Source organism: Oncorhynchus kisutch, linkage group LG11 (genome assembly GCF_002021735.2).
Source record: "Oncorhynchus kisutch isolate 150728-3 linkage group LG11, Okis_V2, whole genome shotgun sequence".
NCBI lineage: Eukaryota > Metazoa > Chordata > Actinopteri > Salmoniformes > Salmonidae > Oncorhynchus > Oncorhynchus kisutch.
In genome coordinates, this window is record NC_034184.2 from 2564203 (window position 1) to 2636291 (window position 72089).

The window sequence follows — 72089 nt, forward strand, 5'->3', positions numbered from 1 at the left end:
ATATTATATCATTTATGCAGCAGCATACAATACATTTTTGGACTCACCTTGTGCTGTGCTCACTTGAACAGGAAGGTGGTTGCTGTAGTCCTTGTGGGCACATTTTGTCAAAATGTTGTCATCAAAGTCTGGCATTCTCTGGATTGATGGTGCTTTCAAGACAACTGGGAACTCTGGGGGAAAAACTAGATTGAATCATGATGTCAGTGTTCTTCAGGTCAGAGCTCTAGAAAGAGGACTGAGTTCCCGACATGGAATTCTGAGTTGGATGACCGTTCAAAACGGATTTTCCCAGTCGGAGCTCAGCTCTTTTTATTTATTTATCTGAGTTCGCAGTTGTGTTGAACTCACTGAAGTCTGAGATTACCCAGTTCCGAGTTTCCAGTTGTTTTGTACACGGCAGAAGTCATGCTGGTTTGACACCATGGCCAATGTTTTTTAGCCAGCTAACTATAAATTATTACCGTCCTTTATTATACATTATTAGCTAGCGACAGGAATTGTTTTCAAGAAAATCGATGACTGAAACTCACAACTGTGTTACGAAATCCGAGATGAACTACAGCTAACGTTACCTTTACGATTATCTTTTCCACGAGTACTCAGTAGCCTGTCAAAACTATATCCTGAAGAAGCCTGAAGTTTAACTTTGTGGTGAGTCATTATTAGTAGCCCTAACAACAGAAGTTTTAGTATTGTAGCGACCCGCACAGACAGCCGTGTGCTATGTGTTAGGCTATTAGTGGGTTGTGTTGTACTTACCAGTACCAAGTGTTCGCGGGGTCCGACATGCCAATCAACCTGCTATCTGCCAATCACGGGAATGCCTGGAATGTTCTGATGCCGGGCATCCTGGTGGTTGGCGGAGTGGCGTGGAGGGTGGTTTGGGCAGGGGGATGGAGCTTTGGAGGCTAAGACCAAGTTTAGCCATTGTTCTCTCTATTACGTTTGGCCTTCACAAGAGAAGGTCACGGTTGGTTTGTAGGGTACCTTTTAGTTATTTGGCGTGGGCTACGGCCAAACAGTAGCCTGTGTTAAATTGGGTTAATAGACCGTCAATTCTTTAACTCAATCCTCTGTCTGGACAATTGTTCCTTTATGATCTAGCCAGGTCATTACAGTATTAACACAAAACAAATAATATTGAGCTAGCTCTTATTTCATTCATACAGTGGCTTAAGATAGTATTCACCCCCTTGGCATTTTTCCTATTTTGTTGCCTTACAGACTAGAATTAAATTAATTATAATTCACCCCCCAAAGTCTATACTTTGTAGAGCCACCTTATGCAGCAATTACAGCTGCAAGTCTCTTGGGGAATGTCTCTATAAGCTTGGCACATCTTGCTACTGGGATTTTTTACCCATTCTTAAAAGAAAAAACTGCTCCAGCTCCTTCCAGTGGATGGGTTCTGCTGGTGTACAGCAATCGTTAAATCATACCACAGATTCTCAATTGGATTGAGGTCTGGGCTTTGACTAGGCCATTCCAAGACATTTAAATGTTTCCCTGCTTTGGCAGTATGCTTAGGGTCATTGTTCTGCTGGAAGGGGAACCTCCGTCCCAGTCTCAAATCTCTGGAAGCCTGAAACAGGTTTCCCTAAAGAATTTCCCTGTATTTAGCTCCATCAATCATTCCTTGAATTCTGACCAGTTTCCCAGTCCCTGCCGTTGAAAAACATCCCCACAGCATGATGCTGCCACCACCATGCTTAACTGTAGGGATGTTGTTCTCAGGGTGATGAGAGGTGTTGGGTTTGTGCCAGACATTGCCTTTTCCTTGATGGCCAAAAAGCTCAATTTTAGTCTCATCTGACCAGAGTACCTTCTTCCATATGTTTGGGAAGTCTCCCACATGCCTTTTGGCGAACACCAAACGTGTTTGCTTATTTTTTTCTGGCCACTCTTCCATAAAGCCCAGCTCTGTGGAGTGTAAAGCTTAAAGTGGTCCTATGGACAGACACTCTAATCTCCATTGTGGAGCTTTGCAGCTCCTTCACGGTTATCTTGGATTTCTTTGTTGCCTCTCTGATTAATGCCCTCCTTGCTCGGTCTGAGAGTTTTGGTGGGCGGACCTCTCTTGGCAGGTTTGTTGTGGTGCCATATTCTTTCCATTTTGAAATAATGGATTTAATGGTGCTCCGTGGTCTGTTCAAAGTTTTGGATATTTTTTTACTCAATCCTAATCTGTACTTCTCCACAACTTTGTCCCTGACCTGTTTGGAGAGCTCCTTGGTCCTCATAGTGCCACTTGCTTAGTGGTGTTGCAGACTCTGGGGCCTTTCAGAACCGTGTGTGTGATATATATATACATACTGAGATCATGTGACACTTAAATAGATTGCACACAGGTGGACTTTAACTAATTATGTGACTTTTGAAGGTAATTGGTTGCAACAGATCTTATTTAGGAGCTTCATAGCAAAGGGAGTGAATACATACTGTATGCACGCACCACATTTTTGTTATTTATTTTTTAGAATTTTTTGAAACAAGTTATTTTTTTCATTTCACTTCACCAATTTGGACTATTTGGTGTATGTCCATTACATGAAATCCCCTCCAAAATCTATTTAAATTACAGGTTGTAATGCAACAAAATAGGAAAAACGCCACGGGGGGGTGAATACTTTTGAAAGGCACTGTATGTACAGTTGAAGTTTTCATACACCATAGCCAAATACATTTAAACTCAGTTTTTCACAATTCCTGACATTTAATCCTAGTAAAAATTCCATGTCTCGGGTCAGTGAGGATCACCACTTTATTTTAAGAATGTGAAATGTCAGAATAGAGTGATTTATTTCATCACATTCCCAGTGGGTCAGCAATTTACATACACTCAATTAGTATTTGGTTGCATTGCCTTTAAATTGTTTAACTTGGGTCAAACGTTTCGGGGAGCCTTCCACAAGCTTCCCACAATAAGTTGGGTGAATTTTGGCCCATTCCTCCTGACAGAGCTGGTGTAACTGAGTCAGGATTGTAGGCCTCCTTTCTCGCACACACTTTTTCAGTTCTTCCCACACATTTTCTATAGGATTGAGGTCAGGGCTTTGTGATGACCACTCCAATACCTTGACTTTGCTGTCCTGAAGCCATTTTGCCACATCTATTGAAGTATGCTTGGGGTCATTGTCCATTTGGAAAACTCATTTGCGACCAAGCTTTAACTTCCTGACTGATGCCTTGAGATGTTGCATAAATATATCCACATAATTGTCCTCCCTCATGATGCCATCTATTTTGTGAAGTGCACTTGTTCCTCCTTCAGCAAAATCATGATGCTGCCACCCCTGTGCTTCACGATTAGGATGGTGTTCTTCTGCTTGCAAGCCTCCCCCTTTTTCCTCCAAACATAACAATGGTCATTATGGCCAAACAGTTCTATTTTTGTTTCATCAGACCAGAGGACATTTCTACAAAAAGTACTATCTTTGTCCCCATGTGCAGTTGCAAACCGTAGTCTGGCTTTTTATGGCGGTTTTGGAGCAGTGGCTTCTTCCTTCCTGAGTGGCCATTCAGGTTATGTCGATATAGGACTCGTTTTACTGTGGATATACATTTGTACCGGTCTCCTCCAGCATCTTCACAAGGTCCTTTGCTGTGGTTCGGGGATTGATTTGCACTTTTCACACCAAAGTACGTTCATCTCTAGGAGACAGAACAAGTCTCCTTCCTGAGTTGGTATGACAGCTGCGTGGTCCCATGGTGTTTATACTTGCGTGCTATTGTTTGTACAGATGAACATGGTACCTTCAGGCATTTGGAAATGGATTCCAAGGATGAACCAGACTTGTGGTCTACAATTTTTTTTGAGGTCTTGGCTGATTTCTTTTGAATTTCTCATGTCAAGCAAAGAGTCACTGGGTTTGAAGGTAGGCCTTGAAATACATCCACAGGTACACCTCCAATTGACTCAAATGATGTCAATTAGCCTATCAGAAGCATCTAAAGCCATTACATTTTCTGGAATTTTACAAGCTGTTTAAAGGCACAGTCAACTTAGTGTATGTAAAGTTCTGACCCACTGGAATTGTGATACTGTGAATTATAAGTGAAATAATCTGTCTGTAAACAATTGTTGGAAAAATGACTTGTCATGCACAAAGTAGATGTCCTAATCGACTTGCCAAAACTATAGTTTGTTAACAAGAAATGTGTGGAGTGGTTGAAGAACGAGTTTTAATGACTCCAACCTAAGTGTATGTAAATTTAAGACTGTACATTCTGTTGGACTGTCAGATTACATTGTGAAGATAGATTTCAGTAGTGTAGGGCATGTTGGCAAACCTCTAACCTTGAAATGGAATGGTTAGTACCGGGCAGACACTGGCCAACACTGGTCAGACACTTGTCCAAGCCGATTAAAAATCAGTCTAAACTGGTAAAACAATGCACAGGATAGGATTATATATTTTATTGGCCATACTATAAATGTCACTGGAACACGCAAGCAATAAGCATCCAGGGTTGTTTTCAGGAGGTACAAAATGGAAGTAAATGTTCAAAAACTGAGTGAAACAGCAACGTACTAACTGGACTTTCATTTTCTATTGTTAAAAGTTTTGCTATGGTGTGCCCTAATGAACACAACCATGCTGTTAATTGTGAACTGTTAGATTAGTCACTACACTGTCAGACAAGGGGTAGACTACTTTAGCTTTGCCAACATGCTGATAATACAATTGTAATGGGTACACAAACCATGAGTCTTACAGAAGGTTCAAAAGAGCAGACCTTTGTGTGTGTATTGCCTTCCAATAGGCAAATATTTTCAGTTCTCTGGGACCCAATAATCAAGTATTAAATGCAGGTGAGTGATTGTTTAGTTTGTGTTTCTGCTCTTTTCCATTGATCATTGACTAGTAATTTCATTGGGTCATCATGGAAAAACTTTAACAAATGCCTCTTTTTTTGTATATTTCTGTTAAAGTACACGGTACAATAATGTATTATATTCACATTAACCCTTCTCTCCATACATGATACATGGGTTTGAAGACTGTGGTGCGACATTCTGTGTCCCAAATGGCACCGCATTAATCCTTAGTGCATTACATTGGACCAGTGCCCGTAAGGCAATGGTCAAAAGTAGTGCACTATGTAGGGAATAGGATGTCATTTGGGACACAAGCATAGTTCTCCTCAGTGCACATCCATACACACTTTCGTGTTACAACTGCTAGAGACACATCAGACAGACACCATTCTATGAACTCTACCTTGTGCAACATCACAGATCATTTAGTTCAAATAGAAATGTCACGTGTCGAACAGATCTTTCATGTCAGAATTGATTGGGTAATCGGGTCAGATCTATTCCATGTCATTGTCATTCTGTCAGATTCTTCCATCCGTTCTCGAGGACAGATGGGACATCTAGATAAAGATGGAATTCTCAGTAGGGGAAACAGCGCTACTGTCCACCCCACGGCAGTTCTTGTTTTGTTAACAAACCGGAGGTGAGGAGAAATCCTAACTTCTTTGTTGTTGTAATATCGCAAACAGATGTGGCTGATTCACCGTCAAGGAATCCAGCTTTAAGGGAATGTATGGAAGTGTGTGTCTAGCCTGTCTTAGGCCTCCGCTAAAGAGCGAAGCCTGGGCATCCAAGGCTAATGTCAAATTAATATGTCACTCATTGATTAATTTCATCTGGGGCAGCCCTTCAAGTAAAATGTGGTAAATATAATGAACATAGTCCCTCAAAAGTCACAATTTTGCACAAATAATCTTTCATTGAATCTAAAAATAGTCCAAATATAAAATGAAGTTATAACAATTAGCAGTCCCTCTCAAAGCCTGGCATGACAGTCTACAGTCCCCCTATTAGACAAAGACAACAACCCAGACAGCCAGTCAGGCACACAATTTAACACTTGACTTGCTCACATGATATCCTTCTCCCACTTAAGAGCAATTAATTGATTAATGAATATGTCAAATCGCCATCATTTCCACATTTAGCACAGAGAGAAGAGACACACTAACCATCAGGGCCAGGTGGTCTTCATTCTGTTTAGTCAGCATCCATGACCTGACTAGTTGGTGGGGGGGGAGGAAAAATGAAAAATATATAATCTTTCCTTTACATTTTCCACTTCCTCCCACAAACCAAAGTGCAAAGGGTCAAGCAGCTGCTTCCGCCACACACTGGGAAGCACTTGACACGTAAAGTCCTTATCTGTGTCAATCAGAAAGACAATTCCTTTAAGCAGAGTGGTATCAGAGACCCCCCCCCTCCCCCTCCGATGGAGAAGTCTAACAGGGTCCTCCATCTTGGTGGTATGGTGGTGTGGAGCTGGCAGGGCTGTAGTGGGTGGGGGTTCCATAGTCCAGCCCTTCTCTCAGTTAAGGGTGCGCTGCGGATCCAAAATGGAACCAGTTTCCCCAATGGACTCATTTCCTACCGCCCCTTCTTTAGGAGTTTGGAGTTTCCCTGGAAAAGGCAAGAGGAAGAACAGTGTTAAGTTATACACCTTCCTACTATCAAGTTGGTATTTTGGCATTTTATTAGGATCACCATTAGCTTTTGCTAAAGCAGCAACTGCTCTTCCTGTGGTCCACAGAAAACATGATAATACAGATCATTAATAGACAACAGCTCAAGGACAGAACTACAATTTTTGGGGGTGCAGCGACACTCCCCATCCAACCTGACAGAGCTTGAGAGGATCTGCAGAGAAACATTTGAGAAACTCCAAATACAGGTGTGCCAAGCTTATAGCATCATATCCAAGAAGACTTGATGCTGTAAATCACTACCAAAGGCACTTCAAAGTACTGAGTAAAGGGTCTGAATACTTATGTAAATGTTATATCACATTTACATACTTTAAAAAAATTAATTTGCAAACATTTCCAAAAAAACAGTTTTTTGCTTTCTCATTATGGGGTTGTGTGAGTAGACTGAAGGGAAAAAAAGATTTAATACATTTTAGAATAAAGCTGTAACATATCAAAATGTGGAAAAAAGTCAAGGGGTCTGAATACTTTCCAGAATGCACTGCAATACTCTGAAGCTTTCTTGAATTTGTTCTGGATTTGGGGACTGTGAAAAGACCCTTGGTGGCATATCTGGTGGCGTAAGTATGTGTCAGAGCTGTGTGTAAGATGACAATGCAACATATATGACATATATGTCTTATAAAAATAAGTGATGCAGTCAGTCTCTCAACTCTTAGCCAAGAAAGACTGGCAGCATAGTATTTATATCAGCCCTCTGATTACAATGAAGAGCAAGACGTGCTGCTCTGTTCTGGGCCAGCTGCAGCTTAATTAAGTAGAACTAGAGCCTGCAGAACGTGCTTTTAGGAGTGTGGTGTCAAAAAGCAGAGCTTCTCTTTATTACAGACACCTCCCCATCTTTACATCAATTTAATCTGTTTTGACCATGACAGTTACAATCTAAGGTAAAGTCAATTAATTTAGTCTCCTCAACTTGTTCAACAGCCACACCTTTCATTACCGGATTCAGCTCAGAGGTCTAGAATATAAGGAATGATATGTACCAAATACAATGATCTTAGTTTTAGAGATGTTCAGGACCAGTTTATTACTGGCCACCCATTCCAAAACAGACTGCAACTTTTGTTGAGGGTTTCCAACTCATGAGTGGTGCAGCGGTCTAAGGCACTACATCACAGTGCTTGAGGCATCACTACAGATCCGGGTTTGATCCTGCGCTGTGTTGAAGCCGGCCGTGACCGGGAGAGACACAATTGGCCCAGCGTTGTACGGGTTGGGATGTCCTTGTCGCATTGTGCTCTAGCGACTCCTGTGGTGGCCCGGGCACATGCACGCTGACATGGTCAGCAGTTGTACGGCGTTTCCTCCAACACATTGGTGCGGCTGGCTTCCGGGTTAAGCGAACGGTGTCAAGAAGCAGTCCGGCTTGGCAGGGTCTTTCACCTCTCCCGAGTCCATATGGGAGTTGCAGCGATTAGACAAGACTAACTACCAATTGGAAATCACGAAATTGGGGAGAAAGAGGAATACATTTTTTTATTTTTTTAAGTGACTTCATTAGCTGTGGTTGCTGATGCGTATATGGTTGAATCATAAGCATACAAATGCTTTGTATAATGCCAGTGGCAAAAATAGAAAAGAGTAAAGGGCTTAGAGAGATGCTACCACTAGGGTAGTGGAATTACTTTGGCTTCCCTCCAGACCTGAGTACAAAATTTTCTCTAGGCTCAGATTAAAGACATGACAGATAGCAGTGGCTATTAGAGGTCGACTGATTATGATTTTTCAACGCCGATACCGATAATTGGAGGACCAAAAAAAGCAGATGACGATTTTTAAAAATTTGTAATAACAATTAAAATAAGTATTCATTCAGTATTATTGTAACTTAATATAATATCAATCAATAAAATCAATTTAGCCTCAAATATTGAAACATGTTCAATTTGGTTTAAATAATGCAAAAACAAAGTGTTGGAGAAGAAAGTAAAAGTGAATTATGTGCCATGTAAGAAAGCTAACGTTTCAGTTCCTTGCTTAGAACATGAGAACATATGAAAGCTGCTGGTTCTTGTAACATGAGTCTTCAATATTCACAGGTAAGAAGTTTTAGGTTGGAATTATAGGAATTATAGGATTATTTCTCTCTATACCATGTGTATTTCATTAGCCTTTGACTATTGGATGTTCTGATAGGCTCTTTAGTATTGCCAGTGTAACAGTATAGCTTCCATCCCTCTCCTCGCTCCTACCTGGGCTCGAACCAGGAACACATCGACAACAGCCACCCTCGAAGCAGCGTTACCCATGCAGAGCAAGGGGAATAACTACTCCAAGTCTCAGAGCGAGTGACATTTGAAACGCTATTAGCGTGCACCCCGCTAACTAGCTAGCCATTTCACATCGGTTACACCAGTCTAATCTCAGGAGTTGATAGGCTTGAAGCATTGCGAAGAGCTGCTGGCAAAACGCACGAAAGTGCTGTTTGAATGAATGCTTACGAGCCTGCTGGTGCCTACCACCGCTCAGTCAGACTGCTCTTTCAAATCATAGACTTAATTATAACATAATAACACACAGAAATACGAGCCTTAGGTCATAAATATGGTAGAATCTGGTAACGATCTCAAAAACAAGACTTTTAATTCTTTATTTTATCTAACGGGTGGCATCCATAAGTCTAAATATTCCTGTTACATTGCTCAACCGTCAATGTTATGTCATAATTATGTAAAATTCTGTCAAATTAGGCAGCCCAAACTGCACACACTGACTCTGCGTGCAATGAACAGAAGAGAAGTGACAATTTCACCTGGTTAATATTGCCTGCTAACCTGGATTTCTTTTAGCTAAATATGCAGGTTTAAAAATACATACTTCTGTGTATTGATTTTAAGAAAGGCATTGATGTTTATGGTTAGGTACACATTGGAGCAACGACAGTCCTTTTTCACGAATACGCACCGCATCGATTATATGCAACGCAGGACACGCTAGATAAACTAGTAATATCAACAATGTGTAGTTAACTAGTGATTGATTGATTGATTGTTTTTTATAAGATAAGTTTAATGCTAGCTAGCAACTTACCTTGGCTTCTACTACATTCGCGTAACAGGCAGGCTCCTCGTGGAGTGCAATGTAATCAGGTGGTTAGAGCGTTAACTATAAGGTTGCAAGATTGAATCTGTCTTTCTGCCCCTGAACAAGGCAGTTAACCCACCGTTCCTAGGCCGTCATTGAAAATAAGAATGTGTTCTTAACTGACTTGCCTGGTTAAATAAAGATTAAATAAATGTGTAAAAAAAAATACAAAAATAGGCCAAACTGGTGTCCAAAAATTCAGATTGTTATGAAAACTTGAAAATCGGCCCTAATTAATCGGCCATTCCGATTAATCGGTCGACCTCTCGTGGCTATAGAGTCAGCTTCCATCCTAAGTAGATTTCCATCTAAGCTGTCAAAGCCCAGGAGGTTTGTCATGATTGATCAATAACTATTTTCCACCTTGACACACTAACTTTACAATATTCAAAGCTGCAATGCTTTTCTTTCATTATTTGCTTTCTTGTATATGAAAACGATGGCTCACTGTTCGTTGTTGGCATTTCCTGCCAAAGTTTGCCCACTTTGCTAATGAAGTAATCGAAAATGGCAACATCAAATGGTTTTGTGATAAGCCATCTGATTTGATTGAAGATGGAGTTGAATGTCTTTCTGCCCATAATTTCATTTGAAGTGCTCAAAAGTTTATTTTCCATCATTCTTCATATCATTGATATTGGCTTCATAGTACAGTTTCTTTTGTTTTGGACTTTAGTCTCAGAATTTCTCAATTTGCAGTGCAGCCAGATGTATTAGCCACGGTTTTTCAATTCCTCATCAATCCATGGAGCCTGGACAGCTGTTAGTCAGTTTCTAACAAGTGAATGTTTAATCAGTCATTTGAAGAAGCAATTTCATAAATTCATCAAGTGCAGCGTCTGGATGCTCCTTATTAATCACATCCGACCAACAAATAATGTTTAACATCATCCACATAAGAGTCAGAGCAAAATCTTTTGTATGATCTCTTATACAGTAATATTGGCCCAGCTTTTGGAACTTTGGCTTCCCTGGATATAGCCACAATATTGTGATCACTGCATCCAATGAGTAAGGATACAGCTTTAGAACAAAGTTCTACAGTATTAGTAAAAATGTGATCAATACATGTGGTGATCTTGGTCCTGTAGTGTTTGTAAACACCCTGGTACATTGATTAAATCATTTGAACCAGATTACAGGCACTGTTTACAGTAAGAAGCTTCCTCTTGAGCGGACAACTTGATGAAAACCAGTCAATATTCAGGTCCCCAAGAAAGTAGACCTCTGTTTACATCACATACAATATCAATCAATCATTTCACACATTATTTAGATACAGACTGTTAGCCTATAGCTACACCCCAAAAGAAAAGGCTTCACATGTGCCAGGTGAACCTGCAACCACAACACTTCAATAACACCTGACATAAGATCTTTAAGCATTACAGGGATACGGCTCTGAATACACAGTTGCAGTCGGAGGTTTACATACACCTTAGCCAAACAAACTGAGTTTAAATGTTTCACAATTCCTGACATTTAATCCTAATAAAAATTCCCTGTCTTAGGTCAGTTAGGATCACCACGTTATTTTAAGAATGTGAAATATCAGAATAATAATAGTGATTGATGTCAGCTTTTATTTCTTTCATCACATTCGCAGTGGGTCAGAAGTTTACATGCAACCAAATACTAATTGAGTGTATTGCCTTTAAATTGTTTAACTTAGGTCAAACGTTACGGTTAGCCTTCCACAAGCTTCCCACAATAAAGTGGGTGAATTTTGGCCCATTCCTCCTGACAGCTGGTGTAACGGAGTCAGGTTTGTAGGTCTGTAGGTCAGATCTGCCCACACATTTTCTATAGGAGTAATGTCAGGGCTTTGTGACGGCCACTCCAATACCTTGACTTTGTTGTCCTTAAGCCATTTTGCTACAACTTTGGAAGAATGCCATTTGCGACCAAGCTTTAACTTCCTGACTGATGTCGAGGTGTTGCTTCAATATATCCACATAATTTTCTTTCCTTGTGATGCCATCTATTTTGTGAAGTGCACCAGTCCCTCTTACAGCAAAGCACCCCCACGACATGCTGTCACCCCTGTGCTTCACGTTTGGGATGGTGTTCTTCGGCTTGCAAGCCTCCCCCTTTTTCCTCCAAACATAACGATAGTCATTATGGCCAAACAGATCTATTTTTTTCAGACCAGAGGACATTTCTCCAAAAAGTATGATCTCTGTCCCCATGTGCAGTTGCAAACCGTAGTCTGGCTTTTTTATGGCGGTTTTGGAGCAGTAGCTTCTTTCTTGCTGAGCGGCCTTTCAGGTTATGTCGATATAGGGCTCGTTTTACTGTGGATATAGATACTTTTGTACCCGTTTCGCCCAGCATCTTCACAAGGTTCTTTGCTGTTGTTCTGGGATTGATTTGCACTTTGCGCACCTATAGTATGTTCATCTCTAGGAGAAAGAACGCGTCTCCTTCCTGAGCGGTATGACAGCTGCGTGGTCCCATGGTGTTTATACTTGCATACTATTGTTTGTACAGATGAACGTGGTACCTTCAGGTGTTTAGAAATTGCTCCCAAGGATGAACCAGACTTCGAGGTCTTGGCTGATTTCTTGATTTTCCCATGATGTCAAGCAAAGAGGCACTGAGTTTGAAGGTAGGCCTTGAAATACATCCACAGGTATACCTCCAATTGACTCAAATTATGTCAATTTGCCTTTCAGAAGCTTCTAAAGCCATGACAATTTCTGGAATTTTCCAAGCTGTTTAAAGGCACAGTGAACTTAGTGTATGTAAACTTCTGACCCGCTGGAATTGTAAAACAGTGAATTATAAGCAAAATAATCTGTCTGTAGACAATTGTTGGAAAAATTATTTAGGACATCTACTTTGTGCATGACACAACTGACTTGCCAAAACTATAGTTTGTTAACAAGAAATTTGCGGAGAGGTTGAAAATCGAGTTAAGTGACTTCAACCATGCCTAGTTAAATAAAGGTAAAATAAAAAACAAGCATTCCTGCCTATTCTATAGATTGTATATCCTTGTACTGCTATATAATCAAATTAATTATGTGAGTGAGTCTCTGAAATGGCTAATATTTTAATGTTATGACGTTTCTTTCCTGGGTAGCTTATCAGAGAGAGGCATAATACTGAAAAGAGCAAACAAAGCAAGAGAAAATATATTCATTCAGCAGTCCATTAATCAATGTGTGTGTGTGCGTGTGCGCGCTGCCGGGTTGAAGCAAAGGAGCCCATAGGCCTGGCTCTCTCACCCCTTCCTGGCTTCTGGGAGGGAGGGTGGACAATGAGCCTGTCATAGCGGATGTAAGCAATGTCCCCACACTCTTTCGCAGCTTTCATGGCTGTCCTCTTTCCTCTTCTGTCGCACAACTTCAAGATATACATTCCTATCTTCCTCAACGACTACTCTCAAGTTCTTGGCTCTTTCCAGACCAGCTACATTGTCCTGAACCTCAGGAACTTGACAACTATCGGCCTGGGCCGGTCACCTGGGCCGGTGGTGGGTTTTCCAGTCCTGTGGGTGGTTCTTCACCTCAATTTGCCTGTGGTCTTCGAAATAATCACTCCGTCCAGGTCTCATGTGGAGATTCTGAAATTCCATCCGCAACCATGTTGTTCTGCCTTGATTGTCCCTCATTGTTATCATGTATTCACACACAGAACTGATGTCCTATCGCACTGACTTACATCTTGCCATTCTCCTGTTTCAACTCATCGAGCTGACCCTGGGAGAACTGCAAACTGTTCTTCAGGTCCTGGACCTGAAGAACAATTATTTTATTAGTTGAATCCACCAGTATTTGGATAAAACACTTGACGCTATTTTCTTTTGCCCGCAGAACAGCCTCAATTCGTCAGGGTATGGACAACAAGGTGTCGAAAGTGTTCCACAGGGATGCTGGCCCATGTTGACTCCAATAGTTCCCACAGTTGTGTCAAGTTGGCTGGATGTCCTTTGGTTGGTGGACCATTCTTGATACACACGGGAAACTGTGGAGTGTGAAAAACCCAGCAGTGTTGCAGTTCTTGAAACACTCAAACTGGTGCGCCAAGCACCTACTACCATAACGTGTTCAAAGGCACTTTATCTTTTGTCTTGCCCATCCACTCTCTGAATGGCACACATACAATCCATGTCTCAAGTTCAAGGCTTAAATCCTTTCACACTAATTGAAGTGGATTTATGGGTATCTGCTAGCATGCTAGCATGGGAATAACCACCACCATAGACTTCCATTGTTAGCAATTACACTAGCGCTAGTTAGCAACTTCCTTCAAACTGCATACAGAGACATAAAAAATGGGGAAGGAGATTAGGGCCCCTTTGCAAAAATACCGGAGTATCCCTTAAAGATACTCATCTGTGTTTTAACAGAAGTGTATGTTGGGCAGTTTCAGGACAGAATGCGTGTTTGCTGTTCCTCCACCTCCCAGTTCCCCTCGGACCCTGCTATACCCCACCCCCCAGTTCCCCTCAGACCCTGCTATACCCCACCCCCCAGTTCCCCTCAGACCATGCTATACCCCACCCCCCAGTTCCCCTCAGACCATGCTATACCCCACCTCCCAGTTCCCCTCAGACCATGCTATACCCCACCCCCCAGTTCCCCTCAGACCCTGCTATACCCCACCCCCCAGTTCCCCTCAGACCCTGCTATACCCCACCTCGCAGTTCCCCTCAGACCCTGCTATACCCCACCCCCCATCCCCAGCCTCCCTGTTCCCCTCAGACTGGATAGTAGTTTGTTATTGGGATATGTCTACACAGCATGTCAGCATTACCTCACCTAGTACTGCTTCTCTGTCTGTCTAGACCCGTGAGTGGCACATCTTCATTCAACTTTAATTTATCCAGGTTAGTCTCATTGAGGGAGCGGTGTGAGGGGACTCTGTACCTTGCCGCTCAGTTTGAGTATGTCAATCTCCTCTCTCTGTTTGCTGAGAGTCTCGTTCATGCTGCACAGGTGGTCGCTCATCATACTAAGTTGTTCCTTGTAACTCCTCTTGGTCGTGGCAAGCTCATCCTGAAAGACAAGGAGCAGGTTGTGGTTAGTTAGAGCCAGTATGATTGTTCAAGGTTCAAGTTCATTTGCCATGTCTCAGTTGGAGCATGGCTCTTGCAATGCCAGGGTTTAATTCGCGGGCCACCCATACTTAAAAATGTATGAACGATTGATTAAAAGTCACTTTGGATGAAAGCGTCTGCTAAATGGCATTTCATTGAATAAATGGGAAATCTTACAAAAAAACAGCAAATAAATTGAGGGCCAAGTTCAGGACAAATATGCATAACACAACTACCAATGGAATAATGCTGATTGTATTCTAGCTGAATGGATGGATCAGGGATAAGCTGCTTTCTTTCAGTCTGGAAATGACACAACAGACGTTTACCTGCAGACGTGTGATGTTCTGATTAGCCAATTTGACCTCCTCAGTCAGTGTCTCCCGTGACTTCTCTGCCAAGGCCAGACGCTTGGCCAGGGCTCGACACTGGGGGGGGGGGGGGGTTACAACACAGGAGATACGAAGAATTAACAGATATCCACAGACGATCACTTCCTTCAACTAATGGAGTCAGTAAATGGGATGCTCTTCACTGAAACTAGATCTAGGCAGACATGTCTGGGTTTGAACTGGAGTGACTGCTACATTAAATACACTTTGTTTGAAACACTTCCTAAGCCAGTTCCCTCTCTGTCAGACACTCTGTCCTTTGGGTGGTGGACCATTCTTGATACACACTGTTGAGCGTGAAAAACCCAGCAGCGTTAGTTCTTGACACAAACCAGTGTGCCTGGTACCTACCCCATTCAAAGGCACTTAAATCCGTTGTCTTGTGCATTCACCCTCTGAATGGCACACATACACAATCCATGTCTCATTTGTCTCAAGGCTTAACAATCCTCCTTTAACCTGTCTCCTCCCCTTCATCTACACTGACTGAAGTGGATTTAACAAGTGACATCAATAAGAGATCATAGCTTTCACCTGGTCAGTCTGTCATGGAAAGAGCAGGTGTTAATGTTTTGTACACTCAGTGTATATCATGTAGAGCTGGGAATAACCAGGGAACTCACAAGATATTATCACTATACTTAGGCGTCGATCCTATATGTATTGTGATTCGATACTGTGATTTTATTGCGATTCAACGTTCCAAACATACTGCTCACCATATGTCGGCTGCAGAGGGACAGAGAAGAGCCATGAGAAAATGAGATTTGATCAGTCATGGAAATAAATGAGCTGAAAACATTTAAGCTCACTATTTTTTAAAAAATAGATAAGTTCTAGGATGACAAATACCACAGTTTTGGCGCAGCTACACAGACTATTTTTATTTTAACAAAACAATACTTGGAGTCAAAGTAAGTATGTATTAAAGGAAGGACGACGTGAGGGGAAATGTTTGAGTGACTGATCCAACTAGTAAGTTGGTCTTCTGTAGAGCCGCATCTCAATGGAGCTTGACTATGTGTAACTTTGTTCCCCATATATCTCCCCTGTGTCCGACAAAATAACAGGTCCATATCCTTAAAAAGTGTGTGCTTATGCACGTGTGTGTCATGTCTCACCTCAGCATGGAAGTTAACCGCCTTGCTGTCAGAGACCTGTAGCTGTGTGGTGAGTTCTCCTACTCTGGCCATGTAGTGAGTCTTAATCAGCTGTTCTCTGGACTCCTCGTCTCTCACCTGTACACACAGAGACAGACCAACGACAACTTTACATCAAGTGGCTGTTATATCTGTGTTGTAATTACACTAGTATAACAAGGTTGTATTAGCATGTTAATACATATTATTCATTCAAGCATTTATTCAATCATTCATTCAAGCAGTCAGTGTAATTTTCCAAAGTATGACAATCTGTTCATTAATGAGTTCATTTGTCCATCTTTTCAGGAAAGCAATGAGACTAGTCCTGTGAAAGAGGGGAAAAGGATCAGACTAAAGAATAGATGGGTCAAGAAAAACAAGACAAACTTACTTCCTCGTTGGTAGGAGTTGTGGTCAACATGCCAACCTAATGCAAGAGATGTAAAACACAGAAACACATTAGTTAGTAACTAACTCCCTATGAGAAAGCTATAAAAATGTAAGACTGGTCCCAGATCTGTGTGTGCTGTTTTGCCAACTTCTACAGTCATTGTTGGAGATACAGCACAAACAGATCAGGGCTCAGGCCAATAAAACCCATTTCCCTCCCACTGAAATCCTATAAAACACTACAGGTCCCCCTAATATTCACAGAACAAAACTGGATTGGAAAGGAATAACATCTATAAAAGCCTGTGAATGAAGAGTGTAGCTGGTTGTTAATGACATGACAACAGTGTCGTGACTTACCGCACAAACCGTGTCCGGGGCGAGTGGGTGGGTGTTAGCCTGGTCCCAGATCTGTTTGTGCTGTCTTGCCAGCTCCTATGGTCGTTGTTATGCCAAACAATGAGAACCACCATAGGACAACACAAATAGATCTGGGACGCATCCCAATAATATACATTTTTTTCCTTAAAATTGTACACTAGTTCACTACTTCCCAAAAATCTAAAAACAGCATGAGCTAGAGGGAGTTTCCAACATTTCTTATACCCATCAGTTATTTTCAAATCAGTGAAGGATAGTGAACAAGTGCATACTTGGGGGGAAAGGAGAAATGATTGGGATAGAGCCAGAGACTGATAATACAACTCGCTGGAGTTGCAAAGGGTCAGAAACTTTCCAGAAATGTTCCATGGGAAGTTATGCCTGGGAATGTAGCTTAAATTCATCAAAAAAGTTAGCTTTAACAGTGAAACTTTTTATTGGGATACACAAGGCAATTCTAGGTCTTGTGGCATATTTTGGTTAAACTATCCCTCTACATGCACAGTGCATTCTTCCATCACATGTACAGCTGATTCTCAAGATCTTGCACACTAATGAGATGCTATTGAGCCCACACTACTACACTGAGCCAAGGACTACATGCTTTCTTGAAAGTTGAGATTACAATACTGGGTGGGGTCAATATATTTTATATGGCGTACACTCTTTTTTTGTTAATTAGCAAATAGAAGCCTACAGCAAAGTGTGTTTAAATCATTTCTAACTTGTTACCAGTTTCTGCTCGTTAGTTTTTGCTACCATGTGGGTTTTAGCTTGCTTGAGCCTGCTAACTGAGCTAGCTTAATTCACCTGTTTCCATACATGTTTCATTTTAAAACATGCATCTTACTAAAGGAGTTGTTTAATCTAACTGCTTAACTATTTATCTGTACATAGAATTGTATTTTTTTTCTTCTATTCTTTACAGGAAAATGCCATGGGCACTACCTGATATGTGGAGACATTTCTCTGCAGCTAATGTAGAAGGAAAAGTGGTGTACATTTGCAAATACTGTGCCAAATCATATGTGAAGAATGCAACAAAGATGCAGAATCCTCTGGCCAAGTGCATAAAGTTCCCTCAGCGCACACAACAAGCAACCTCTGACAAAAGTCCCTCAACATGTATTCGAGGTGAAAATGATGAATCAGACACCTTAGTCAGAGAAATGTTGATGAATGTCTTGCTACAGCTGTGTATACAACTGGTTCACCTCTGATGCTCACAGGCAATGTGTATTGGAAGAGATTTCTGAATGTTCTTCGCCCAGCATACACCCCTCCAACCAGACGTGTTTTATCTACTAATTTGCTGGATGCAGAGTTCAACAGAGTTCAAGTGAAGGTCAAGCAAATCATAGCGAAAGCAGACTGTATTGCAATCATCTCTGATGGGTGATCGAATGTTCGTGGGAAAGGAATAATTAACTACATAATCTCCACCCCTCAACCAGTATTCTACAAGAGCACAGACACAAGGGACAACAGACACACCGGTCTCTATATTGCAGATGAGCTGAAGGCAGTCATCAATGACCTTGGACCACAGAAGGTATTTGCACTGGTGATAGACAACACTTCAAACATGAAGGCAGTTGGTCTAAAGTGGAGGAGTCCTACCCTCACATCACACCCATTGGCTGTGCTGCTCATGCATTTAATCTGCTCCTCAAGGACATCATGGAACTGAAAAACATGAATACACTCTGCAAGAGAACAAAGGAAATGGTTAGGTATGTGAAGGGTCATCAAGATATAGCAGCAATCTACCTCACCAAGCAAAGTGAGAAGAATAAGAGTACCACATTGAAGCTGCCCAGCAGCACCCGTTGGGGTGGTGGTGTGATCATGTTTGAGTCTCCTGGAGGGGAAGGAGTCTCTCCAAAAAATGGCCATGTCACAGTCTGCTGATATTGACAGCCCCATCAAGAGGATCCTCCTGGATTATGTATTTTAGGAGAGAGTGGTAAGGAGCCGGAAACCTATAGCAGTAGCCATTGCACAGATTGAGGGAGACAATTCCATCCTGTCTGATGTTCAGACTCTGCTTACAGATGTAAGAGAAGAAATCCATACTGCCCTGCACACTTTACTGTTGCTCCAAGCAAAGGAAACTGCAGTTCTGAAATACATCAAAAGGCGTGAAGACTTCTGCCTGAAGCCCACACACGCCGCAGCGTACATGTTGGACCACAAGTATGCTGGCAAGAGCATCCTGTCTGGTGCAGAGATCAACAAGGCCTATGGTGTCATCACTACCATGTCTCGCCACCTTGGCCTGGATGAGGGCAAGGTTCTTGGCAGTCAGGCGAAGTACACTTCCAAGTAAAGGCTTTGGGATGGAGATGCAATATGGCAGTTGTGCCAACCTATCTCATCAGCCACCTGGTGGAAGGGACTTTGTACCAAAAATTGGTGGACATCCGGGCAAATTTGAGGCTTTTTGAGCCTGACAACGAAACACCCTCAACAAGCTTGGAAAGTTACAGTGAAGATGAGGCCTCAGTCTGATGTTCAAGAGGAGGACATTGAGGAGGTCCAGGGAGAAGACATGGAAGTTCAAGTCATGACTAAATCGTTTTTAAAATTTCGATTGGAATGATTTAATCATTTGCAATTATGTCTACTTATGACAAGGTAAAAGGTTTATGTTTCTGTCTCCATACAATATGGTAAATATGTCCAATGCAAAAAACATCTACATTTAAATGGTATTCATATTTATTTGCATATATTTCCATTAATACATTCCCGTTAATTCCCACCTCTGAATATTCCCCAAAATATGCAACCCTACAACTCACTGAAGCCAAAACACTAAAACCTATTTTATGGGTGCTCCCGCGATGACTTGTGACTCATTTGGTGGGAAAGGGGAGGGTTGGAAAGGGAGGAATGATCACCCTAGATTTCATCTCACATCATGCCAGTCTCAGCAGACAACTAAGTAGTGAAACATGAGGATGAAGCCTAATAAAAACACTATTGGAGAAAAATAAGGATGCAAAATTCCAAAGTTATCAGTCTTTATGAAATCCCTGTTGGATTCTTGCAACTCAAAATGTAAAATAAAATGTAAAAAACAAATGAAGAGTGTAAGTACCAGACTGGTGTTTATCATAGCGTCCTTCTCTACTCCTCTCTCCTCCAGCTCGCCATCATCCAGGCTGGTGAGGGCTGGGCTGCCCAGACCCAGGGAGAGGGCTGAGGCTGGGCTGCCTCCTCCTCCCTCCAGGGCAGAGGAGAGCTGTGTCTCCAAGTCCTGGATGCGTTGGCTCTCCTTTTCCAGCCTCACCCTGCCCAGCTGGGTCTCCAGCAGCCAGTGCTCCTTCTCCTGCTCCAGACGAGCGATCTTCTCCTGGCTCGCCACCACCTGGGGTGGTAAGGGTCAAGGGGAGGAGGGAAAGGTGTAAGAGGACTTATATACTTCTCTATAACACTTATCTAGTCAGTAACCAAATGGGTTACCTTGAGAATAAAGAGGCAGACTTAGGGCCTGTGTCCTTAAACTGGAGAGTAGAAGGAAGGAACATAGAAATACAATCAATACCTGTTGTGTGAGTCCCTGTCTGCTCTCTGTAGAGCTGGTTAGAACACGGCGGTTCAACAGGGCCTCTCTGTATGGAACAGACTCAGCTCTGGGCTGGATACACAGACAGGACAGTCAAATACACACTGTTATACTGAACCACAACAGTGGATGTTCAACAGTTTGCTTTAGCCTGCCTGGAGTGTCAGATGAGTGAGCTTTATACTTTTGGGATTATTCTATTGGTTCCCACATCCTATTTCACCAGACACGCTTAATCAAACACAGCATAAGTAAGTTATTTTGGAATAGTATTTGAACCCAGGTCTGTGATGTGGCCAGCAAAGCCAGGCAACACAACCGACCTTTCTGATGGCCTGCATGTAGTCAGAAGCCTTCTTCTTGTTACCCAGCATGCTCTCTGCCTGCAGGGGGTTGAGGACCCCCACCCCCCCTCTCGGACCATAGCCTGTCGAAGATGTAAAGAAATCCAGGTTGTTGCTGAAGAACGTCGCAATCTGTAGTAAAAAGGTACAGCATTCATATTAAGGTAAGACTTTACAGCAGACAGGTATAGGCACTAATGCTTTATAAGACAGTATTGGTGAGCCATATACAGAGTCTTCGAGGTCTATATTTTGCAGTCCAGACTGCTATTTGAATATCAACAAATCTATCAAGTTTGTATACTCCAGAATATGGTGCCGAAAAAGTGCCTTTAAAACGTGAAAGATTCACGATAAAATCTCATTCATGACAAACTTTCCTTTACAGACTTATCCTACAGAACTTCACTGTTCCTTTAAGGAGATCAGTGGGTGAAGTCAAGGAAGGGTTGACAGAATACAGACAGATCTCACACACTCCTACCACTGTTGACCCAGTTTCTTTCTCAATCTTTCCTTGACTCCACCCATCTTATCTCCTCACCTCCTTTTCAAAATATATTGGAGAAGACGGTTCGAGGGTCCTTAAGAAAGATGAATTGAGCCAGTCTGATCACCTCATGGTAAACATCCTTCTTATAAAACTCTGGAATACAGTCATGGAAGTCGAACTCAGCAGCCAGCCCTGAGCATTCCAGCACTCATATCTCAAACACAGTCTGTGTCTGGTGCATTCACCAGCCAGGCAACAGCAGACTAAAAACAGCCCTCTTCACTATTAAAACTATAATAACAAAAAAGACCAGCTTGCGTATCTACCTCATACACACCCTCGGGCAACTTGGAAAACACATTAAAGTAGTAGTAAAAGGCATTACCCAAATCTATAACTTTTGTTAACTTCAAAATAAAACAGTCTTCAGAGTGAACAGCGTGTCCCCCTGTTGAACACCTGCCTACACACTGTAACCCTCTCCTGGAGTAGTGACCTGTCAAGCTGAGGACAGGACTTTTACTTTAGATTCTAGAAAATAAATCTATAAAATGCTCTGGTGATGATAGCCTCCACACACACACCTAGATCACGTGAAGGATGACCACAGCTCTACAAGTATTCTGATCGTGTGTGTGTGTGTGTGTGTGTGTGTGTGTGTGTGTGTGCCCACGCGCGTACATGTCTATTAAAGTGTCCTCAGAACTGATCATAAACCTCTAGCCTAGAGGCCTGGAGAGATTGTCTCTCGTTACTAAACATCAGCACACATTGACATTATACACCATGAACTAATAGCCCAACGCTCCAAGGCCTCTGTGTGGATCAGTTGGTTAGCCCAACGCTCCAAGGCCTCTGTGTGGATCAGTTGGTTAGCCCAACGCTCCAAGGCCTCTGTGTGGATCAGTTGGTTAGCCCAACGCTCCAAGGCCTCGGTGTGGATCAGTTGGTAAGGTCGTGTGTTCAATTCCTGCAGGGCTCACATGCTTCTAAAGTACACTGCTCAAAAAAATAAAAGGGAACACTTAAACACAATGTAACTCCAAGTCAATCACACTTCTGTGAAATGAAACTGTCCACTTAGGAAGCAACAATGATTGACAATAAATTTCACATGCGGTTGTGCAAATGGAATAGACAACAGGTGGAAAGTATAGGCATTTAGCAAGACACTCCCAATAAGGGAGTGGTTCTGCAGATGGGGACCACAGACCACTTCTCAGTTCCTATGCTTCCTGGCTGATGTTTTGGTCACTTTTGAATGCTTGCGGTGCTTTCACTCTAGTTGTTGCATGAGACGGAATTTACAACCCACACAAGTGGCTCAGGTAGTGCAGCTCATCCAGGATGGCACATCAATGAGAGATGTGGCAAGAAGGTTTGCTGTGTCTGTCAGCGTAGTGTCCAGAGCATTGAGGCGCTACCAGGAGACAGGCCAGTACATCGGGAGACGTGGAGGAGGCCGTAGGAGGGCAACAACCCAGCAGCAGGACCGCTACCTCCGCCTTTGTGCAAGGAGGAGCACTGCCAGAGCCCTGCAAAATGACCTCCAGCAGGCCACAAATGTGCATGTGTCTGCTCAAACGGTCAGAAACAGACTCCATGAGGGTGGTATGAGGGCCCGACATCCACATGTGGGGGTTGTGCTTACAGCCCAACAACGTGCAGGACGTTTTTCATTTGCCAGAGAACACCAAGATTGGCAAATCGCCACTGGCGCCCTGTGTTCTTCACAGATGAAAGCAGGTTCACACTGAGCACATGTGACAGACGTGACAGTCTGGAGATGCCGTGGAGAACGTTCTGCTGCCTGTAACATCCTCCAGCATGACCGGTTTGGCGGTGGGTCAGTCATGGTGTGGGGTGGCATTTCTTTGGGGGGCCGCACAGCCCTCCATGTGCTCGCTAGAGGTAGCCTGACTGCCATTAGGTACCGAAATGAGTTCCTCAGACCCCTTGTGAGACCATATGCTGGTGTGGTTGGCCCTGGGTTCCTCCTAATGCAAGACCTCATGTGGCTGGAGTGTGTCAGCAGTTCCTGCAAGAGGAAGGCATTGATGCTATGGACTGGCCCGCCCGTTCCCCAGACCTAAATCCAATTGAGCACATCTGGGACATCATGTCTCCCTCCATCCACCAACGCCACGTTGCACCACATACTGTCCAGGAGTTTGCGGATGCTTTAATCCAGGTCTGGGAGGAGATCCCTCAGGAGACCATCCGCCACCTCATCAGAAGCATGCCCAGGCGTTTCAGGGAGGTCATACAGGCACGTAGAGGCCAAACACACACTACTGAGCCTCATTTTGACTTGTTTTAAGGAAATTACAACAAAAGTTGGATCAGCCTGTAGTGTGGTTTTCAACTTTAAATTTGAGTGAGACTCCAAATCCAGACCTCCATGGGTTGATCAATTTGATTTCCATTGATATTTTTTGTTTGATTTTGTTGTCAGCACATTCAACTATGTAAAGAAAAAAGTATTTAATAAGAATATTTCATTGATTCAGATCTAGGATGTGTTATTTTAGTGTTCCCTTTATTTTTTTGAGCAGTGTATATACACTCACAGCTCTGTCTGTTTCAAAGCCCCCAGCCTTTATCTGGGGTACACAGCTGTAAACACTCTGATATGGTGCGGATCTGTGAACATTTCCCATCTGCCCCAGCTGAGCTCTCCATCTCTGTGGTCAACCAATCAGCACAGTTGATGAGCCAGACACTACTTAAACTCTACTGATCATATCAACAACAAAAATATATAAAAAGTTGGAAGCACAAAATCGTATTGAATGTCATTGTATGCTGTAGCGTTAACATTTCCAATCACTAGAACTAAGGGGCCTAGCCCGAAACATGAAAAACAGTCCCAGACCATTATTCCTCCTCCAGCGAACTACAGTTGGCTCTATACAGTCGGGCAGGTAGCGTTCTCCGGGCATCCGCCAAACCCAGATTCGTCCGTCAGACTACCAGATGGTGAAGCGTGATTCACTCCAAAAAACGCGTTTCCATTGCTCCAGAGTCCAATGGCGGTGAGCTTTTCACCATTCTAGCCCACACTTGGCATTGTGATCTTAGGCTGGTGTGGTGCTGCTCGACCGAGGAAAACCATTTCATGAAGCTCCCAAAGACAATTTTTTACGCACTTCAGCACTCGGCAGTCCTGTTCTATTAGTTTACAGTTCACCGGGGCAGCTCTAGCAAGGTAGACATTTTACAAACTGACTTGTTGGAAAGGTTGCATCTTATGACGGTACCACGTTGAAAGTCACAGAGCTCTCCGTAAGGGCATTCTACTGCCAATTTTTGTCTATGGAGATTCTATGGCTGTGTGCTGGATTTTGCACACTTCATAATTTTTGTTGTTGGCAAAAAGGAAATAGTAACACAAAATAATGAGGCTATATACACAAGGAGTACCGGTACTGAGTCAATGTGCCAGGATACAAGGTAGTTGAGGTAATATGGATTCAATCTGGCAAAACAACAACCAGCAAGAAACAGAAACCTCCTTGAGCGCGTGGGGTGGGAAAAAAACGGTGGACAGAGACTTGCTAGCTACAGTAGCTAGCTAGGATTTTCTACAAGAAATCTGCCTTCATAAATAAAAGCTTCTCCCAAGTGGGTGTGAAACATACTCATGTTGCTTGCTGCATGGATTTTACCTGGCGGTCTGTTCACCGTCTGCCCTGTCTAGCTTTATGCCTCAGGACTCTTGCGTCCTTTGTTGACTATGAACTTGCTTGTTTACCCAACCATGGGACAAACTGTTTGTTTCCACACTCGGGACTCTGACTCACTATTTGTTACAGGGACTCTTGGCCTCCCATCCTTTTCTAACCACCTCTCACTGGCTTTGTATTCATGTTACCGGATGGATTTGCTGTGCAATATGATCTTGTTGCCATCTGATACACATTAAATTCTCATAAAACTAAAACAAAAATCAACGCTGCTCTCCCTGTCCTCTGCCGTGCCCTAATTGTATTACTGCTGATGATATCTGGAAATGTGCATATACACCCTGGCCAATCTACTGTTGCTTGCTCCAATTCTGACTTGTGCTCTGATAACAATTTCCCTGATTACTACTCTCGTAAAAACCTGGGTTGTCTGTATGTTAACACGAGAAGCTTATCACCTAAAATGTATCAATTGATAGTCTGGGTTCACAGCGCCAATCCAGACGTGTTGGTCATTACGGAGACGTGGTTAAGGAAAAGTGTTTTGAAAACTGATGTTAACCTTGAGCGACATTATTGATATATACAGAGAAATGAATCGGCCCAAGAATTAAACCCTGTGGCACCCCCATAGAGATTGCCAGAGGTCCGAACAAAAGGTCTCCGGATTTGACACACTGAACTCGACCTGAGAAGTAGTTGGTGAACCAGGCGAGGAAGTCAAGGCTATGGAGTCTGCCGATAATGTGGTGAGCCTTGGCCAGGTCGATGAAGGCGGCTGCACAGTACTGTCTTTTATCGATGGCGGTTATATTGTTTAGGACCTTGAGCATGGCTGCGGTGCACCCATGACCAGCTCAGAAACCAGATTGCATAGTGGAGAAGGTGGGATTCGAAATGGTCGGTTATCGGTTTGTTGACTTGGGTTTCGAAGATTTTATAAAAAGGCAGGGCAGGATGGAAAAATGTCTATAACAGTTTGGGTCAAGCGTGTCTCCCCCTTTGAAGAGAGGGATGACCACGGCAGCTTTCCAATCTTTAGGGATATCAGACGATACAAAAGAGGTTGAATAGGCTTGTAATAGGGGTTGCAACAATTTCAGCAGATCATTTTAGAAAGAGAGGGTCCAGATTGTCTAGCCCAGCTGATTTGTAGGATCCATATTTTGGAGCGCTTTCAGAACATCAGCTGTCTGGATTTGGGTGAAGGAGAAGCAGAGGGGGTGCTGAGATGTTGGCCGGGGTAGGGGTAGCCAGGTGGAAAGCATGGCCAGCGGTAGAAAAAAGCTTATTGAAACCATCGATTATTGTAGTTTTATCGGTGGTGACAATGTTTCTTACCCTCAGTGCAGTAAGCAGCTGGGAGGAGGTGCCCTTATTCTCCATGAAAAGCTGAAATGTCTTGAGTCAATAAGTATTCAAACCTTGTGTTCCCCTTAAATAAGTTCAGGACTAAAAAAAATGTGCTTAACAACTCACATAATAAGTTGCATGAACTCACTGTGTGCAATAGTGTTAAACAGGATTTTTTTAATGACTGATCGCTGTACCCTACACATACCGATAATTGTAAAGTCCCTCACTCAAGCAGTGAATTTCAAACAAATTCAGCCACAAAGGCCAGGTAGATTTTCCAATGACTCACAAAGGGCACATATTGGTAGATGGGTGAAAATAAAAAAACAGACATGGAAAATCCCTATGAGGCATGGTGAAGTTATTAATAAACACCTCGGATGGTGTATCAATACACCCAGTCACTGCAAAGATACAAGCGTCCTTCCTAACTCAGTTGCCAGAGAGGAAGGAAACCGCTCAGAGATTTCACCATGAGGCAATGATGACTTTAAAACAGTAAGAGTTCAATGGCTGTTATCGGAGAAAACTGAGGATGGATCCACATTGTCGTTATTCCACAATACTAACCTAATAGAGCTGGTGAAAAAGGAAGCCTGTACATAATATAAATATTCCAAAACATGCATCTTGTTTGAAAAGGCACTGAAATAATACTGCCTAAAATGTGGCAAAGCAATTCACTTTTTGTCCTGAATACCAAGTGTTGTAATGTGTTATTGGATTTGCCCCAAACATACATTACCAAGTACCACTCTCCATGGAAATGGTATCCACGAGTTCATCTGACTCTGGAGAAGATAAATGGCTTCATTGCCAAAATCCTGAAGTATTGCTTTAAGGTCAGGCATAAGGTTAGCAGTGTGGTTAAGGGTAGGTTTAAAATCACATTTTAGAAATAGGGAGGGTTTATGACTTCATGGTTGTGGTAACTAGTGATGACCAGCAGACACTCATTGGCAGCGCTGTTACTTGGTTTGGATAACAGTGTCTATCTGCTAAGTATTAACTTGCCGGTGCCGTTGGTGGGCACACCCAGCATCTCGCTTGTCTAACTAAATAGTGGTACATGGTCCTACCTTGTCGGTGCTGTTGGTGAGCATGCCCAGGGAAGCCAGCAGACACTCGTTAGTGGTGCAGAGCTTCTGAGTGACTGTAGGCAACTGCTGTTCCAGACCGGCCTTCTGGCTGTAGTGCTTAGACATCTCTATAGAGAGGAGAGACTTAATCAAAAAAAAAAAATATATATATATATATACACACACACAATTCTCAGCAATCTACACACAATACTGCATAATGACAATGCGAAAACAGAAATTTTTGCAAATGTACTAAAAATAAAACTGAAATACCTTATTTACATAAGTATTCAGACCCTTTGCAATGAGACTCGAAATTGAGTTCAGGTACATTGTTTTTATTGATCATCCTTGAGATGTTTCTACAACTTGATTGGAGTCAACCTGTGGTATATTTCAATTGATTTGACATGATTTGGAAAGGCACACACCAGTCTACGTAATGTCCCACAGTTGACAGTGCATGTTTTTGCATGCAAAAACCAAGGCATGAGGTCGAAGGAATTGTCCGTAGAGCTCCAAGACAGGATTTTGTCAAGGCACAGATCTGGGGAAGGGTACCAAGACATTTCTGCAGCATTGAAGGACCTCAAGAACAGACTGCCTCCATTTTTAAATGGAAGAAGTTTGGAACTACCAAGACTCTTCCAGGAGCTGGCTGTCCGGCCAAACTGAGCAATCGGGGGAGAAGGGCCTTGGTCAAGGAGATGACCAAGAACCCAGAGTTCCTCTGCGGAGATGGGGGAACCTTCCAGAAGGACAACCATCTCTGCAGCAATCCACCAATCAGGCCTTTATGGTAGAGCAGCCAGATGAAAGCCACTCCTCAGTGAAAGGCACATGACAGCCTGCTTGGAGTTTGCCAAAAGGCACCTAAAGACTCTGATCATGAGAAACAAGATTCTCTGGTTTGATGAAACCAATATTGAACAATTTGCCCTGAGTGCCAAGCGTTACAGCTGCAGAAAACCAGGCACCATCCCTACAGTGAAGCATGGTGGTGGCAGCAGGGACTGACTGGGAGATTAGTCAGGATCCTTGACAAAAACCTGCTCCAGAGGGCTCAGGACCTCAGACTGGGGTGAAGGTTCACCTTCCAACAGGACAACGAGCCTAAGCACACAGCAAAGACAATGCAGGAGTGGTTTTGGGAAACGCCTCTGAATGTACTTGAGGGACACAGCCAGACCCCGGACTTGAATTCAATCTGAAAAGAGACCTGAAAATAGCTGTGCAGCAACGCTCCCCATCCATCCTGATAGAGCTTGAGAGGATCTGCAGAGAATGGGAGAAAATGCCAAAGTACAGGTGTGCCAAGCTTGTAGCGGCATACCCAAGAAGACTCAAAGCTGTAAATCGCTGCAAAAAGGTGCTTTAACAAAGTAATAAGTAAAGGGTCTGAATACTTATCGAAATTAGAAATATATGTTTATATAAATTAGTAAAAACATGTTTTTGCTTTGTCATTATGGGGTATTGTGTGTAGGTTGAGGGGAAAATAAACAAAATATGTCCTTTTTAAAATAAGGTGGTAACGAAGCAAAATGTGGAAAAGGTAAAGAGGTTTGAATACTTTCCGAAGGCACTGAACACAAACATCTCTACAGACACAGAAAGGAGAGATGGGGTTTAGACATCTCTACATACATAAAGGAACAGGGGACACATTTATCGATTCCACCTTACTTGAAGACAGCATGTATACTGCTTTATAACGGTTCAACTTAAAGCCCATTTATGGCCATTCCAGTGCCTGCATTGGCCGTAGAGCATTTACTGCGATGCGGCCTCAGCAGAAGTCAGCACATTCACACTTACTCTGCTTTCTCAGATCAGAACTGTTGTGAATAAAGTTATCAAGGAAGTGAGTTTGTTTGTACAGGACGCACCGCCCCCACATACGTCAACAAATCGTAGGGCGCTACGCATTGTTTCAACATTTGGGAGGTGCATGGCGATATGGTAGGGAGCTTGATTTGCCCTCCTCAAGCCTCTGGAGGCTCCGCAATTGCGTCACACCCTCTGTACACAGCCTCTAGCTTCCCGGATCAAGCATAAAAATGGGCTTTTAGACATCTCTACAGAAGACAGAAGAACAGACATTTCTTGTTGTTCTGTTTTTTAAATGGATTGTGTGTGTACACCTGTGACATTTTACTGTATTGTTAGGATCTAGTAACATGAGCATTTCACTGCACCCATTATAACATCTGCTTAACTGTTTACACAACCAATAAACTTTACATTTCGAAGGAGAGCGGCTTGAACATTAGTCTATAATATTTTCGAATAAAAACATTTTTTTAAAAGTAATAATTCACCTTTGATGGCATCGTGAAGACTGTGTAGACAGGCAGCCAGCTGGGTGAAGACAGCAGAGGAACTGCTCTGGGGCATGGCGTCCTGTCGAACACCTGGAAAACAATGTGAAAACATTACTCCAGAGTAGCGCAGCGGTCTAAGGCACTGCATCTCAGTGCAAGAGGCGTTACTATAGTACCTGGTTCGAATCCAGGACGTAGCACATCCGACTGTGATTGGGAGTCTCATAAGGCAGCGCATAATTGACCCAGCGTCGTCCAGGTTTGGCCGTCATTGTAAATAAGAACAAATTCTTAACTGACTTGCCTAGTTAAATAAAAAAAATAAACTACTGTCTATACCCAACTTCCAACCTGAAACTGTACTGGAGCTACCAGATATGTAATATCAGACCCAGTAGGGTCCAGAGAAAATTACCCCAACTCAGCTCAGCTTCCTCTAGACCATTACATTGTCAGAAGGAAACTGAAATGAATCTGCTGCCTTACCCCAACCTTTCTGAATCCTCCCTCTCCTCTATTTCCCCATCACTCACGAGGAAAGGATCCTCCCTCTCCTCTAGTTCCCCATCACTCACGAGGAAAGGATCCTCCCTCTCCTCTAGTTCCCCATCACTCACGAGGAAAGGATCCTCCCTCTCCTCTAGTTCCCCATCACTCACGAGGAAAGGATCCTCCCTCTCCTCTAGTTCCCCATCACTCACGAGGAAAGGATCCTCCCTCTCCTCTAGTTCCCCATCACTCACGAGGAAAGGATCCTCCCTCTCCTCTAGTTCCCCATCACTCACGAGGAAAGGATCCTCCCTCTCCTCTAGTTCCCCATCACTCACGAGGAAAGGATCCTCCCTCTCCTCTAGTTCCCCATCACTCACGAGGAAAGGATCCTCCCTCTCCTCTAGTTCCCCATCACTCACGAGGAAAGGATCCTCCCTCTCCTCTAGTTCCCCATCACTCACGAGGAAAGGATCCTCCCTCTCCTCTAGTTCCCCATCACTCACGAGGAAAGGATCCTCCCTCTCCTCTAGTTCCCCATCACTCACGAGGAAAGGATCCTCCCTCTGCTCTAGTCCTACAGACAGTAGCTATTAAATTTGTTAAACAGGTTAGTTATCAAGGCTAAAGATTACAAATACATGATTCAAGATCGTATACAAGACACAGCAAATAGTGTTCCTCCAGTTTGTCCCTAGTCACTTTGTAAAGCCAGTAAGATGATATACAGTGCATCCGGATATTCAGATACATTCACTTTTTCCACCTTGTTGCGTTACAGCCTTATTTAAAAATGGATTAAATTGTTTTTCCCCCCTCAATCTCCACACAATGACAAAGCAAAAACAGGTTAACATTTTCGCAAATACACAGTTGAAGTCAGACGTTTACATCCACCTTAGCCAAATATATTTAAACTCAGTTTCTCAATTCCTGACATTTAATCCTAGTAAATATTCCCTGTTTTAGGTCAATTAGGATAAGCACTTTATTTTAAGAACATGAAATGTCAGAATAATAGAGAATTCTTTATTTATTTCATCACATTCCCAGTGGGTTACACATTTACATACACAATTAGTATTTGGTAGCATTGCCTTTAAATTGTTTAACTTGGGTCAAACGTTTTTGGTAGCCTTCCACAAGCTTCCCACAATAAATTGGGTGAATTTTGGCCCATTCCTCGTGACAGAGCCAGGTTTGTAGGCCTCCTTGCTCGCATACGCATTTTCAGCTCTGCCCACCAACTTTGGAAGTATGCTTGGGGTCATTGATCATTTGGAAGAGCCATTTGCAAACAAGCTTTAACTTCCTGACTGATGTCTTGATGTTGCTTCAATATATCCACATCATTTTCCTCCCTCATGATGCCATCTATTTTGTGAAGTGCACCAGTCCCTCCTACAGCAAAGCACCCCCACAACATGATGCTGCATCCCCTGTGCTTCATGTTTGGGATGGTGTTCTGCTTGCAAGCCTCCCCCTTTTTCCTCCAAACATAACAATGGTCCTTATGGCCAAACAGTTCTATTTTTGTTTCATCAGACCAGAGGACATTTCTCCAAAATGTACGATATTTGTCCCCATGTGCAGTTGCAAACCGTAGTCTGGCTTTATGCGGGCCTTGGAGCAGTGGCTTCTTCCTTGCTGAGCGATATAAGACTCTGTGGATATAGATACTTTTTACCGGTTTCCTCAGCATCTTCACAAGGTCCTTTGCTGTTGTTCTGGGATTGATTTGCACTTTTTCGCACCAAAGTACATTCATCTCATGGAGACAGAACGCGTCTCCTTCCTGAGTGGTATGACCCCAACCGAAGTGTATGTAAACTTCCGACTTCAACTGTAAATATATAATCACATTTACATTCAACCCCTTACTCAGTACTTTGTCGAAGCCCCTTTGGAAGCGATTACAGCCTTGAGTCTTCTTGAGAATGACACTACAAGCTTGGCACACCTGTATTTGGGGAGTTTCTCACATTCTCTGCAGAACTTCAAGATGTCAGGTTGGATGGGGAGCATTGCGGCACAGTCATTGTCAGGTCTCTCCAGAGATGTTCGATCGGGTTCAAGTCTGGCCACTCAAGGACATTCAGAGACTTGTCCCGAAACCACTCCTACGCTGTCTTGGCGGTGTGCTTAGCGTCATTGTTCTGTTGGAAGGTGGACCTTTGCCCCAGTCTGAGGGCCTGAGCCCTCTGGAGCAGGTTTTCATCAAGGATCTCTGTACTTTGCTCCATTAATCCTTCCCTCGATCCTGACTAGTCTCCCAGTCCCTGCTGCTGAAAAACATTCCACAGCATGATGCTGCCACAACGCTTCACCGTAGGGATGGTGCCAGATTTCCTGCAGCCGTGAAGCTTGGCATTCAGGCCAAAGACTTCAATATTGGTTTCATCAAACCAGAGAATCTTGTTTCTCATGGTCTGAGAGACTTTAGGTGCCTTCTGGCAAACTCCAAGTGGGCTGTCATGTACCTTTTACTGAGGAGTGGCTTCCGTCTGGCCACTCTACCATTAAGGCTTGATTGGTGGACTGCTGCAGAGATGGTTGTCCTTATGGAAGATACAGAGGTCTAGAATTGGAAGTCAGAGTGACCATCGGGTTCTTGGTAACCTCCCTGACCAAGGTCCTTCTCCCCCGATTGTGCAGTTTAGCCAGATGGCCAGCTCTAGGAAGAGTCTTGGTGGTTCCAAACTTCTTCCATTAAGAATGATGGAAGCCACTGTGTTCTTGGGCAATGTTTGTATCCTCAACACAATCCTGTCTCAGAACACTATGGACAAGCCCTTCAACCCCATGGCTTGGCTTTTGCTCTGATATTGGTGTCTGAGAAAGCACCTCGAGACTAAAAGAGATACATAGACACAGACCCCTGCAGGGGTGCAAATAGATAAGAGGCAAGTCAGACATACCATTGTAAGCCACACGGGAATGGAAGATTACTGCTGAGCCCTTAGAAAACACAGGACTGTTTTCCCCTGCATGTTTGTATAACTGTATATGCATGGGCTTGGTCTCGTGAGTTGTGGCAGCATCATGCTGTGGAATGTTTTTCAGGTGTTGACGTAGGCAGTTACATCACTAGCGGTTGACTGCAAGCATATTAAAGCAACTTTGACCTGTTTTATGTTGCAGAACTTACTCTGAAACATACGTGCTGTGTTTCCGTTGTCAACTTGTCTGCAATTGCATTAAAAGGTTTTATTGATTTACTTAAATATATTGTCTGACTGCTGATTTCACCAATAAGCCAATGATTGACAAGAAACAAGGAACCTACCCCAACAATAAGCACTGTCAACTCTGGGACCTTAGACAGGTGTGTGCCTTTCTAAATCATGTCCAATATATTGAATTTACCACAGGTGGACTTCAACCAAGTTGTAGAAACATCTCAAGGATGATCAATGGAAACATGATGCACCTGAGCTCAATTTCGAGTCTCATAGCAAAGGGTCTGATAGCAAGTGTAATTTGTCATGTGCGCCGAATTCAACAGGTGTACCTGCTTACTTACAAGCCCTTACCCAACAATGCAGTTAAGAAAATCAACAAAAAAAAGTAAGCGATAATAACAAATCATTAAAGAGCAGGAGTAAATAACAATAGCGGGGCTATTTACAGGGGGTAGCGGTACAGAGTCAATGTGGAGGCTATTTACAGGGGGTAGCGGTACAGAGTCAATGTGGAGGCTATTTACAGGGGGTAGCGGTACAGAGTCAATGTGGAGGCCATTTACAGGGGGTAGCGGTACAGAGTCAATGTGGAGGCTATTTACAGGGGGTAGCGGTACAGAGTCAATGTGGAGGCTATTTACAGGGGGTAGCGGTACAGAGTCAATGTGCGGGGGCACCGGTGTCGAGGCAACTGAGGTAATATGTACATGTAGAGTTATTAAAATGACTATGCAAAGATAATGCATTGCCATTTGATTAGATGTTCAAGAGTCTAATGGCTTGGGGGGGGTAGAAGCTGTTTAGAAGCCTCTTGAACAAAGACTTGGCGCTCTGGTACTGCTTGCCGTGCGGGGATCTTCCTCTGACAACACCTGGTAGATAGAGGTCCAGGACGGCTGGAAGCTTGGCCCCGGTGATGTACTGAGCCGTACGCACTACCCTCTGTAGTGCCTTGCGGTCGGAGGCCGAGAAGTTGCCATTCCAGGCAATGATGCAACCAGTCTTCTCGACGGTGCAGCTGTAAAATCTTTTGAGGATCTGAGGACCCATGCCAAATCCTTTCAGTCTCCTGAGGGGGAATAGGTTTTGTCGTGCCCTCTTCATGACTGTCTTGGTGTGCTTGGACCATGTTAGTTTGTTTGTGATGTGGACACCAAGGAACTTGAAGCTCTCAACCTGCTCCACTACAGCCCCGTCGATGAGAATGGGGGCGTGATCGGTACTTATTTTCCTGTAGTCCACAATCATCTCCTTTGTCTTGATCACATCGAGGGGAGGTGGTTGCCCTGACACCACACGGCCAGGTCTCTGACCTCCCTATAAGCTGTCTCATCGTTGTTGGTGTCAGGCCTACCATTGTGTCGTCATCAGCAAACTTAACGATGGTGTTGGAGTCATGCAGTCATGAGTGGAAGGAAGATGACTGAGCATGCACCACTGAGGGGCCCGTGTTGAGGATCAGCGTGGCGGACGTGTTGTTACCTACCTTTACCACCTGGGGGGCAGCCCGTCTGGAAGCCCTGTATCCAGTTGGAGAGGGAGGTGTTTAGTCCCAGGATCCTTAGCTTATTGATGAGCTTTGAGGGAACTATGGTGTTGAATGCTGAGCTGTTGTCAATTAATAGCATTCTCACATAGGTGTTCCTTTTGTCCAGGTGGGAAAGGGCAGTGTGGAGTGCAAGAGATTGCAGCATCTGTGGATCTGTTGGTGCGGAATGTAAATTGGAGTGTGTCTAGGGTTTCTGGGATAATGGTGTTGATGTGAGCCATGACCAGCCTTTCAAAGCATTTCATGGCTAGACGTGAGCGCATGCTCGGAGTACACGTCCTGGTAATACGTCTGGCCCTGTGGACTTGTGAATGTTGACCTGATTAAAGACCTTACTCACTTCGGCTGTGGAGAGCGTGGTTACACAGTCATCCGGGAACAGCTGATGTTCTCATCATGCACGTTTAAGTGTCATTTGCCTCGAAGCGATCATAGTAGTTATTTAAGTTGTCTAGTAGGCTCGTGTCACTGGGCTGCTCTCGGCTGTGCTTCCCTTTGTTGTCTGTGATATTTTGCAAGCCCTGCCACATCTGATGAGTGTCAGAGTAGTATGACTAGAGAAAAAAAATGAAGATCTTAGTCCTGTATTGATGCTTTGCCTAAAATACATTTTAGAATAAGGCTGTAAGACAATGTGGAAGTGTATTTTCTGAAAGCACTCATTTCCTAGGTTAAGCCAGTGGGCTGAGATACAGTGCTTTCAAAAAGTATTCATATCCCTTGACTTATTCCACATTTTGTTGTGTTACAGCCTGAATTTAAAATGGATTAAATAAAATTATCCCCTCAGCCATCTACACACAATACCCTATAATGACAAAGTGAAAACATGTTTCTAGAAATGTTTACAACTTTATTGAACATTAAATACAGAAAGACCTAATTTACATGAGTATTCACACCCCCGAGTCAATAATTTGTACAGGCACCTTTGGCAGCGATTACAGCTCGAGTCTTTCTGGGTAAGTCTCTAAGAGCTTTCCAAACCTGGATTGTGCAACATTTTTCCCCCATTATTCTTCAAGCTGTGTCAAATTGACTGTTCATCATTGTTAGACAACCATTTTCAGCTATTGCAAAAGATTATCAAGTAGATTTAAGTCAACTTTAACTCGGACACTCAGAAACATTCACTGCCTTCTTGGTAAGCAACTCCAGTATAGATTTGTGTTTATGTTATTGTTCTGGTGAAAGGTGAATTCCTCTCCCAGTGTCTGGTGGAAAGCAGACTGAACCAGGTTTTCCTCTAGGATTTTGCATGTGCTTAGCTCTACTCTGTTTATTTCTATCATAAACTCTAGTCCTTGCAAATGACAAGCATACCAATAACATGATGCAGCACCACCATGCTTGAAAATATGTAGAGTGGTACTCAGTAGCGTGTTGTATTGGGTTTGCAACAAACATAAGTAGATTTCTTTGCCACATTTTATTTGCAGTTTTACTTTCATGCCTCATTGTAAACCAGGTGCATGTTTTGGATCAGGTTTTCCTCTAGGATTTTGCCTGTGTTTAGGTCCATTCAGTTTATTTTTATCCTGAAAAACACCCCAGCTGTTAATGATTACAAGCATACCCATAATATGGTCATCACTATGCTTGAAAATATGGCGAGTGTTACTCCATGATGTGATGGATTGGATTTGCCCCAAACATAACACTTTGTATTCCAGACAAAAGTGAACTGCTTTGCCACATTTCCTGCAGTATTATGTTAGTGTCTTGTTGCAAACAGGATGCATGTTTTAAATATGTTTATTCACTCTGTCAATAAGGTTGGTATTGTGGAGTAACTACAATGTTGACACATCCTTAGTTTTCTCCTATCACAGCCATAACTGTTTTAAAGTCACCATTGGCCTCATGGTGAAATCCCTGAGCAGTTTCCTTCCTCTCTGGTAACCGAGTTATGAAGGTTGCCTGTATCCTTGTAGTGACTGGGTGTACTGATACACCATCTAAAGTGTAATTAATAACATCATCATTATCAAAGGGATATTCAATGTCTACTCTTTATTTTTAACCCATCTACCAATAGGTGCCCTCCTTTGTGAGGCATTGGAAAACCTACTTAGTCTTTGTGGTGGAATCTGTGTTACAAATTCACTGCTCGACTGAGGGACCTTACAGATAATTGTATGTGTGGGATACAGAGATGAGATAGTCATTAAAAAAAGAATGTTAAAAACTATTATTGCACACAGAGGGAGTCCATGCAACATATTATGTGATTTGTTAAGTAAACGTTTACTCCTGAACTTATTTAGACTTGCCATAACAAAGGGCTTGCATACTTATTGACTCTAGACATTTCAGGTTTTCATTTTTAATTCATTTATAAAACTGTTTAAAAACATATTTCCACTTTGACATTTTGGGGTATTGTGTGTAGGACAGTGACAAGAAATCTAAATTGAATCCATTTGAAATTCAGTCTGTAACACAACAAAATGTGGAATAAGTCAAGGGGTGTGAATCCTTTCTGAAGGCGCTGTAACTCCCTAAGCTAAGGCCAGTGGGACGACGCAACTCCCTAAGCTAAGGCCAGTGGGACGACGCAACTCCCTAAGCTAAGGCCAGTGGGACGACGCAACTCACCAGGTAAGGCCAGTGGGACGACGCAACTCACCAGGTAAGGCCAGTGGGACGACGCAACTCACCAGGTAAGGCCAGTGGGACGACGCAACTCACCAGGTAAGGCCAGTGGGACGACGCAACTCACCAGGTAAGGCCAGTGGGACGACGCAACTCACCAGGTAAGGCCAGTGGGACGACGCAACTCACCAGGTAAGGCCAGTAGGACGACGTAACTCACCAGGTAAGGCCAGTAGGACGATACAACTCACCAGGTAAGGCCAGTAGGATGATACAACTCACTAGGTAAGGCCAGTAGGATGATACAACTCACTAGGTAAGGCCAGTAGGATGATACAACTCACTAGGTAAGGCCAGTAGGATGATACAACTCACTAGGTAAGGCCAGTAGGATGATACAACTCACTAGGTAAGGCCAGTAGGATGATGTAGCGGTGTAGTTTGTCGAACACTGACGTGATTCTCTTCATGCCACTCTGCAGCTCCTGGTTCTTAGAGATGAGAGAGGAGGTACACAAAGGAGCCCTGCACTCTTCCTCCAGACTGGGGGGAGAATAGAGGAGGATGAGGAGGAAAATACCCACCCACCCCGTTAGATGTAAATACACACATACACACACCTCTAATGTAATGAATGCAGACCTTTTGAGCTGGTATGGTAGAATCTTCTGCAGAAAGTGGGTGTAGGATGTGAAATGTTCAGCAAAGTCCTTCAGTTTCCCCACAGTCTCCAGTACTGTTACTGTGTCCTCTGTGATGCTCTGGTGTAGTTGCACTAGTCCTTCCTCCAGGGGGCGCACATAGGCTGCATTCTCATGTAGATACTGGGAGAACTGGGGAGAAGAGAACATCATACGTACTTCAGACGAAAGCACATATTGTTGTAAGTCACTATGGATAAGAACATCTGCTAAAGGACTAAACATTTTAACATGTAATATGTTTAAAGTGGCAAATCAGCAGTATAAACAATAAAGCTTTGTCCCCACCACTCATTGCAATCTGGTTTCCGAGCCGGTCATGGGTGCACCTCAGCCACACTCAAGGTACTAAACGACATCATAACCGCCATCGATAAAAGACAGTACTGTGCAGCCGTCTTCATCGACCTCGCCAAGGCTTTCGACTCTGTCAATCACCATATTCTTATCGGCAGACTCAGTAGCCTCGGTTTTTCGGATGACTGCCTTGCCTGGTTCACCAATTACTTTGCAGACAGAGTTCAGTGTGTCAAATCGGAGGGCATGCTGTCCGGTCCTCTGGCAGTCTCTATGGGGGTGCCACAGGGTTCAATTCTCGGGCCGACTCTTTTCTCTGTGTATATCAATGATGTTGCTCTTGCTGCGGGCGATTCCCTGATCCACCTCTACGCAGACGACACCATTCTATATACTTTCGGCCCGTCTTTGGACACTGTGCTATCTAACCTCCAAACAAGCTTCAATGCCATACAACACTCCTTCCGTGGCCTCCAACTGCTCTTAAACGCTAGTAAAACCAAATGCATGCTTTTCAACCGGTCGCTGCCTGCACCTGCATGCCCGACTAGCATCACCACCCTGGATGGTTCCGACCTAGAATATGTGGACGTCTATAAGTACCTAGGTGTCTGGCTAGACTGCAAACTCTCCTTCCAGACTCATATCAAACATCTCCAATCGAAAACCAAATCAAGAGTCGGCTTTCTATTCCGCAACAAAGCCTCCTTCACTCAAGCCGCCAAGCTTACCCTAGTAAAACTGACTATCCTACCGATCCTCGACTTCGGCGATGTCATCTACAAAATGGCTTCCAACACTCTACTCAGCAAACTGGATGCAGTCTATCACAGTGCCATCCGTTTTGTCACTAAAGCACCTTATACTACCCACCACTGCGACTTGTATGCTATAGTCGGCTGGCCCTCGCTACATATTCGTCGCCAGACCCACTGGCTCCAGGTCATCTACAAGTCTATGCTAGGTAAAGCTCCGCCTTATCTCAGCTCACTGGTCACGATGGCAACACCCATCCGTAGCACGCGCTCCAGCAGGTGTATCTCACTGATCATCCCTAAAGCCAACACCTCATTTGGCCGCCTTTCGTTCCAGTACTCTGCTGCCTGTGACTGGAACGAATTGCAAAAATCGCTGAAGTTGGAGACTTTTATCTCCCTCACCAACTTCAAACATCAGCTATCTGAGCAGCTAACCGATCGCTGCAGCTGTACATAGTCTATTGGTAAATAGCCCACCCTTTTCACCTACCTCATCCCCGTACTGTTTCTATTTATTTACTTTTCTGCTCTTCTGCACACCAATATCTCTACCTGTACATGACCATCTGATCTTTTATCACTCCAGTGTTAATCTGCAAAATTGTAATTATTTGCCTACCTCCTCATGCCTTTTGCACACATTGTATATAGACCCCCCCTTCGTTTTCTACTGTGTTATTGACTTGTTAATTGTTTACTCCATGTGTAACTCTTTGTTGTATGCTCACACTGCTATGCTTTATCTTGGCCAGGTCGCAGTTGCAAATGAGAACTTGTTCTCAACTAGCCTACCTGGTTAAATAAAGGTGAAATAAAAAAAAAATTAAAAAAAAATTGGGTAAAAAGCTGAGAGAGGGGCTGGAGAAATGTAACAACTTAAATTCATAGACAGAGCTATAGATGCAAAGACTGGGCATCCATGATATCAACATTATAGTTTTAATCATGTTCTGAGGCTATATAGTGTTTGTTAACATTAACTTTGTTTGCAAACATTTGAGTAAACAAGCTTATATTCTGGGTTCTCAAGGGGTACAACAGTTGAACTAAGCAAGAACCAATAGGTATAGATGATTAATTTACAAGTCCAAAAATGGATGTACTAATTGCTGTTGGTCCATTTAAAGGATGTCGAGGTGGAGACATTGTGTGTGTCCTCACCTTTTGGTTGAGTGGTGAGATGGGTTCGATAGAGGAATCCAGGGGGTAGATGTGCACCCTCTGCTCTGTGTAGGAGTGGAAGTTTAACAGAGCCACCACTATGTCCTGGACGAAGCCTAGGGCCTGACCTGCCACGTCTCGGGCCTTCAACTGGAGGAGAGGACAGGGAGCGAGAGAAGATTACTACCGAAACTCTGGACCACATATTCACGCTGACAATGGAGGTTTGAGAACCATCTGTTCTATAAAATTCAAGGACAGAATTGCATAATACTGGATATTACTATAGGGCTTCCTCTCACCTGGTGTCTTTTGTTGTGTGGTGGAACATTGAGGCTGTTGTAGTCACTGGTTTCTGGAGAAAAGGGGGGGGAAATTTAAAGGAGAGATTTCAGGGTGACAAAAAAGTTGAAATGATTTACTTACTAACTGGCTTAAAGCAGTTTAATGCGCAGAATGACGGCATGTCATCGCGCTGTACTTCATATAGCATTTTTATAAAGACTAAGTAAGCCATCTTCTATCTAACCAGGACACTGAGCAGAGAGGAGAACAGGGCTCTAGCGTTGGACTTGAACATAGCCTCTGTATCATAGCATGACGCATTAGACAGTGCTTCAGTGTGCCTCTTCCTACAGCATCAGTGAGATAGATGTTAAAGAGATTCTCCAGTACTTTTGTATACTTTTTAGTTCTGGAAGACACGAGACAAAAATGGTCCCAGAAAATGGTGTACTTCGTCACATGAACAGATATGCACCACGTCATTGTTCTCTCTCTGCTGTGTGTGTATCTTGCTGGCTGTCACTCAAAATGGCGAAGGGCTGAAGCTCATCGGTAAGAAATCGAATTGCTAGGGGGCTAGTCCACGTGGGGAAAATGACACGGCACATCTTCCAGTAAACAGTCGCTTTCAAACTAGGGATTTAATGGTTAACTGAGGTTAGACAGTAATTCTGCTCAGATACTGAACTAAAATATAAAACGCAACATATAAAGTGTTGGTCCCATGTTTCATGAGCTTAAATAAAAGATGCCAGAAATTGTCCATACGCACAGAAGGCTTATTTATCTAAAATTATGTTTGTGAGCATTTCACCTTTGCCAAGATAATCCATCCACATGACAGGTGTAGCATATCTAGATGATTACACAGGTGCACCTTGTGCTGGGGACACCACTGTAAAATGTGCAGTTTTGTCATATAAACGACAAATGTCTTAAGTTGAGGAAGCGTGCAATTGGCATGCTGACAGCAGGAATGTCCACCAGAGCTGTTGCCAGAGAATTTAATGTTCAATTCTCTACCATAAGCCGGCTCCACGGTCGTTTTAGAGAATTTGGCAGTACGTCCAACCGGGCCCTCACAACTGCAGACCGCGTGTAACCACGCCAGCCCAAGACCTCCGCATCCAGCTTCTTCACCAGCAGGATCATCTGAGACAAGCCACCCAGACAGCTGATGAAACAGTAGTATTTCGGTCTGTAATAAAACCCTTTTGTGGGGAAAAAACTAATTCTAATTGGCTGTGCCATACTCCCCCAGTGGGTAGGCCTGACTCCCAAGTGGATGGGCTTGAACCCTCACCCAGTCATGTGAAATCCAAAGATTAGGGCCGAATTTATTTATTTAAATGAACTGAGTTCCTTATATAAACTAACTCAGTAAAACTGTTTTAATTGTTGCATCTATATTTTTTGTTCAGTATAGATCATGCATGTATGAACTACACATTGACAAATCCAGCTCAAAGCGGGAGGTTTAAAAAAATACTTAGTCGCCAACGTTCCGGAGCATGTCTTTAAGTGTAATATGGCATTATTCACCAAAATATGTAATTCACTAACATTAGTAGTATATACATGTACATGTGCTCTCAAATAATTCACAATCAGTGATGTTTCACTGTTGTGTTCATTAGAGCACACACACCGCAACAGAAAACAACAAATGAGTAGTTCTTATTGGACCCATCCAGGTAGTCCCTCACTGTTTCAGTCTGTTGTCTTCCGCTTGGTTCCTAATGAACACTATCCGGGGTCGGTGAAATGTTGCATAGTGACCTAGTACTCACTGGTGTCGTTGAAGGGCACTTTCTCCTGGATGACACAACTGCTCTGTTTCACCTGTCTGTTGAGCTCTGACTGACACTTCCTCAACTGCTGCTGACTAGAGAGAGGACAGCAACACAATTAGACCCAACCAAATCATGAGAAAACAAAAATAATTATTTGACACATAGGAAGGAATTAACAAAAAAAAACAGCGCAAACTAGAATGCTATTTGGCCCTAAACAGAGTACACAGTGGCAGAATAACTGACCACTGTGACTGGCCCAAAATTAAGGAAAGCTTTGACTACATACACTCTGTGAGCATAGTCTTGCTATTGAGAAAGGCCACAGTAGGCAGACATGGCTCTCAAGAGAAGACAGGCTATGTTCACACTGCCCACAAAATGAGGAGGACACTGTGCTGCACTTCCTGACCTCCTGCCCAATGTTTGAACAGAGACACATACTTCCCTCAGATTACACAGATCCAAAGAATTTGAAAACAATCCCAATTTTGATAAACTCCGATATTTACCACGGTGTGCCATCACAGCAGCAGGATTTGTGACCCAATGCTACAAGAAAAGGGCACTCAGTGAAGAACACCATTGTAAATAAAACCCATATGTTTATTTTCCCTTTTTTACTATTTGCACATCGTTACAACACTGTATATATACATAATATGATGTTTGTAATGTATATTCTTTTGAAACTTCTGTGAGTGTAATGTTTTCTGTTAATTTCTATGATTTATTTAACTTTTGTATATTATCTACTTCCCTAGCTTTGGCAAAGTTAACATACGTTTTCCATGCCAATAAAGCCCTTAAATTGACATTGAATTGAGAGAGAAGAGGATGAGGGAGGGGGAGAGGAGAGGGAAGGAGAAATAGTCAACGACCGCTCAGTGACCATACTAAATGCGACCCCATTCACAACAACCCACATATGCATTATTCTAACCCTCATTATTGCTTCATTTTAAGTCCTCTGCTATAGAAATATAATAAGGTTTTTACCATTCCTCTGTCTGAACTCTGCACTCATTAGATTCCCTCTCCAGAGTCTGGGCTTTCACCTGTAGGACACAGCAAATGGCATCATGTATTACATCATCAATAACAAATTCATGAGTTTAGCCCCTCATCCTCCTTCAATTATCCCCCCTCCCTCTCAGTCTGGCCTGGACACTCTGCAGTCTCTCTATAGTGTCCATGTATTTGGAGGTGAGTCCATCCACTACTCTCCCCTCCCAGTCTGGCCTGGACACTCTGCAGTCTCTCTCTAGTGTCCATGTATTTGGAGGCGAGTCCCTCCACTACTCTCACCTCCCTCTCACCTCTAGTCTGGCCTGGACACTCTGCAGTCTCTCTCTAGTGTCCATGTATTTGGAGGCGAGTCCCTCCACTACTCTCACCTCCCTCTCACCTCTAGTCTGGCCTGGACACTCTGCAGTCTCTCTATAGTGTCCATGCATTTGGAGGTGAGTCCATCCACTACTCTCCCCTCCCAGTCTGGCCTGGACACTCTGCAGTCTCTCTATAGTGTCCATGCATTTGGAGGTGAGTCCATCCACTACTCTCCCCTCCCTCTCACCTCTAGTCTGGCCTGGACACTCTGCAGTCTCTCTATAGTGTCCATGTATTTGGAGGTCAGTCCCTCCACTACTCTCACCTCTAGTCTGGCCTGGACACTCTGCAGTCTCTCTATAGTGTCCATGCATTTGGAGGTGAGTCCATCCACTACTCTCCCCTCCCAGTCTGGCCTGGACACTCTGCAGTCTCTCTATAGTGTCCATGCATTTGGAGGTGAGTCCATCCACTACTCTCCCCTCCCTCTCTCCTGTAGTCTGGCCTGGACACTCTGCAGTCTCTCTATAGTGTCCATGCATTTGGAGGTGAGTCCATCCACTACTCTCCCCTCCCTCTCACCTCTAGTCTGGCCTGGACACTCTGCAGTCTCTCTATAGTGTCCATGCATTTGGAGGTGAGTCCATCCACTACTCTCCCCTCCCAGTCTGGCCTGGGCACTCTGCAGTCTCTCTATAGTGTCCATGTATTTGGAGGTGAGTCCATCCACTACTCTCCCCTCCCTCTCTCCTCTAGTCTGGCCTGGACACTCTGCAGTCTCTCTATAGTGTCCATGCATTTGGAGGTGAGTCCATCCACTACTCTCCCCTCCCTCTCACCTCTAGTCTGGCCTGGACACTCTGCAGTCTCTCTATAGTGTCCATGTATTTGGAGGTGAGTCCGTCTACTACTCTCCCCTCCCTCTCACCTCTAGTCTGGCCTGGACACTCTGCAGTCTCTCTATAGTGTCCATGTATTTGGAGGCGAGTCCCTCCACTACTCTCACCTCTAGTCTGGCCTGGACACTCTGCAGTCTCTCTATAGTGTCCATGCATTTGGAGGCGAGTCCCTCCACTACTCTCACCTCTAGTCTGGCCTGGACACTCTGCAGTCTCTCTATAGTGTCCATGCATTTGGAGGTGAGTCCCTCCACTACTCTCACCTCTAGTCTGGCCTGGACACTCTGCAGTCTCTCTATAGTGTCCATGCATTTGGAGGTGAGTCCCTCCACTACTCTCCCCTCCCTCTCACCTCTAGTCTGGCCTGGACACTCTGCAGTCTCTCTATAGTGTCCATGTATTTGGAGGTGAGTCCCTCCCCTCCCTCTCACCTCTAGTCTGGCCTGGACACTCTGCAGTCTCTCTATAGTGTCCATGCATTTGGAGGTGAGTCCCTCCCCTCCCTCTCACCTCTAGTCTGGCCTGGACACTCTGCAGTCTCTCTATAGTGTCCATGTATTTGGAGGTGAGTCCCTCCCCTCCCTCTCACCTCTAGTCTGGCCTGGACACTCTGCAGTCTCTCTATAGTGTCCATGCATTTGGAGGTGAGTCCCTCCCCTCCCTCTCACCTCTAGTCTGGCCTGGACACTCTGCAGTCTCTCTATAGTGTCCATGCATTTGGAGGTGAGTCCCTCCCCTCCCTCTCACCTCTAGTCTGGCCTGGACACTCTGCAGTCTCTCTATAGTGTCCATGTATTTGGAGGTGAGTCCCTCCACTACTCTCACCTCTAGTCTGGCCTGGACACTCTGCAGTCTCTCTATAGTGTCCATGCATTTGGAGGTGAGTCCCTCCACTACTCTCACCTCTAGTCTGGCCTGGACACTCTGCAGTCTCTCTATAGTGTCCATGTATTTGGAGGTGAGTCCATCCACTATGGCCTGGTGCTGTTCGTGGTCTCTCTCCAGCTCCTCCAACTGGACCTTCAGCTGAGACTCCTGCTGCCTGTGCTGCTCATCAGCCTCATAGAACTTAGAACAGAAAATTACTTTATTGTCCATCCAAGGATAAAATATTTATTTGTGCATTACCTTGTGTTTTTATGATTCTTCATAAAAACACATCAACCATAGACATGAACAGACCAGCACACAAATGCAACTGGTCAAATACATAATGATGTACACATATTCAAAACAGTAGTCTCTGGGTATACACTAGTCCATACATGCATACACTCCCATGTCTCAGACAGACCTGGATGTGAAGCCTCTCGTTCTCCTGGATCTTCTTCTGCAGGTCCTCATCAAACACAACCTGGGTCTGCTGCAAGCCCTGCTGGGAGGGGGAGTCCCCTTTGTTCTGGTGGAGAGAAAGTACCTTTGAGATTCACTACATTGCAGTCGAACTGATGAGAATCACTGATCGACAAGTCAACTTTGCATCCCAAATGACATGTCTGATTGTGGGGTGTACCCTATTCCTTGTCTAATATTTGCCATTTTAGCAGGCACCTTTATCCAAAGAAACTTAGTCATGTGTGCAAACGTTTTACCTATGGGTGATCCTGGGAATCAAACCCACTATCCTGCCGCTGCTAGCGCCATGCCTTAACAACGGAGCAAGAGGACCAGTGTGTCTCTACCTTGCTCTTCTGGCCCTTGGCTTGGCTGGTAGCCAGTTCCTCCTGCAGCAGCTCTACTCTCTTAGCCAGCTGCTGGTTCCTGAAGGAGAGACTGTCCATCTCCTGCTCCACCTTCCTCAGGCTCTGCTCTCGCTGCTTCATCTGCTCCTGTAGTATATGGGTGGAGAAGAAGACGCTCAGTGAGGGCTCAACACATACAATGCCATTGACTGAACGCTAGGGCTGTTGCAGTGACCGTATTATCGCCACACCGGCAATCATGTGTCATGACCTCAGTCATATTCCATGTGACCGTTGAGTCACTGTAATCTCCTCTATGCACTAGTAGTATCATGCATTAGTAGTACCAAACTTGCTAACTAACATCAGAATATCTCACCACTGTGTGTTTCCTTCTCCTTCATTCCTTCCTCAAGCGTGCAGAGATAGGGGTTGTCAATAGTTTAATTAAATGTGTTTCGTTGTGAAAACATGTTACTATCGATGATCCCAAAAAGATTTCACTTGTTTTCCCAAATGAAGCACTGGGTTGCTGCAGGAACATTGGTTGAAGAGCCCCTGGCATACAGAGTTTGGGCGGAATATCACCTGTCGCACAGCGAGAGCCTGCATGCTCCTTAAACAGTGGTGGATGCGTGGAGTGAAATAAGTGTCCTTATCAGCCCAGACATTTCTATATGCAGTCCTGTGTGAAGTGTCCTTATCAGCCCAGACATTTCTATATGCAGTCCTGTGTGAAGTGTCCTTATCAGCCCAGACATTTCTATATGCAGTCCTGTGTGAAGTGTCCTTATCAGCCCAGACATTTCTATATGCAGTCCTGTGTGAAGTGTCCTTATCAGCCCAGACATTTCTATATGCAGTCCTGTGTGAAGTGTCCTTATCAGCCCAGACATTTCTATATGCAGTCCTGTGTGAAGTGTCCTTATCAGCCCAGACATTTCTATATGCAGTCCTGTGTGAAAGCAGAGTTTTAATGGTTGCCACTAAAAAGAAGATCCCAGCTGCTACTACATGTATTTCTCAGCTGCTCCCCTATAAAACCGGAGTAGCTTTTACCCATTCAATTCTCTGGCAACAACTCTGTTGGAAATTCCTGCAGTCCGCATACCAACGGCACGCTCATTCAAAAGTCATCTGCGTCATTATGCTGTGTAATAACACTGCACATTTTAGAATGTGCTTTTACTGTGCCCAGCACAGATGCACTTATGTAATGATCATGTTGTTTAAAAAGCTTATTGATATGCCACACCTGGCAGGTGGATGGACTATTTTAACAATGCTCACTAACAGGGATATAAACAAATTTATGCACCAAATTTTCCTATGAAAAATGGGACCAACACTTTACATGTTGCGTTTATATTTTTGTTCAGTATATATATTTCTTACAATAAAATCCTATAATATAAAATAATGGCATGAGACTTAAACATATCTTCTCTACTAAATGAACAAGCCTACAGCCTATGACATGGCACACAGCCATAGAACATATAGTAGGCCAGAAAATACATTTTCTTCATATCATAATATTTCTTTAGACCTGACTAAAATAATGGATTTATTGTGACGGTGTATATTAAATGGATTTATTATACTTTTTAAAATGTAGATGTTGAAAAAGGCGCATCAACAGCTTGTATGGTGGAGGTCTGGCAATGCTAAACCAGCAGTCATTTGCATGACAATAACTGGCTGACAACATGTGTGCCACAGCCCTACTGAATGCATACGAGGCCTTTCAAGTCAATCAAAATTCCCTGGTTTTTGTTATTGAAATCCTGGTTGGAGTGTCCCATTCCAGCTTATTTCCCCCTCGTTTCAGAAATCCTTTAACCGGGATTTCTGAGGGGATAGGGAGAGATGAGCAAAACTATTCCCGTGGGCTCTGAATGGTTGTGTACCTTCAGAGAGGTGGAGCTAGCCTGCTCATCTACCACGCCCTTCTTCAAGACTTGGTTCTGGGCCCGGAGCTATGGAGACATGGGAGTACAGACACAGATGTAGGTCTACTACAACACACAAATGTACAAAAGTTCACACAGACAAGCTCTAAAGACCAAAATGGCCAATTTGACAGTACAGGCCTTCAGCGTCAAAGCAAAGCAACATAGCTATTTTATGGATTTTGTGTGAGATTTCATCCATATTTCATGATTTAACAATTGAACTCCACATACATTTTCTAAGGTTGGGTGAATAAATGTCACTAATTATTGGGCAACTACACACCACATACATGGGAACATACAATGTCAGCGCTTCTTCCAAATAACCGGATATGGGCCTGAGGGGGGGGGTATCATTTCACAACAGCCAGAAAGGAAACACCATGCAATTCCTCCACTGCCTGTCAGCTGACAAAGTGTGGGTCACGAGGATGGTTTTATATTAACCAAATCTAGTCACAAGTTAACAGACATTTATTGTAATAATGTCTACAAAGGGTTTTAGGATGAGTACTACTGACATGGCTACCAATCAATTTTCTATGGTTAGGGTAACATGACAGAGTTTAAATTACATGGCTGGCCATGTTTTACTCAGGCCATGTAACATAGCCAAGTATAACATTGTGTTGTTCAGAGTAGTGGTTCCCAACCAGGGATACTAGGATCCCTTTGGGTACTTGGCCTATCCACAGGGGATACTAGAAAAGACTCACTGGTAAAACGCACAATGGGGTAACGTTACTTCTGGGCAGTTGGTGGTACCCTAACCGAAAAAGATTGAGAACCAATCGTTTAGGGTGGCTTCTGTTCAGGATTCACTTCCTGTCTGTCAATAAGTAGACCTACCAAACGTTAACTACCTTCCTTGCAATCCATGAACGTCACATATTGAACCAAACCAATGTTAGGTAACGTTAGTTACCGATAATGATTCAGCAATCAGCTTAAATAGCCAAGAACTTTGGCTAAAGATAGATCAACAAGAAGCCACTTACCTTAGAATACTCCTGGGCCAATTTGGTGTATTTGGATTGCAGGTCTGCAGCCATTGCTTTGGAAAAATAGATAGCGCTAGATAGAAAACCAATATAGTACGTATAGTAGCTAGATGAATAACGTTATTAGTCTAACGTTAAATGACAGTTGGTGCCTGTGACTGAAAAACAGTACCGTGTAGGAAAGGTTGGCTAGCTACCCAACGTTAATCATCTTATTGAGAGGTAAAGCCGGATGTTATTAGGCTAGCTAACGTTAGCCACCTCGCCAGCAAAACGTCTCAGAAAAGCACCTCTTGCAGGTTCATCACGAAGTAGCATTGGCTCGCTCACTAAAATAGGCTTTCGAAGTGGACATGATGACTGACAGCCTTCGCCCTCCCTGAAATGCAGTCCAAATCCTTGAAAATGCTAATTCTTCGCCTATCCGCAAACCTGTAAAACACCGCCGAGGCTAGCGACTCCTCCCAAGTTTAAATTCATTGGGTAACGCCGACCTCTAGCGGTTAGAAGAATAGCTACACCTACAAGACCCTTTTTTATGTCAGCGATGACCTTCCATACCACTGTGCGATTTGTTAAATTAATCACGTTTTTAAAACTAGCTATATTTTTGTGTGTGCAGGTGGCAAGTTCTGTTGTCCCATGCTTTCTCTTTTGGAGACAGGCTTTGTCCCTTGAAATCCCTGCAGTGTTTAAAAAAAAAAAAAAAATCCCATTTGTTGATAGATTTTAATAATCCTCTATCGCCCAGTTTCTATTAACATATGTTAATTCTGTAATGCATGAAGCTGTCATAAAAACTACCATCTTAACATTCAAAATAAAATATGTTTCTCTCTCAATTCAATTCAAGAGGCTTTATTGGCATGGGAAATATATGTTTACATTGCCAAAGCAAGTGAAATAGATCATGAACATGATCTCTCTCTCTCTCTCTCTCTCTCTCTCACACACACACACACGCACACATAGAGAGACGCTCTCTCGCACACACACACACACACACACACACACACACACACACACACACACACACACACACACACACACACACACACACACACACACACACACACACACACACACACACACACACACACACACACACACACAAACACTCACACACACTCTCTCTCTCTCTGTCTCTCTCTCTCTCTCTCTCTCTCTCTCTCTCTCTCTCTCTCTCCCTCTCTCACACACACACACACACACACATACAGATACACACACCACTGTGGAGCCAGTGGCTCCAGCTCTGTCTGGTCGCTTGGTAACTGTTGGCTTTGCATGGTTGCTAGGGGCTGTGCAGTATAGAAGAGGGGGATGGGAGTTTAAATCAGTTTAAATCAGATTTCTAGTGAACTGAATTGAGTCAGTCAGTGGGGAGACGAGGATAGGCCCACGCTAGCAGCAGACATGCACACCCTCTCTCTCTCTCTCTCTAGCTCTCTCCCTTCCAATTCAATTCAAAGGGATTTCTCTCTCTCTCTCTCTCTCTCTCTCTCTCACACACACACAATATTTAACAAACTTTTTAGAAGTTTTATGGCATAGTGGTAGAAGCTGTTCGGGGACCTCTGGGTGCATCGGTACCGATGGCTGTGCGGTAGCAGAGAGTCTATGACTTGGGTGGCTGGAATCTTTGACCGTTTTTTGGGCCTTCCTCTGACACTGCCTGGTATATAGATGCTCGATGGCAGGGAGCTCGGCTCCAGTGATGTAACTGGGTTGAACAGATTACCCTCTGAACTGCCTCGTGGTCGGATGCCAAGCAGTTGCCATACCAAGCGGTGATCCAGCCAGTCAAGATGCTCTCTATGTTGCATCTGTAGAACTTTTTGAGGATCTGAGGGCCCATGCCAAATCTTTTCAACTTCCTGAGCGGGAAGAGGCATTGTCATGCCTGGTTCACGACTGTGATGATGTCTGTGGACCCTGGTAGGGGATCCGGACACTGAGGATCTTGAAGCTCTCAACCCAGTCCACTACAGCCCCATTGATGTGAATGGGGCGTGCTTGGTCCTCCGCTTCCTGTAGTCCATGATGAGCTCTTTTGTCTTGCTAACACACACACACACACACACACACACACACACACACACACACACACACACACACACACACACACACACATACACATTAACACACACACTCACATAGACACACACATGCACACACACACACACACACATAGACACACACATACACACACACACGCACACAAACTTAGATCGTAAACAATGAAAGGTGCTTTTATTGCTGTCTTCCATGTTGATGTTTTCAAAAGGGTGATGGAGAGAGAGAGAGAGAGAGAGGGAGAGAGAGAGAGAGAGAGAGAGAGAGAGCGAGAGAGAGAGAGAATATGCAGAGGCAGTGAAAATTGACAAAGAGAGAGAGAGAGAATGGGCAGAGAGAGAGAGAGAGAGAGAGAGAGAGAGAGCGAGAGAGAGAGAGAGAGAGAGAGAGAGAGAGAGAGAGAGAGAGAGAGAGAGAGAATGGACAGAGAGAAAATGAGAGCGAGAAAGAATAGGCAGGGAGAGAAAGCGAGAGAGAGAATGGGCAGAGAGAAAGACAGAATGGACAGAGAGAAAATGGACACAGAGAGAGAAAGAACAGGCAGACAGAGAAAGCGAGAGAGAGAATGGGCAGAGAGAAAGACAGAATGGACAGAGTGAGAGAGAGAGAGAGAGAGAGAGAGAGAGAGAGAGAGAGAGAGAGAGAGAGAGAGAGAGAGAGAGAATGGGCAGAGAGAGAGAGTGTGAGAGAGAGAGAGAGAGAGAGAGAGAGAGAGAGAGAGAGAATGGACAGAGAGAAAATGAGAGAGAGAGAGAATAGGCAGAGAGAGAAAGCGAGAAAGAGAATGGGCAGAGAGAGAATGGACAGAGAGAGAGAGACATAATGGACTGAGAGAGAGAGAATGGGCAGAGAGAAAGACAGAATGGACTGAGAGAGAAAATGGACAGAGAGAAAATGGACAGAGAGAGAAAGAACAGGCAGAGAGAGAAAGTGAGAGAGAGAATGGGCAGAGAGAGAGAATGGGCAGAGAGAGAGAATGGACAGAGAGAGAGAGACATAATGGACTGAGAGAGAGAGAGAATTATCAAAATCCAGGAAAGAGCTGTTCAATTCTACAACCACCCAAAAGGAAGCGATTCCCAAACCTTCCATAACAAAGCCATCACCCTGTAGAGAGATGAACATGGAGAAGAGTCCCCTAAGCAAGCTGTTCCTGGGGCTCTTTTCACAAACACAAACACACCCCCACAGAACCCCAGGACAGCAACACAATTAGACCCAACCAAATCATGAGAAAACAAAAAGATAATCACTTGACACATTGGAAAGAATTAACAAAAAAACAGAGCAAACTAGAGTACTATTTGGCCCTAAACAGAGAGTACACAGTGGCAGAATACCTGACCACTGTGACTGACCCAAACTTAAGGAAAGCGTTGACTATGTACAGACTCAGTGAGTATAGTCATGCTATTGAGAAAGGCCACAGTAGGCAGACATGGCTCCCAAGAGAAGACAGGCTATGTTCACACTGCCCACAAAATGAGGTGGAAACTGAGCTGCACTTCCTAACCTCCTGCCCAATGTATGAACATATTAGAGACACATATTTCTCTTAGATGACACAGATCCACAAGGAATTCAAAAACATAAACGACTTTGATAAACTCCCATATCTACTGGGTGAAATACCACAGTGTGCCATCACAACAGCAAGATGTGTGACCTGTTGCCACAAGAAAAGGTCAACCAGTAAAGTACAAACACCAGAGAGAGAGAATGGACAGAGAGAGAGAAAATGGATATATAGAGATTGTGTTAATTGTGTTTGTGTTTTCTTTATTATGGATCCCCATCAGCTTCTGTCATGCAATTCTATATTATTGCATTTCTTTAACAAGCCACATGGTGGTGTTTTCTGACAATACTTTCTGTGTTTTCACACTAATACAGAGGGGAAATTTGGTCAGATATAGCACGGTAGTCCATTCAATTCCATTCAATTCAAGGGGCTTTATTGGCATGGGAAACAGATGTTAACATTGCCCAAAGCAAGTGAAGTAGATAATATACAAAAGTGAAATAAACAATTTAAAAAATGAACAGTAAACATTACACTCTCTTCTTCCTCCTTGATAGTCAGTGAGGGAGCTGACCTCACAATTTTACAACCATTGTGGTTCAATGGATATTGGACCCAAAAACCCTCAGTGACATGGTAGAATGATGCTCCCTTTATGTATGTTCTTGGAAAATATAACCCAGGTTATGAAAGGGGCACTAACGCAGCCCAATTCTGATATTTTTTCCACTCATGGGTATTTTGACCAATCACATCAGATCCTTTCACATCATATTTGTTCAGAGGTGATCTGATTGGTCAAACGACCAATTTGTGAAAAAACATCAGAATGGGTCTGGTAGTCTAAACATTTCTATAATAGACTTTTCACATAGATTTCTGTTTTGACAGTTATTACAGGTGGATAGCGGCTACTTTGTTACACTTGTGATCTTGATCCTACACTCTCTAGCATTAAGAGTGGCATTGGAAGTTCTGCCTCACAGCTTTAACCAGTCAAAAACCAGAAAAAAAGCTCATTGAATAACATAATAATCGTAGCCTTGAAAGAGTTGAGCTGTCACGTTCTCCGACAAAGTGACACTTTTCCACCATTTCCATGGTGACAGTGCAGTACACAGGAAGCTGTAGGCAGGGCGTGTATGGGTGGGGAGGGGTATCAGAACACTCCAGCTGGGCTGGCACTTACAGGAAAGCTTTGTGTGTGTGTGTGTATGTGTGTGTGTATGTATGTGTGTATGTGTGTGTATGTGTGTGTGTGTGTGTGTGTGTGTGTGTGTGTGTGTGTGTGTGTGTGTGTGTGTGTGTGTGTGTGTGTGTGTGTGTGTGTGTGTGTGTGTGTGTGTGTGTGTGTGTGTGTGTGTGTGCGTGTGTGCGTGTGTGTGTCTGTGTGTGTCTGTGTGTTTGCATGCATGCCAGAACAAGCGTAGGGGTGTTGATGGCAGGATGTGGCAAAATGTTGAAGTTCAACTACTTGTAAATATTTTAAAGCTGAGAATAGAAGAACAGAAATTTTGACACTGACGCAGTGTTTGTTTCTAAGTACATTTCTTTAAATGTTCATAATTTCATTTGACAGTAAACCCCATATAGTCATCCAGGCTGTAACACATCCAGCTGTGATTGTCCCAAAGGACGGCGCACAATTGGCCCAGCTTCGTTAAGGTTTGGCCGATGTAGGCCGTCATTGTAAATAAGAATTTGTTCTTAACTGACTTACCTAGCTAAAATAATCTAAAATCTAAAATAATCAAAAATAATAATAGTTTAAAAAAATAAATCTACCCATGTCTCCACCCTCCTAGCTCCAAATAGTCAGTCCGACTGGGAGTAGAAAGTATACAGTAATATCTTGTTATTAATATAACCCAACCAACTATTCTTCCTTTTGCCCGTCCACCACAACAGTCATGACTCATAGCCCCAGGCTGCTACCATGACAACCATGTCATGTGTCCTGTCCTGTTGATGTCATCTAACTGCCCAGTGCACACTAAACACCAGACAGACCCTCCATGCACATGAAACCATACTCACATGAACACATAGACTTCTGCTTCAGTTAAAGACAGTCACCCCCCCCCCCCACATGAACACATAGACGTCTGCTTCAGTTAAAGACAATCACCCCCCCCCCCCCACATGAACACATAGACTTCTGCTTCAGTTAAAGACAGTCACCCCCCCCCCACATGAACACATAGACTTCTGCTTCAGTTAAAGACAGTCACCCCCCCCCCCACATGAACACATAGACTTCTGCTTCAGTTAAAGATAATCACCCCCCCCCCCCACATGAACACATAGACTTCTGCTTCAGTTAAAGACAGTCACCCCCCCCCACATGAACACATAGACTTCTGCTTCAGTTAAAGACAGTCACCCCCCCCCCCCACATTAACACATAGACTTCTGCTTCAGTTAAAGACAGTCACCCCCCCCCCCCCACATGACACATAGACTTCTGCTTCAGTTAAAGACAGTCACCCCCCCCCCCCACATGAACACATAGACTTCTGCTTCAGTTAAAGACAGTCACCCCCCCCCCCACATGAACACATAGACTTCTGCTTCAGTTAAAGATAATCACCCCCCCCCCCCCACATGAACACATAGACTTCTGCTTCAGTTAAAGACAGTCAACCCCCCCCCCCACATGAACACATAGACGTCTGCTTCAGTTAAAGATAATCACCCCCCCCCCCACATGAACACATAGACTTCTGCTTCAGTTAAAGACAATCACCCCCCCCCCCCACATGAACACATAGACTTCTGCTTCAGTTAAAGACAGTCACCCCCCACCCCCCCACATGAACACATAGACTTCTGCTTCAGTTAAAGACAGTCACCCCCCCCCCCCCCTACATGAACACATATACTTCTGCTTCAGTTAGACAGCTACCCTCCACATGAACACATAGACTTCTGCTACAGTTAAAGACAGTTACCCCCCCCCCCCCCACATGAACACATAGACTTCTGCTTCAGTTAGACAGCTACCCTCCACATGAACACATAGACTTCTGCTACAGTTAAAGACAGTTACCCCCCCCCTCACATGAACACATAGACTTCTGCTTCAGTTAAAGAAAATTCCCCCCCACTCATGCAAATGCACAATCATTCTGGAATGATGTATGTGGCATGTGAGGACTATGTGATGTGCATTATCATTATCATGATAACATTTAATTTCACCAGTTATGCACCCCTCCGCCACCTCCCCATCCCCTATCCCACCAGTAGGGCCATCTATCTGTGTGGCTCTGTGGCTGTTAACCCATCTAGAGTGTATGCCTGTTGGGGTCAGCAGTTTTTGATCTCACGGAGGTTACCAAAGGTCAGGGGTCGTCAATGGACTTGAACCATCACAGTACAGAAGACAAATTTGTGTTGGACGTCCTTTTATAATGACCTCTCTCACTCAATGATCTCTCTCTCACAGTCAATGATCTCTCTCTCACAGTCAATGATCTCTCTCTCTCTCACAGTCAATGATCTCTCTCTCACAGTCAATGATCTCTCTCTCACAGTCAATGATCTCTCTCACAGTCAATGATCTCTCTCACAGTCAATGATCTCTCTCTCACAGTCAATGATCTCTCTCACAGTCAATGATCTCTCTCTCACAGTCAATGATCTCTCTCTCACTCAATGATCTCTCTCTCACAGTCAATGATCTCTCTCTCACTCAATGATCTCCCTCTCACTCAATGATCTCTCTAACTCAATGATGTCTCACTCACTCAATGATGTCTCTCTCATTCAATGATCAATTCAATTCAATTCAAGGGCTTTATTGGCATGGGAAACATGTGTTAACATTGCCAAAGCAAGTGAGGTAGACAACATACAAAGTGAATATATAAAGTGAAAAACAACAAAAATTAACAGTAAACATTACACATACAGAAGTTTCAAAACAGTAAAGACATTACAAATGTCATATTATATATATATACAGTGTTCTAACAATGTACAAATGGCTAAAGGACACAAGATAAAATAAATAAGCATAAATATGGGTTGTATTTACAATGGTGTTTGTTCTTCACTGGTTGCCCTTTTCTCGTGGCAACAGGTCACAAATCTTGCTGCTGTGATGGCACACTGTGGAATTTCACCCAGTAGATATGGGAGTTTTTCAAAATTGAATTTGTTTTCGAATTCTTTGTGGATCTGTGTAATCTGAGGGAAATATGTCTCTCTAATATGGTCATACATTGGGCAGGAGGTTAGGAAGTGCAGCTCAGTTTCCACCTCATTTTGTGGGCAGTGAGCACATAGCCTGTCTTCTCTTGAGAGCCATGTCTGCCTACGGCGGCCTTTCTCAATAGCAAGGCTATGCTCACTGAGTCTGTACATAGTCAAGGCTTTCCTTAATTTTGGGTCAGTCACAGTGGTCAGGTATTCTGCCGCTGTGTACTCTCTGTGTAGGGCCAAATAGCATTCTAGTTTGCTCTGTTTTTTTGTTAATTCTTTCCAATGTGTTAAGTAGTTATCTTTTTGTTTTCTCATGATTTGGTTGAGTCTAATTGTGCTGCTGTCCTGGGGCTCTGTAGTGTGTGTTTGTGTTTGTGAACAGAGCCCCAGGACCAGCTTGCTTAGGGGACTCTTCTCCAGGTTAATCTCTCTGTAGGTGATGGCTTCTGTCAGACCTGGGCCCTGACAGTAAATCTCAGTAAGACCAAAATAATGGTGTTCCAAAAAAGGTCCAGTCACCAGGACCACAAATACAAATTCCATCTAGACACTGTTGCCCTAGAGCACACAAAAAACTATACATACCTTGGCCTAAACATCAGCACCACAGGTAACTTCCACAAAGCTGTGAACGATCTGAGAGACAAGGCAAGAAGGGCATTCTATGCCATCAAAAGAAACATAAATTTCAACATACCAATTAGGATCTGGCTAAAAATACTTGAATCAGTCATAGAGCCCATTGCCCTTTATGGTTGTGAGGTCTGGGGTCCGCTCACCAACCAAGACTTCACAAAATGGGACAAACACCAAATTGAGACTCTGCACGCAGAATTCTGCAAAAATATCCTCCGTGTACAACGTAGAACACCAAATAATGCATGCAGAGCAGAATTAGGCCGATACCCACTAATTATCAAAATCCAGAAAAGAGCTGTTAAATTCTACAACCACCTAAAAGGAAGCGATTCACAAACCTTCCATTCAATGATCTCTCACTCACCCAATGATCTCTCTCACTCAATGATCTCTCTCACCCTCAATGATCTCTTGATCACTCAATGATGTCTCACTCACTCAATTATCTCTCTCTCTCTCTCTATCCCTTTCACTTTCTTTTTCTCTCCCCTTTCTTTCTCTCTCTCTCTTTTCCTTTCTCTCCCTCTCTCTCTTTCCCTTTCTCTCTCTCTCTATCCCTTCCACTCTCTCTCTTGCTCGCTCTCTCCCTCTCTCTCTTTCCTCCTCTCTCTCCCTATCTCTATCTCTTTTCCTCTCTCTATATCTCTCTTTTCCTCTCTCTCTCGCTCCCTCTCCCTCTCTCTCTCTTGCTCCCTCTCCCTCTCCCCCTCTCTCTCTCTCTCTCTCTATATATATATCTACCTCTCTTTCATTCGCTCTCTCCCTATCTCTCTCTCTCAATTCAAATCAATTCAAGGGGCTTTATTAAAATGGGAAACATATGTTAATATTTTCAAAGCAAGTGAAGTATATAATATACAAAAGTGAAATAAACAATAAAAATGAAAGGTAAACGTTACACTCACAGAAGTTCCAAAATAATAAAGACATTACAAATGTCATATTATGTACAGTATATATGCATTGTTGTAACGATGTACAAATGGTTAAAGTACAAAAGGGAAAATAAATAAGCAAAAATATGGGTTCTATTTACAATGGTGTTTATTCTTCACTGGTTGCCTTTTTCTTATGGCAACAGGTCACAAATCTTGCTGCTGTGATTGCACACTGTGGTATTTCACACAGTAGATATGGGAGTTTATCAAAATTGGGTTTGTTTTTGTGGATTTCTTTGTGGATCTGTGTAATCTGAGGTAAATATGTGTCTCTAATATGTTCATACATAGGGCAGGAGGTGAGGAAGTGCAGCTCAGTGTCCATCTCTTTTTGTGCACAGTGTGCACAGCCTGTTTTCTCTTGCTAGCCAGGTCTGCCTACGGCAGCCTTTCTCAATAGCAAGGCGAGACTGTACATTGCCAAAGCTTTCCATAAGTTTGGGTCAGTCACAGTGGTCAGGTATTCTGCCACTGTGTACTCTCTGCTTAGGGTCAAATAGCATTCCATGTTGCTCTGTTTTTTTGTTAATACTTTCCAATGTGTCAAGTGATTATCTTTTTTTTTCTCCTGATTTGGTTGGGTCTATTTGTGTTGCTGTCCTGGGGTTCTAATTAAATCAAATGTATTTATATAGCCCTTCGTACATCAGCTGATATCTCAAAGTGCTGTACAGAAACCCAGCCTAAAACCCCAAACAGCAAGTAATGCAGGTGTTGAAGCACGTTGGCCAGGAAAAACTCCCTAGAAAGGCCAAAACCTAGGAAGAAACCTAGAGAGGAACCAGGCTATGAGGGGTGGCCAGTCCTCTTCTGGCTGTGCAAGGGGGAGATTATAACAGAACATGGCCAAGACGTTCAAATGTTCATAAATGACCAGCATGGTCAAATAATAGGTCTGGGACAGGTAGCACGTCCGGTGAACAGGTCAGGATTCCATAGCCGAGGGCAGAACAGTTGAAACTGGAGAAGCAGCACGGCCAGGTGGACTGGGGACAGCAAGGATTCATCATGCCAGGTAGTCATGCCAGGTAGTCCTGAGGCATGGTCCTAGGGCTCAGGTCCTCCGAGAGAGAGAAAGATAGAGAATTAGAGAGAGCATACTTAAATTCACACAGGACACCGGATAAGACAGAAGAAGTACTCCAGATATAACAAACTGACCCTAGCCCCCCGACACAAAAACTACTGCAACATAAATACTGGAGGCTGAGACTGGAGGGGTCAGGAGACACTGTGGCTCCATCCGATGACTGCCCCACACAGGGCCAAACAGGAAGGATATAACCCCACCCACTTTGCCAAAGCACAGTCCCCACACCACTAGAGGGATATCTTCAACCACAAACTTACCATCCTGAGAGAAGGCCGAGTATAGCCCACAAAGATCTCCGCCACGGCACAACCCAAAGGGGGGCGCCAACCCAGATAGGAAGATCACATCAGTGACTCAACCCACTCAAGTGACTCACCCCTCCTAGAGACGGCATGAAAGAGCACCAGTAAGCCAGTGACTCAGCCCCTGTAATAGGGTTAGAGGCAGAGAATCCCAGTGGAAAGAGGGGAACCGGCCAGGCAGAGACAGCAAAGGCGGTTCGTTGCTCCAGAGCCTTTCCGTTCACCTTCACACTCCTGGGCCAGGCTACACTCAATCATATGACCCACTGAAGAGATGAGTCTTCAGTGGGCTATACTCGGCCTTCTTTGTGATCTTTGTGGGCTATACTCGGCCTTCTCTCAATGATGTTGCTCTTGCTGCGGGCGATTCCCTGATCCACCTCTACGCAGACGACACCATTCTATATACCTTCGGCCCGTCTTTGGACACTGTGCTATCTAACCTCCAAACAAGCTTCAATGCCATACAACACTCCTTCCGTGGCCTCCAACTGCTCTTAAACGCTAGTAAAACCAAATGCATGCTTTTCAACCGGTCGCTGCCTGCACCTGCATGCCCGACTAGCATCACCACCCTGGATGGTTCCGACCTAGAATATGTGGACGTCTATAAGTACCTAGGTGTCTGGCTAGACTGCAAACTCTCCTTCCAGACTCATATCAAACATCTCCAATCGAAAATCAAATCAAGAGTCGGCTTTCTATTCCGCAACAAAGCCTCCTTCACTCAAGCCACAAAGCTTACCCTAGTAAAACTGACTATCCTACCGATCCTCGACTTCGGCGATGTCATCTACAAAATGGCTTCCAACACTCTACTCAGCAAACTGGATGCAGTCTATCACAGTGCCATCCGTTTTGTCACTAAAGCACCTTATACCACCCACCACTGCGACTTGTATGCTCTAGTCGGCTGGCCCTCGCTACATATTCGTCGCCAGACCCACTGGCTCCAGGTCATCTACAAGTCTATGCTAGGTAAAGCTCCGCCTTATCTCAGCTCACTGGTCACGATGGCAACACCCATCCGTAGCACGCGCTCCAGCAGGTGTATCTCACTGATCATCCCTAAAGCCAACACCTCATTTGGCCGCCTTTCGTTCCAGTACTCTGCTGCCTGTGACTGGAACGAATTGCAAAAATCGCTGAAGTTGGAGACTTTTATCTCCCTCACCAACTTCAAACATCAGCTATCTGAGCAGCTAACCGATCGCTGCAGCTGTACATAGTCTATTGGTAAATAGCCCACCCTTTTCACCTACCTCATCCCCATACTGTTTTTATTTATTTACTTTTCTGCTCTTCTGCACACCAATATCTCTACCTGTACATGACCATCTGATCTTTTATCACTCCAGTGTTAATCTGCAAAATTGTAATTATTTGCCTACCTCCTCATGCCTTTTGCACACATTGTATATAGACCCCCCCTTTGTTTTCTACTGTGTTATTGACTTGTTAATTGTTTACTCCATGTGTAACTCTTTGTTGTATGCTCACACTGCTATGCTTTATCTTGGCCAGGTCGCAGTTGCAAATGAGAACTTGTTCTCAACTAGCCTACCTGGTTAAATAAAGGTGAAATAAAAAAAAATTTAAAAAAAAGACTTAAAGGTTGAGACCGAGTTTGCGTCTCTGACATGGGTAGGCAGACCATTCCATAAAAATGGAGCTCTATAGGAGAAAGCCCTGCCTCCAGCTGTTTGCTTAGAAATTCTAGGGACAATTAGGAGGCCTGCGTCTTGTGACCGTAGCGTACATGTAGGTATGTACGGCGGGACCAAATCAGAGAGATAGGTAGGAGCAAGCCCATGTAATGCTTTGTAGGTTAGCAGTAAAACCTTGAAATCAGCCCTTGCCTTGACAGGAAGCCTGTGTAGGGAGGCTAGCACTGGAGTAATATGATCAAATTTGTTTGGTTCTAGTCAGGATTCTAGCAGCCGTATTTAGCACTAACTGAAGTTTATTTAGTGCTTTATCCGGGTAGCTGGAAAGTAGAGCATTGCAGTAGTCGAACATAGAAGTAACAAAATCATGGATACATTTTTCTGCATCATTTTTGGACAGAAAGTTTCCGATTTTTGCAATGTTACGTAGATGGAAAAAAGCTGTCCTTGAAACAGTCTTGATATGTTCGTCAAAAGAGAGATCAGGGTCCAGAGTAACGCCGAGGTCCTTCACAGTTTTAGTTGAGACGACTATACAACCATTAAGATTAATTGTCAGATTCAACAGAAGATCTCTTTGTTTCTTGGGACCTAAAACAAGCATCTCTGTTTTGTCCGAGTTTAAAAGTAGAAAGTTCGCAGCCATCCACTTCCTTTTGTCTGAAACACAGGCTTCTAGCGAGGGCAATTTTGGGGCTTCACCATATTTCATTGAAAGGTACAGCTGTGTGTCATCCGCATAGCAGTGAAAGTTAACATTATGTTTCGAATGACATCCCCAAGAGGTAAAATATATAGTGAAAACAATAGTGGTCCTAAAACGGAACCTTGAGGAACACCGAAATTTATAGCTGATTTGTCAGAGGACAAGCCATTCACAGAGACAAACTGATATCTTTCCGACAGATAAGATCTAAACCAGGCCAGAACTTGTCCATGTAGACCAATTTGGGTTTCCACTCTCTCCAAAAGAATGTGATGATCGAGGGTATCAAAAGCAGCACGAAGGTCTAGGAGCACGAGGACAGATGCAGAGCCTCGGTCTGATGCCATTCAAATGTCATTTTCCACCTTCACAAGTGCAGTCTCAGTGCTATGATGGGGTCTAAAACCAGACTGAAGCATTACGTATACATTGTTTGTCTTCAGGTAGGCAGTGAGTTAGGTAGGCAACAGCCTTTTCAAAAAAAATTGAGAGGAATGGAAGATTCGATTTAGGCCGATAGTTTTTATATTTTCTGGGTCAAGGTTTGGCTTTTTCAAGAGAGGCTTTATTACTGCCACTTTTAGTGTGTTTGGACACATCCAGTGGATAGAGGGCTGTTTATTATGTTCAACATTGGATGGCCAAGCACAGGAAACACCTGTTAGATCATTTACTACCAGCGCAAGGTCTCCCTGTGTAGATAAGCATTCTAGCCAGTCTGACGATAACTTAATTAATTTCTACCAAGGAACAGACAGTCTTTGTTCTAATTCTTGATTATAATTAAACACATTATATTCAGTACTAGGATTAAAAGAACATTCATACATCTATACAGTAACATAATACCCTGCTCAAAAAAATAAAGGGAACACTAAAATAACACATCCTAGATCTGAATGAATGAAATATTCTTATTAAATACTTTTTTCTTTACATAGTTGAATGTGCTGCCAACAAAATCACACAAAAATTATCAATGGAAATCAAATGTATCAACACAATGGAGGTCTGGATTTGGAGTCCCACTCAAAATTAAAGTGGAAAACCACACTACAGGCTGATCCAACTTTGATGTGATGTCCTTAAAACAAGTCAAAATGAGGCTCAGCGGTGTGTGTGGCCTCCACGTGCCTGTATGATCTCCCAACAACGCCTGGGCATGCTCCTGATGAGGTGGCGGATGGTCTCCTGAGGGATCTCCTCCCAGACCTGGACTAAAGCATCCGCCAACTCCTGGACAGTCTGTGGTGCAACGTGGCGTTGGTGGATGGAGCGAGACATAATGTCCCAGATGTGCTCAATTGGATTCAGGCGGGCGGGCCAGTCCATAGCATCAATGCCTTCCTCTTGCAGGAACTGCTGACACACTCCAGCCACATGAGGTCTAGCATTGTCTTGCATTAGGAGGAACCCTGGGCCAACCACACCAGCATATGGTCTCACAAGGGGTCTGAGGATCTCATCTCGGTACCTAATGGCAGTCAGGCTACCTCTGGCGAGCACATGGAGGGCTGTGCGGCACCCCCAAAGAAATGCCACCCCACACCATGACTGACCCACCGCCAAACCGGTCATGCTGGAGGATGTTGCAGGGAGCAGAACGTACTCCACGGCGTCTCCAGATTGTCACGTCTGTCACATGTGCTCAGTGTGAACATGCTTTCATCTGTGAAGAGCACAGGGCGCCAGTGGCAAACTTGCCAATCTTGGTGTTCTCTGGCAAATGCCAAACGTCCTGCACGGTGTTGGGCTGTAAGCACAACCCCCACCTGTGGACGTCGGGCCCTCATACCACCCTCATGGAGTCTGTTTCTGACCGTTTGAGCAGACACATTCACATTTGTGGCCTGCTGGAGGTCATTTTGCAGGGCTCTGGCAGTGCTCCTCCTGCTCCTCCTTGCACAAAGGCGGATGTAGCGGTTCTGCTGCTGCTGGGTTGTTGCCCTCCTACGGCCTCCTCCATGTCTCCTGATGTACTGGCCTGTCTCCTGGTAGCGCCTCCATGCTCTGGACACTACGCTGACAGACACAGCAAACCTTCTTGCCACATCTCGCATTGATGTGCCATCCTGGATGAGCTGCACTACCTGAGCCAGTTGTGTGGGTTGTAGTTGTGCTACCACTAGAGTGAAAGCACCGCCAGCATTCAAAAGTGACCAAAACATCAGCCAGGAAGCATAGGAACTGAGAAGTGGTCTGTGGTCTCCACCTGCAGAACCACTCCTTTATTGGGGGTGTCTTGCTAAATGCATATAATTTCCACCATTTGTCTATTCCATTTGCACAACAGCATGTAATTTATTGTCAATCAGTGTTGCTTCCTAAGTGGACAGTTTGATTTCACAGAAGTGTGATTGACATGGAGTTACATTGTGTTGTTTAAGTGTTTAAGTTGTTTAAGTGTTAGTCATTATTGATAAAAATCCCTTAACAGTTTCTCAATTTATTTCTTAGATTTTTTCATTCTTTATCAAAATATTTGTCATTTGTCATTGTTGTTCATTTTCTTCATTTGTCATTGTTGTTCATTTTCTTCGGTTTTCTATTTGAGATTTTAAGATTTGATAGGGAAGCTGAGAGGTCAAATATACTGTTAAGAAGTTTACACCTTCACCATTACAGTGGAACGTTTTGTCCAGGAAGTTGTCTGAAAAGGATTGAATTTGTTGTTGCCTAATAATTTTTTGGGTAGGTTTCCAAACTACATTCCTTCCATCAATAGCATTTCTTAATATTACTCAGTTCCTTTGGCTTTGATACCTCATGATCTGTTCAATTAGACTGTGATTTTGCTGTGGTCTTTTAGGGGTGTCAATGGGCTTACTGTGAATGCTCTGAGAGACTCTGGGTTGAGGTCAGTGACAAAGTAGTCTACAGTACTACTGCCAAGGGATGAGCTATACTGTAGGTGTACCTACCATAGGATTCCCCTCGATGCCTACCATTGACTATGTACATACCCAGCGTGTGACAGAGCTGCAGGAGTTGTGACCCGTTTTTGTTGGTTATGTTGTCATAGTTGTGCCTAGGGGGGCATATGGGGGAGGGAATGCTGTCACCTCCAGGCAGGTATTTGTCCCCCTTTGTACTGAGGGTTCTTGTCCGGTTCTGGCATTTAGGTTGCCACAGACTAGAACATGTCCCTGGGCCTGGAAAGTATTGACTTCCCCCTCCAGGATGAAGAAGCTGTCTTCATTAAAGTATGGGCATTCTAGTGGGGGGATATATAGTAGGTGGCACACAGGAGGACATTGTTCTCTGTTAAGATCATTTCCTTTAGAATGTCTTGCCAAATGTAAAATGTTCCTGTTTTGATTAATTTAATGGAGTGAGTTAGGTCTGCTCTATACCAAATTAGCATACCCCCTGAGTCCTTTCCCCGTTTCACATCTGGTAGATTGGACTTCCAGCTCTCTGTAACTAGAGGGCAACCAGTGGGTCCTCTATACCAGGTTTCTTGTAGGATGACAATGTCTGTATTTCCGATATATTTGATGAAGTCCAGGTTCCTGCTCTTTAGGCCAAAGACAGATGACCTCAGGCCTTGGATATTCCAGGATGAGATAGTGAAGTCTCTCTCTCTCTCTCTCTCTCTCTCTCTCTCTCTCTCTCTCTCTCTCTCTCTCTCTCTCTCTCTCTCTCTCTCTCTCTCTCTCTCTCTCTCTCTCTCTCTCTCTCTCTCTCTCTCTCTCTCTCTCTTCTCTCTCTCTCTCTTTCTCTCTCTCTCTCTCTCTCTCTCTCTTTCTTTCTCTCTCTCTCTCTCTCTCTCTCTCTCTCTTTCTCTCTCTCTCTAAACATAGGTCCTGCTTAGGTGTCAATAGAAGCATGATATTACCTGCTGTTTACACAAGCAGGTACTATGCAACAGTATGTTATTGTTATATAATATATCTGTAAATGTTGGTTTTCTCAGGCAACAGATGTGCATATGAATATTAATCAATTGATTGAATGGTATTATGAAGTAGTGTTCTGTGAGTTTATGTGCAAATATGGTATACCAGTTGTAAGTACTCTGTCAAAGAGAGAGAGTGAGAGGGGAGGAGAGAGGGAGGGAGAGGCAGAGAGAGAGAGAAAGAGAGAGATATATAGAAAGAAAGAGAGGGAAAGAGCAAACGAGAGAGAAAGAGAGGGAAAGAGCGAGAGAGAGAGAGAGAGAGAGAGAGAGAGAAAGGCGTAGAGAGATGGATAGAGAGGGAGAGATAAAGGGAGAAAGGGAAAGAGAAGGAGAGAGAGTGAAAGGGATAGAGAGAGAGGGGGGGGGAGAAATGGCATGAGCATTTGTGTTTAGTCAGCTGTCCATCTCTCAGCACCCGTAGCAACTGATCTTACAACAGCTCTTTGTAAAGACCAAGTTACTGACAAAAACCTGCAGGTGGCTGCAGTGAACACAGCTACCCTTTATCACACACATATTATAATCACGCACATACTAACAGGGGTCATTATAGTTCCCCATTATGTAATAAGCAGCACTGAGCCTGTATTTAGTCACACCTGGTAATACAGAGCAATAATAATGGTGTATTTTTGTACACACTAACTCTGCCATGGCTCGTTGGCCAAAGCCTATGCGGATATTACGTTTTTTTTTTTTTTTGGGGGGGGGGGGTTTGGGTAAATGTCAAAAATAAGATCTGTGACTAACAGACTTAGGGGATCTTAGACATTTTCTTCTACGAGATCATTTTCATCAGCTATCGTCACTTTTTGTGAATTTTGAAGCATTTATGCAATGAAAACAAGCATTAAGTACATAAAGGCTTCATTATTCATAAAGGTCATGTTAACTGACTAATATTATCTCAGAGAACAAAACCCATAAGGCCTCCTAAGCCTGTGTTAACCTCAGACCTTATTTCCTGTGTGTATCCCAAAACCATATTCTTTCCCCATTCATTTACCCCATAAGAATAGCCAAACGAACCAGAGGTAACTCATTTCTGTTTTATAGGAAAACAAGCCAGCAAGCTCTATAGACCACGCTGTAAATTTCGGTGTTCCTCAAGGTTCCGTTTTAGGACCACTATTGTTTTCACTATATATTTTACCTCTTGGGGATGTTATTCGAAAACATAATGTAAACTTTCACTGCTATGCGGATGACACACAGCTGTACATTTCAATGAAACATGGTGAAGCCCCAAAATTGCCCTCGCTAGAAGCATGTGTTTCAGACATAAGGAAGTGGATGGCTGCAAACTTTCTACTATTAAACTCGGACAAAACAGAGATGCTTGTTCTAGGTCCCAAGAAACAAAGAGATCTTCTGTTGAATCTGACAATTAATCTTAATGGTTGTACAGTCGTCTCAAATAAAACTGTAAAGGACCTCGGCGTTACTCTGGACCCTGATCTCTCTTTTGAAGAACATATCAAGACCATTTAGAGGACAGCTTTTTTCCATCTACGTAACATTGCAAAAATCAGAAACTTTCTGTCCAAAAATGATGCAGAAAAATTTATCCATGCTTTTGTCACTTCTAGGTTAGACTACTGCAATGCTCTATTTTCCAGCTACCCGGATAAAGCACTAAATAAACTTCAGTTAGTGCTAAATACGGCTGCTAGAATCCTGACTAGAACCAAAGAATTTGATCATATTACTCCAGTGCTAGCCTCTCTACACTGGCTTCCTGTCAAAGCAAGGGCTGATTTCAAGGTTTTACTGCTAACCTACAAAGCATTACATGGGCTTGCTCCTACCTATCTCTCTGATTTGGTCCTGCCGTACATACCTACACGTACGCTACGGTCACAAGACGCAGGCCTCCTAATTGTCCCTAGAATTTCTAAGCAAACAGCTGGAGGCAGGGCTTTCTCCTACAGAGCTCCATTTTTATGGAACGGTCTGCCTACCCATGTCAGAGACGCAAACTCGGTCTCAACCTTTAAGTCTTTACTGAAGACTCATCTCTTCAGTGGGTCATATGATTGAGTGTAGTCTGGCCCAGGAGTGGGAAGGTGAACGGAAAGGCTCTGGAGCAACGAACCGCCCTTGCTGTCTCTGCCTGGCCGGTTCCCCTCTTTCCACTGGGATTCTCTGCCTCTAACCCTATTACAGGGGCTGAGTCACTGGCTTGCTGGGGCTCTCTCATGCCGTCCCTGGAGGGGGTGCGTCACCTGAGTGGGTTGATTCACTGTTGTGGTCATCCTGTCTGGGTTGGCGCCCCCCCCTTGGGTTGTGCCGTGGCGGAGATCTTGGGCTATACTCAGCCTTGTCTCAGGATGGTAAGTTGGTGGTTGAAGATATCCCTCTAGTGGTGTGGGGGCTGTGCTTTGGCAGCCTTGTCTCAGGATGGTACGTTGGTGGTTGAAGATATCCCTCTAGTGGTGTGGGGGCTGTGCTTTGGCAAAGTGGGTGGGGTTATATCCTTCCTGTTTGGCCCTGTCCGGGGGTGTCCTCGGATGGGGCCACAGTGTCTCCTGACCCCTCCTGTCTCAGCCTCCAGTATTTATGCTGCAGTAGTTTATCTCTGCAGCATGTGTCGGGGGGCTGGGGTCAGTTTGTTATATCTGGAGTACTTCTCCTGTCCTATTCGGTGTCCTGTGTGAATCTAAGTGTGCGTTCTCTAATTCTCTCCTTCTCTCTTTCTTTCTCTCTCTCGGAGGACCTGAGCCCTATAGGACCATGCCCCAGGACTACCTGACATGATGACTCCTTGCTGTCCCCAGTCCACCTGGCCATGCTGCTGTTCCAGTTTCAACTGACCTGAGCCCTAGGACCATGCCCCAGGACTACCTGACATGATGACTCCTTGCTGTCCCCAGTCCACCTGGCCATGCTGCTGCTCCAGTTTCAACTTCCACCTGACTGTGCTGCTGCTCCAGTTTCAACTGTTCTGCCTTATTATTATTCGACCATGCTGGTCATTTATGAACATTTGAACATCTTGGCCATGTTCTGTTATAATCTCCACCCGGCACAGCCAGAAGAGGACTGGCCACCCCACATAGCCTGGTTCCTCTCTAGGTTTCTTCCTAGGTATTGGCCTTTCTAGGGAGTTATTCCTAGCCACCGTGCTTCTACACCTGCATTGCTTGCTGTTTGGGGTTTTAGGCTGGGTTTCTGTACAGCACTTTGAGATATCAGCTGATGTACGAAGGGCTATATAAATACATTTGATTTGATTTGATTTGATTACTATCAGACGTTACTACCACGTTACTAACCTTTACGATCACATACTAGCTCAGTTAAATTGCTGTCGCCCGAGTGTTTGGTTGCCACTAACAATGTTCAGCAGCATTTAACACCATGTTCAAATTGAGAGTGAGTCCATGATGAGTTTGTCTTAAAAATTATATATATATATTTCACGTCTTTAACTAGGCAAGTCAGTTGATGGCCTATCAAAAGGCATCTTGCAGAGACGGGGTAAAAATAGAAGAAGAAAATATATATATATAGATATATAGGAAAAAACACACATCACGACCAGAGAGACACCACAACACTACATAAAGAGAGACCTAGGACAACAACATAGCAAGGCAGAAACACATGTCAACACAGCATGGTATCAACACAATATGGCAGCAGCACAACACATGGAACAAACATTATTAGACACAGACAACAGCACAAAGGGCAAGAAGATAGAGACAACAATACATCACACAAAGCAGCCACAACTGTCAGTAAGTGTGTCCATGATTGAGTATTTGAATGAAGAGATTGAAATAAAAGTGTCCAGTTTGAGTGTTTTATGCAGCTCGTTCCAGTCGCTAGCTGCAACGAACTGAAAAGACGAGCGACCCAGGGATGTGTGTGCTTTGGGGACCTTTAACAGAATGTGACTGGCAGAACGGGTGTTGTATGTGGAGGAAGGGCTGCAGTAGATATCTCAGATAGGGGAGAGTGAGGCCTAAGAGGGTTTTATAAATAAGCATCAACCAGTGGGTCTTGTGACGGGTATACAGAGATGACCAGTTTACAGAGGAGTATAGAGTGCAGTGATGTTTCCTATAAGGAGCATTGGTGGACAATCTGATGGCCGAATGGTAAGGAACATCCAGCTGCTCGAGAGCACCCTTACCTGCCGATCTATAAATTACGTCTCCTTAATTTTAAACTTTTTTAAAAATGTAACCTTTATTTAACTAGGCAAGTCAGTTAAGAACAAATTCTTATTTACAATGATGGCCTACCGGGAAACAGTGGGTTAATTGCCTTGTTCAGGGGCAGAACGACAGATTTTCACCTTGTCAGCTCAGGGATTCAATCCAGCAACCATTCAATTACTGGCCCAACTCTCTAACCACTAGGCTCCTGCCGTAATCTAGCATGGGTAGGATGGTCATCTGAATCAGGGTTAGTTTGGCAGCTGGGGTGAAAGAGGAGTGATTACGATAGAGGAAATCAAGTCAAGATTTAACATTAGCCTGCAGCTTTGATATGTGCTGAGAGAAGAACAGTGTACCGTCTAGCCATACTCCCAAGTACTTGTATGAGGTGACTACCTCAAGCTCTAAACCCTCAGAGGTAGTAACCTGTGGGGAGAGGGGCATTCCTCTTACCAAACCACATTACCTTTATTTTGGAGGTGTTCAGAACAAGGTTAAGGGTAGAGAATGCTTGTTGGACACTAAGCTTTGTTGTAGAGCATTTAACACAAAATCCGGGGGAGGAGCCAGCTGTGTATAAGACTGCATAATCTGCATATAAATGGATGAGATGGCTTCCTACTGCCTGAGCAGTAGGAAGTTGAGAAGATTATGGGCCCTAGGATCATTCCTTGGGGTACTCCCTTGGTGACAGGCAGTGGCTGAGACAGCAGATGTTGTGACTTTATACACTGCACTCTTTGAGAGAGGTAGTTTGCAAACCAGGCCAAAGACCCCTCAGAGACAACAATACTCCTTGGCGGGCCCACAAAAATGAAATGTTCTACTGTATCAAAAGCTTTAGCCAAGTCAATAAAAATAGCAACACAACATTGCTTATAATCAAGGGCAATGGTGACATCATTGAGGACCTTTAAGGTTGCAGTGACACATCCATAACCTGGAGATAAGATTCTTAGCTTGTCTGTCATCCTCACTTTCATCCTCAGGGTCATCCACAGAGGTCCTCACTGATGTCTGAAGCTACCCTGCTGTAGGTTTTCATTCCAACCCCAGTTGTAACTAACCTGATTCAGTTTATCAACCAGCTAATTATTAGAATCAAGTGCGCAAGATTAGGGTTGGAGTGAAAACCTACAGGATGGTAGCTCTCCAGGAACAGGACTGGAGTGAACCTACAGGACGGTAGCTCTCCAGGAACAGGGTTGGAGTGAACCTACAGGAGGGTAGCTCTTCAGGAACAGGGTTGGAGTGAACCTACAGGATGGCAGCTCTCCAGGAACAGGGTTGGAGTGAACCTACAGGAGGGTAGCTCTTCAGGAACAGGGTTGGAGTGAACCTACAGGATGGTAGCTCTCCAGGAAGAGGACTGGA

The 72089-nt window shown here is 43.8% G+C and overlaps 1 protein-coding gene across 6 annotated transcripts; it reads right to left on the bottom strand.

The window, feature by feature from the left end:
- Positions 1 to 4405: 4405 nt before the first annotated feature.
- ppp1r21 (protein phosphatase 1, regulatory subunit 21) lies at positions 4406 to 50009 on the bottom strand. Of its 6 annotated transcripts, XM_031835188.1 has the most exons (21): positions 49494 to 50009; positions 48451 to 48519; positions 46541 to 46687; positions 46153 to 46257; positions 45762 to 45926; positions 43630 to 43688; positions 42628 to 42722; positions 40855 to 40907; positions 40553 to 40702; positions 38278 to 38468; positions 38042 to 38178; positions 29818 to 29910; positions 27494 to 27621; positions 20859 to 21011; positions 20515 to 20607; positions 20068 to 20337; positions 16585 to 16620; positions 16173 to 16289; positions 14989 to 15087; positions 14490 to 14618; positions 4406 to 6442 (listed from the first exon to the last, which is right to left on the bottom strand). In XM_031835188.1, the coding sequence occupies exons 1-21, from the start codon at positions 49545 to 49547 to the stop codon at positions 6410 to 6412; spliced, it is 2376 nt and encodes a 791-aa protein (XP_031691048.1). In that variant the 5' UTR covers positions 49548 to 50009; the 3' UTR covers positions 4406 to 6409. The 6 variants fall into 6 exon arrangements, 1 of the variants encoding a protein (XP_031691048.1); XR_004211543.1 differs by having other exon boundaries at positions 14989 to 16289; positions 49494 to 50006; XR_004211544.1 differs by lacking the exon at positions 38042 to 38178 and having other exon boundaries at positions 14989 to 16289; positions 27494 to 27637; positions 38256 to 38468; positions 49494 to 50006.
- Between the last annotated feature and the right edge of the window lie 22080 nt (positions 50010 to 72089).

Bases quoted from the DNA above. Each gene is read 5' to 3' on its own strand.
- ppp1r21 (XM_031835188.1), bottom strand. From the start codon at position 49,547: ATGGCTGCAGACCTGCAATCCAAATACACCAAATTGGCCCAGGAGTAT. The intron at 29,911-38,041 runs GTGAGTTGTATC...ATTGTTTTCCAG, and splicing joins CATCCTACTGGCCTTACCTA to GTGTTCGACAGGACGCCATG. The intron at 20,608-20,858 runs GTCGGTTGTGTT...CTGTGTATCCAG, and splicing joins ACATGCAGGCCATCAGAAAG to CCCAGAGCTGAGTCTGTTCC.